The sequence below is a fragment of the Poecilia mexicana genome, unplaced genomic scaffold (assembly GCF_051168715.1).
Source record: "Poecilia mexicana isolate PSO_F unplaced genomic scaffold, ASM5116871v1 scaffold_4, whole genome shotgun sequence".
NCBI classification, from domain to species: Eukaryota; Metazoa; Chordata; class Actinopteri; order Cyprinodontiformes; family Poeciliidae; genus Poecilia; species Poecilia mexicana.
Genome location: NW_028263373.1, coordinates 21,017,030 through 21,089,118, shown reverse-complemented (window position 1 = coordinate 21,089,118; position 72,089 = coordinate 21,017,030). Strand labels below are relative to the sequence as shown.

The 72,089-nt window shown below is 38.6% G+C and overlaps 1 protein-coding gene and 2 long non-coding RNA genes across 6 annotated transcripts; 1 reads left to right on the top strand and 2 right to left on the bottom strand.

Moving 5' to 3' along the window:
- Positions 1–26,776: 26,776 nt before the first annotated feature.
- On the bottom strand, positions 26,777–27,450 carry LOC106930616 (uncharacterized). The gene is made up of 2 exons (XR_015762767.1): positions 27,152–27,450; positions 26,777–26,806 (listed from the first exon to the last, which is right to left on the bottom strand). It is a non-coding gene; the product is annotated as an uncharacterized LOC106930616 (long non-coding RNA).
- Positions 27,451–34,997: 7,547 nt separating this feature from the next.
- On the top strand, positions 34,998–45,899 carry b3galt2 (beta-1,3-galactosyltransferase 2). 4 transcript variants are annotated; one of them, XM_088005069.1, is made up of 3 exons: positions 34,998–35,176; positions 36,931–37,018; positions 43,541–45,899. In XM_088005069.1, exon 3 carries the CDS (start codon positions 43,879–43,881, stop codon positions 45,205–45,207), a length of 1,329 nt encoding a protein of 442 aa, XP_087861195.1. In that variant the 5' UTR covers positions 34,998–35,176; positions 36,931–37,018; positions 43,541–43,878; the 3' UTR covers positions 45,208–45,899. The 4 variants fall into 4 exon arrangements, with proteins under 4 accessions (XP_087861195.1, XP_014846425.1, XP_014846426.1 ...); XM_014990939.2 differs by having other exon boundaries at positions 34,998–35,837; XM_014990940.2 differs by lacking the exon at positions 36,931–37,018.
- Positions 45,900–51,062: 5,163 nt separating this feature from the next.
- LOC106920099 (uncharacterized) lies at positions 51,063–54,862 on the bottom strand. The gene is made up of 2 exons (XR_001418757.2): positions 54,611–54,862; positions 51,063–54,544 (listed from the first exon to the last, which is right to left on the bottom strand). It is a non-coding gene; the product is annotated as an uncharacterized LOC106920099 (long non-coding RNA).
- Positions 54,863–72,089: the final 17,227 nt, after the last annotated feature.

The following is a 72,089-nucleotide window of genomic DNA, read 5'->3' as shown; positions in this document are numbered from 1 at the left end:
AACAATGATGTTCTTTATCTTTACGGATGGGCCTTATCTTTACAATAGGCCCATCATTACAGATGGGCCTATTCTGAAACCATTATATGTCTAAAAAATGTAGGTCAATGGCAGCAAATGAGTAAATAATAAACCAAATTTATGTAATCAATACATACAATTTACTTGTAGTAGATAACATAAAATGATGATAATGAACAACATTTTTCTACTCCAGAATTATGGACTTTGTGTGGTGCTATAACAATTTTTGGCCCTTCATAATGTCACATTAATTTTTTTCAGACAGAGAAATGTTGTTTTTGTTCTTAAACAGAAAGTTAAGCTTGATTTCTCAGCAATCATACATCTGCCTTTTTTTAGACATATGGTCAGTGTAAATAAACTCTTTGTTCTGTTCTCCGGTAGTCCAGAAACAAAACTGAAGTTATTATCTTTGGACATAAAGACAGATGGTCAGGATGCAGCTTCAGTTAATAAAACTAGAAACTTCAGGCCCGGAATCTGAGCATAGTGATAGACTCAGACCTGAATCTTCAGAGACATATAACAACAGTTATAAAGTCAGCCTTCTATAACCTGAAGAACATTTTCAGTATTAAAGGACCAATGTTCCAGCAAGATCTAGAAAAACTCATCCATGTGTTTATCTTTAGTCGCATTGATTACTGCAAAAGGTTTGCCTAAAAATTTAATCAGTCAGCTGCAGCTAGAAAAGTAGAAAGTCCTTACACCGTCTCCGTGTAGCTCTGAAAACAGACTTTAAAATTGGTTTATAAATCACTGAATGCCTTAACACCAAAATACATCCAAATAATGGAGAAGTAGCATTCACTTTTTATGCTCCACCGGAACAAACTTTAAGAAAACTTCACAACAGTCGAAACACAGAGTTCCTTTAAATCACTGGTCAATATATTTGTACTTGATGATGGCTTTTTGTAAAATATATGTTACTGTTTCATAATGGGGACAGTATTATATTTATGTTGTAAATCACTTCGATCTCCCTTGTTGCTTAAATGTGCAATATAAATAAACTTGATTTGCCTTTACTTCGAGGAAACCTTTTAGCAGTTATAGTTCGAATAAATCAAACGGATCAGACTGACTGCAGAAATGTTCAGTGGATTTCCACCGAGCAATCAGCAGTTTTAGATACTAAAATCCACAATGGCAAAGTGTTAAATGAGTGTCAGGACTGAACTTCGTTTTGCAGCCTCCCTGCAGGGGCAACCGTCTCACACTGAGTGATGGAGCTGCAAAGAATAAATTTGCACATGACACAGTATGAATCCCCAGCAGACTTCACTCTAAGTCATCATAATAGTTAAGTTTTAGGTGATAAAATTAGCAACTGGGAAGCTTAGAAATAATTAAGGCATTTCTAAAAAAACAACAACAACAACAAAAAAACCACTAGGGGTTCATTGGATTATCTGCTGAAATGTGAATACATGTCATGGTGGAGTTTACTTTATATAAATAAGACTTTTAATTTAGCTATGATGTATCATGAAAATAGAACAAAAAACTTTTAAAATGGCAAACATTTAAATCTGTTGGATTTTCACAATTTATTAAATATTTGTAACAGACTTTTGTCATCACATGAAGGGCAAATATACTCAAATAATGCATTTTCCAGTGAAAGGGGGGATGGCTGCTTTGAAATTGGGGGAAATTATTCTAGAAAGCAAAACAACTTACTCTGGGTTGTTTTGCCTATAGCCTTAAAATCACAAATTAATTTAGATTTTAAGGTTTAAAGACATTTTCAAGTCTCAAAGCAATGTTTTTAAGGGTTGTTGCATTAAAATGTAAATTGATCAAATATCTCTGCATTCTTTTGATTATCTCTTTAACTGTCTTCCAACTCAAGATGTAAAACATAATCTCTATAACGTTATATTTAAAGATTGTGTTAAAAATGCAAGACCCTATGTACTGTCCACCTGTTTTTAGCACTGGTTTAAAAAAGAAAAGAAATTATTGCAATTGCAGATTCTAGTGCCAAAAAGTTGATTTTGCTGACTGAAAAATCAAAATTTAACAAAAGTCTCTTAAAGATGCAGCACTCTTGAAATTGCTAAGATATAACCAACGTTCTAAGTTAGAACCAAATGTTTTGTTGCAAAAAGTCAACATAGTTGCAAGAAACTTGTCGAGGAAAAAAAATATGCAAATTAACTTGAGAAGAATCAAGCATGAACCAAACAGAAACCCATTATCTTCCAATAAGCTTCAACCTACATGGATTACCTAGAAGTAGAACATGTTCAGACCGGGCCAAGATGTCTCTGAAGGAAGGTTTTTCCAAAGGTTTTATGTATGAAATGTGAGCAGCTCTTGACAGACGAGATTCAGGGACCAGTGGCTGGATCAGTAAAGGGCACAGAGCTCCACTTCCAGTCAGATGCAAGCAAGGTGGAGGTGGAGGTGGAGTATTGTATGAGCTGGTTGAAGATCGACTCAAAATCAACTCCCGAAGCTACTGCCAGTTCTTAGAAGACACTTTCTTCAAACAGTGGTAGAGGAAGAAGTCTGCATCTTTCAGAAAGACTGATTTTTATCCAGGACGATTCTCCTTCACATGCATCCAAGTACACCCCTGAGAGGCCAAAGAGTAAAGGCGTTAAAGATAAAAAATGTATAACACGGCCTCCTTCCTCACCTGACTTGAACCCAGTTGAGAACTTGTGGGCAGTTCTTAAACATGAGATTTAGAGTGAAAGTTTGCAATATTTAACTTTTATAAAAAGTATGTTTTTTTATTTGCTAAAACTTTCACTTTGTAGTGGCAGTATGAGACAGATAATCTGTGAAATAAATCAAGCTCCTCATCCTTTGCCCAGTGCTCCCAGTGCAAACTGCAGAAAAAACAGTTAGCTCTGTCAGAAACCAACAATCAGAGCCAGGAGGAAGGTCTTAGCACTGTCATTCATGCTTGTGTACACGCTGCTCTCACCCTACACCCTGTTCTCTGCTATGCTAGAGCTGGTTTATAACAACTGAGCCTGTCATGAATGGTCAGGCTAGTTAATCTATTTAGTTCTCTAAATAGATTATGCATTTGACTCATTATTACTATAATTATTGTTATTTTAATAGGACTGGTTTAGACATAAAAAAAATCTTTTCAACTTTTTTTTTACTTTGATGTTACAGAGTATGTACAAAACTTCTGTAAGTTTTTTTTTTTTTTCTTCTGAGTTTTGCCAACTCTAATTGTCATAGTGGCATGTGGTTGTGTTTTGGACACGCTTGTTTCAAAAATGTCATGATGTGCAGCTTTCTACTCTGACAATCACAACATTTTGGATTATAAAGGATTAAAAATATGTGAGGAGTTTGTATTTCAGGATTAAGATATTTGAAAACACTCAAGAAGTATTTCCCCCTGCGCCGGCTGACAGTGGGGAGCACAGGAGCTCACACTGCACAACACACACACACACCCAGAGGTATGTCAGGTTTATGCAAATTCCTATCAGCCTTGAGGATTAGGAGAGGGCTTCACCCTTGATGATATCTATGTGTGGATGTTAGGGCAGAGCCACTGTCATCTGTTGAGCTGAGCAAGTCATAGTCAGAGATGAGTCACAGAGCTTCAGTTCACTGATCAACACCTCCGCCTCAGCCCCCTGGCACTGCTTAACACAAATAAAACAACCCTGTGTCAATCTGTCAGAAACAAATAGGGTGACGTACTTTTGGGAGAATGTTCAGCTCCAGAAACAGCAACCTCAGCCTGTGTGCACCGACTAAAGTCTCATCGTCTTGCCGACACGAGCGGAGCCAAAGTCTTCCACCACAAAGGCAGATATCTGATTATTTATGCACCCATCTGTCTAAGCATTGTAAACATGTTTTGTTGTGACATGGTGAGGATTCCATTTATTATTATTTTGTGCATTTATATTTTTTTATGAGCTTTAAAAGTCAAAGAAAATAAAAAAAATGAACCTATTTAAAACTCTTGAGATTGAACAATGCCAAATGAAGTTTGTTTGTTTCTCTAACTAAAAATTCTCTCTTAATACACAACTTAAAATGGAAGCCTTATAAGAGTGTTGGACATTAGTAATATATTAGGAATAGAATTAGCGCATATATTGGTAATTACTTTGTTGTTATTCACTTTGTTAGGATAACCTTAAATACATTTCTTAAACTAATGGACTCTCACAGTCAAAATACAATTAGACAAAATGTTATCACATCAATTGTTAAAAATTGATCGGTATGATATAATTATAGCAGTCCTTATTACTGAAATAATCTTCTGATTAACTGACCTGTGATTATATTTATTTTAGGGAAGTAGAATCTAAAAATACAAATGTATTTAATTTCATTGAGCTTCTTATATTTTGAAAAATTGATGTAGAAGTTCCCCAACTTAAAAAAAGAGACAATGAGTTTACTAAACTCTCAACTATTGTAATAAAAAAGAAACTATGAATTAAAGGATGTAGCTACATAACTGTGAAGCTAAACCAATATCTGAACATTTGTTCTCTTAATCATTTTCTGAATAATGAAATGTTTACGTTCTAGTGGATGGACATGTAATCCCTAGATTATAACATAATCTAGGGATTTGCAGGCATTTAGCTGAAAAAAATGAAATTTATCTTAGTCAACACAAACCTGTTGAAACCACAAGTTAACTTTTGTGTATTTCTGACTGAAGAAACAAACAGCAAAAGTACTGCAACATTGCATAGCATTTCTGTTTAGTATTAATAAACTACTAATAAATAACTCTGCATATGACAAGCAACCATATCAAATAACTTCACTGCAAACTTCTGCCATTTTACCATAAGTTGCATCTACAATCAAACCTATAACACCATTGCTTAAAAAATCCCGATGGAAAGCAGTGAAGTCTATGTACCTTAAATGTTTATCAGGTGAAAAGAAAAAGCTTCAGCCATTTAGACCAAGAAAGGAAATTTAATTCAAAATTTCAATTGGCTCCCAAAATGTTGACCATAAATAAAAAAAAACCTTCAATTTTCCCAGCCTTGAAAATCTTGCCTTTTCAAACTCCAATAATAGCAAAGTACTGCCTTTTGGTAGAATCAGAACAATGTTCACAGCAAACACAGCTTATTACTTATAGATTTTAACATGAACAAAATACACCTATTGTGAACTGCATCAGCACTAACACGTATTACAAAGGCTCTTTCAGTAAAAGGTCTTCACTTACGCTGACAAAAATCAATCATTTTCCCTCATTATTCTGCTTCACGGTGCACCTTCATCTGCTGTGGTATTTGAATGAATAGAGAATTGGCAGTTGCTGTGTTGAAAGTGTGCTGGAGAAGACAGTAATTGGAGGGAAATAATGAAGTATAAGGAGGACAGTTTTTCAATGAAATTGTACAAGGAGCTAAATGGATCTTTTAATGGTGTATATATAAGGCTCAAAATGACAATTTTTGATATGGAGTATTAGGTGTGTCCATCATGAATGAGTCTGAATATTGCACATCTAGAAGGATATATTTATACCCCAATCAAAGAACATGAAAAAAGATGGTAGGTTGAAAGCAGCATCTGGAGATACCAATTAAAATTTGCATTTGATTGAAGAAAAGATTAGATGCTTTTCCTTCATTATACGTTATTAAAGCAACACATGCTTTTTGTTTTGCTTCCTTTCAACCCAACACTCGTTCCTTCTTTAACATAATAGGTAAAGTTAATACACAGTGTACACAGGGCTGTACATCTTCAAAAACAAGCACAGATTACTAGAGTCTTCCTGTTTAAGAAAATTATGTTAGCTAATCCAAAACCTTTGGATTTCATTGTTTTTTTTCCCACCTACGAAGACCGTCCTTTGATCGTGTGATGTCAGTGCAAGTCTGTTTTCTTTGATTGCCTTGGAAATGCGTCGCTGACCTGATAAAATCATATTCATTTCAACCCTGAAACTTGAAACATTTGAAGCACTTCCCCCATGTTTGTCGGGGCGCCTTTCATCGGCCGTGTCAAATTTCAAAAAACCCCCACGGTTGAAGTCTTTGGAAATATTCAATAATCTTTAATATCTGCTGCTAACTCAGCCAGACACACTGAAATTTGAACTGAAGAGCTTCATTGCGTCTCAGAGTGAAACAGTTTAGGTCTGTTCATTGACTCTCCCCATGGTTGCCTGTTAAAATGAAATAAGAGAAATACGGCTTGATTTTTTTTTTCTTCACCCCTCAGTTGGCTTCATTTGCTCCTTGATGTGTTTTTCCATGGGGATAAGAGGCCATGAATAAACTAAGCATCCTTGAGGAAATGTGAGCAGAAAGCATGGAGATGATCCAGTTAAGCATGAGTGGTTACTTTTGCTATTCTACAATGGGTGTCTGTCTGTAAAATGACACACAAAACAATGACTGTCAGCGCGCTCATGAAATTACAAAAGAAAGAAAAATGTTCTTTCGCACAAACACAAACACAGCCAGAGAATGGTACAGGTCATTATGGATAGCTTGTAACATGATGAAACCCGACAAAACCGTGCCTGCAGCAAGCTGTGGACGATTAATTTTAGGCTGACAGAATGCAGACCATTAAAGCAATCTGAAAATATCGAAACGTTAACAGTTAATAAATGAATAGATGTGATTCTATTTTGTGCAACATTCTTTATCTTGATCTTACAGTGCCTTGTAAATGCAAACGTCTGAAATGTTTTCACATTTTTTCACCTGAGAAACACACATTCCCATATGTTCTATTAGAATTTAAGGGGATGGACCAAAACACATTATTGTCCAGTGAAAGGAATATGATATATTTTTTTAAATTATTGTTTGCCAATACAAATCTTAATAGTGTGTGGTGTATTTGTACTCAGCCTCTCTGGGTCAACACTTACAGAAAAGTATTTTGTCACAGCCCAGTGCCTTTGAGCATCAAGTTTCAAGTAGACAGATTCTCGGTTAGTTTTAACTCTGGACTTTGATTAAGTCGTCGTAGCCAACAGAAATAGTAAATGCTTTCCAGGAGCACTCCTGTCCCTGCTGAAGAAAAACATCCCACAGCATGATGCTGCTAACGTTATACTTCAGTGTGGTCAGGATGCTGTACAGCGTTAGTTTTCTGTGTCCCATTGCATTCTGCATGTGGGCCAAACAAAACTTGTTTTTCTGTTTCTCCCATAGCTCGAGGCAAATATTAACAGATTTAGCAATTGGGTAAAACTTCAACAGTCAACACCTAGAACAAGGGGGTGAGCTGAGCAGATTTACACCTGGACTACATTCCTTCCTGTTCTTGAAAATAGATTTAGCTGAACTCCAGGAGATGTTCTGTTCCCTAGAGGTTTTCTTTTTTTTTGTTTTTTTCGTATTTATGCCCTGACTTTTCACTAACCTTTTCTCTGAGTTCAATTTCAAGATTGGGCTGATTTCTTCTTGTGAATGCAGACATGGTCTCATTCACAAGACTCAGCTCACCACGAAGGTTGCTCACTCCCACACTTTTCAGAGTAAACAATTTTGTAACCCATTTGTCACTTTTCAACAACCTCACAACTATACATTACTATGTTTTGTTCTACCAGGTAAGATTCAGATAATGTATGTTAATGTCTCTGGCTATAACATGACAAAATGGAAAAAGGTACTTTTGCTGCAAAGTTTCTGACAAATTAAGATGAAATAACTAAGATCTCTGTTGGTGTTTGTAGCTACCTTCAAGTTTGTATTGAAGGTGTTTCAAGGTTTGTATTGTTTTTGAACTGGGTGAGAAAGGATGATGCCACAGGTCCCTTCAGTCCATTCACATCATTCCTAGCAGTTAAAGCAACAATATTCTCAAATGATGTTCTTCTGAAACGTGTGGGTGGCTCGGCCTGACCTAAACAAGCCCCCTTTGGCCTTGATATTAAGTTTTACCTATTGGCAAAAAAAACTTGTTAGTAAACACTATTCCACTGGGAAATTTGATTTATCTCTTCCAGCTATTAAATGGTTCCAAAATCATGCAGCCCTTGTGGTGGGAGGATGTTGAAAAAAGGAAACTCACGAATGAGAAAATAGATCACATGCACATGGAAAAAATGGCAAAGCTTTACCATAACAATTTAGCATGTTGAACTTGACTTTAATCTTTTGCAGGGGGATACACACAGAAAAAAAAAGCTCTTTATTTGCCAGCAGAGCGCTTAGCAAGATTAAAAAGCCTCCCTCATAGCCATGTTGTGAGCCGCTTCTGCCAGTTTTAATGTCTTTGTAGATTAGGCACACCGGCTGGGGCATTTTATAGGTCAACACTGAAAACAAGTACTGCGGGCAGACTTTAACCTAAACACCCACAACTGACCAACAACTGGCTTTACAGCTTGCCACTGGCCTCGCTGGTTAGATAGAGTGTTTCAATTTATCCCATTTACCCCCTCAACTCTAACCGTTTAACTGAATGCTCAGGTTTATGTCTGACAGAACGTTTTCTATGGTAAAGAAAGGTTCAGAACACATACATAACAAACATTTATCTGGACAACATCTAAATTACGCAAGCACGAAAGAAAAGAAAGGATGAAGCAGCAAAGAAAGGAGCAAGACTGACAGGAAAACAGAATAAACAGCAAAGAGTTACAATGTATGGGTTCACTGCTGCCATTCACCATGTGTTGCCCCTAGGCTTGATGTTTCAGAAATGTTGCATTCATACCAAACAGGGATAACTAATTGTACATTTCAAATGCAAAGCCTGCCTACAGGGAAGTTTGGCAGGACTGCGTGTAAAAGGATTTATACGTGTCTGCCTCACTGAAAGGAGCCAAAGCATGTGCATGCCAAACTACATGCCTCTTCTGACTTGGAGACTAAAAACAAAAACGTACAAGCTCTGTTTTCCATCTCAGAAGCATTGCAGGGCTTGATAAGGGGCTAATTTGGGCTTCTCCCCCCCACATTCAGGGGTCTTCTTCTGAGCATGAGCACCGTGCTTTATCCAAAAAATAACCAAACATGCTACCAAAAATACAATGAGGAAACCGTTAGTCAGTTGAATGTTTACAATTCACTCTGACAAATCATATTTGAGTTGAATAAGCTGAAGTGGACTCTACCTAACCTCGTTTATTATAAGGTTCTAAGCAGAAATACTACATTTTATGCTGATAAACATCATGGCAGTGTTTCTGAGGCAACTTTGGTCAGTACTATTAAAAAGACAAGGGAACAGAGCAAAACAGTTGCACTGTATTATCTTCTAAGCTTAAAGGATTAGCAATACGAGGAACTTAAAGCAGGCCAAGTTAAACAACAACCACACAGTCAGAGAGACGAGCTGCCTGGTTTTAATTACAGTCCATGGCACGAAGACTGAAGCTAAATAAATGACTGCCTTTAGGGACTGTCTGCAGTCTGTTATTGAAAACAGAGAAAAATCAAAGAAAGGTAAAACGTAAGAGTTAAGAGCATCCGGTCAATCCTGATGGGGAATTGCACCAAACAGCCACTGTCGACTACACAATTCCCTACAAACAAAACACGGCTAATGAATTGTTGCAGGTTAAAATAATGCGACTTTTGTGTTGCATAATTAAAAAATAACACAGACTGAAGAATTCACAACCGGTTTTCTTGCAGGCACAGTGGGTGTTCATGACTAAATGATTACCTGGGCAAACCTCTGAGTCAGATTATCTCTATTAAATGTCCACCAAATATATTGGATGTGTGGGAATAAGGGGAGATTCTCACTGAATTCATGTGAAAAAAATAATATGCAATGTTTTTTTGTTTGTTTTAACAAATAAGAGTAAGGTTTTCACAAGTCAAACACTGCAGCTGGCTACTCATTACCTCCCTGTCAGTAGCCACCTGCAGCGTGTGGTTATTCTTTTTGAACAATGTTTACCCCACGCTTGGCAGGACACCCACTAACCATTTTGCTACTGGACCTGTATTTACAGTAAATAATATAACAGTTATGTTTTATTTCTAGGTCTTTCTGAAACTTTCACCATCTACATAATTCAGTGGGTGAAGAGACCATATTTTTTTTGTTTTGTTTTTAGGTGGCTGAACGTGAAAGAAGTAATGTTTGTAGTCCAAATTTACTACACATTTACATGAGCAACAGTAGTTTATGATCCACAATATCACTGGTTGACATAAGCAAACATAGGTAAAAAGAAAAATCAGCTAAGTAGTTCTATATCCACTGGGGTATGTGAGAGAAAGTTTTGTAAAAATAAAAATAAATCTGCTACCATAAAGTCAAGCAATAAACCTCAGAAGGGCCTCCTTCATTGATCAATCCCCAGCTGTGCAGGTCCTATTTAAAACATACAGGATGAAATAAGGAGCACCACTGAGGAAAATAATGCATTTTTCATCCCATATTAAAAACAATAAAATAAAATTTGCAAGCAGTGTGAGTGAAAACCTTGTAAGGCTGGATGTCATTAAATTTCAGTAAAACACTGGCGACTGAGAATGAGAAAGGCAGTAAAAGAAGGTTATGTGTTTTCTTTTAGGAAAGCATTGCCTTTTATAAAAAGGGCGGGGGGAAATCTAACATGGAGCACCTGCAGAAGTCAAACAGAAAACATGAATTTCAAAGCCAATAGAAAGTGATTAATGTATTCTCTTTGAAGTCTGGTGACATGCCCAATTTGTGCTGAGGTTGACTTTCATATTCGAGGCTGTAGCACAATGAAGAAACATCATGCAGGCTGAAGGACTTGCTCAGCACATACATTGACAGGAGCATGAAAGATGAGCAAATGCTTTACATGAGCTCAAACTATGGTGTTCCCACTGTATAATAAACCATACAATCAAATGCAGATGGAGCTGAGCTGTGTAAGGATACAGCTCAGCTCCAAGGTATTAATGGTGCCCTGTGATTCAGATTTAAACTCATTTTCATTGAAAAAAAAGTTTGTTTCTTTTTATTATGAACCTTGTTTTTTTTTGTCTTTACCACCTTCTTCATTTTTATTTATATCTGAGTAAGTCTTGCCATATTCTAATCTATATTCATCAAGTTTGTCAAAGGCCTGATAAGTCATTAATTTAATTCAGGTGTATTTGAGTAGATATGTATCTAAAAGCTGCAAGATGGAAGCTTTTGAGGACAGGACTCCTGCTCTACCAGTTTACAATAGACACTCTTGCCAGGCCACACTAAGGGATTAGTGTTAATTTCAGTCAAATGAAACATGATAGTAACCTTAAAAGATAATTTGAATCTGCCAACCATGTCTACTTGTGACTGAAGGTTTTAATAGATCAGCAGTTTCTGAATCAGTCAGAATGGCCTGTCAGGCACCAACAACCATGCAGTGTTCAGTATCAATAACATTCCCCTTTTTCCCTCTTTCGTGTTGCTCAGTTTGAATGTCAGCAAGTCGTCTACACACCACATTTTAATGCTGACAAAGTGCAGCGAGATGACACCATGTAACTGGCAGAGTTGCTATTTGGGAAGACCAGGTGTTCCTAAAAGGTTGTAGTTGAATTTTATTTCTTTTTTCCATTAGTGTTAAAGATTTAGAACCACAGTTTAAGCGTTTAAGCCTAACTGGTCCAGAAAATATGTGTGTCAGCAGCAAACTCAAGGATCAACACATCTGGAGTCCTGCTTTTAGAGCTGAGGTCACCAACCCTGACCCTCGGGAAACATTGTTCTGCATATTTTAGTTGCGTTTCCGTGCTGCTACACACCTGGCTTCAGTGAGTGGGTAATTAAAGGTTTTTGCAGAAACTGGAGACATGCTGAGGAGGTAATTCAAATATTTGAATCAGGTTGTGGGAAACATCTAAACGATGCAGAACAGTGGCTTGTGACCACTCACTGACCACCAAATAAGACAAACTAGTTGGTCTTAACAAATAAAACAGCCAATCTTGAAAAGTACTTTTAGGGTGGGTATTAGCTGCTGACCAGTGAAAAACCCAGATTTTAAAAAGAGCTAACAAGCTGCAGAGGTTAAAGTTGAGGTCACAATAATAGTTAAAATGAGTGATTATGCAACTCCAGGTTTGGCTGTTCAATATTAGCCTTGTATGTGTGCCCAGATGTTTTGCAGCCAGATCTACAAAATGCTTTAGAAAATTACTTACTGACTTTAAAAAAAAAAACAAGCCAAAGGCCAATTATGAATCTTTCAAACATAATACTTACGGGTTTCATGACTCCTAAATGTTGTGATATTTGCCATTTAATTTGTCATAACAACCCGCTTGGGATAAAATTTTAATCAAGTGACAGTTATTTTTTTGTCAGTTTTCACATATTTATTTTCTGGTTTTTGTGTTTGTTTACTATATCCCAAACTTTCATTGTTTCATTGTCCTTCACATCATCTGAATCTCAGGTGCACAAACCTTAATATCGCATTGTGCTGTAGAATGGCTACAATACAATGTAATATTACCACCGCAGTGGAAAATTCCTCCTTATCTTCAGTTCTAGTGTAAGACTCCATTTTGATGTGTGAGTTTAAAAGCTATTTTAAAGCCTCCCATCCATGGAGGACGCGCCGTTATTTGTTCTACTTCTTATAAACAAAACGTTGCTAGTTCTAAAAGCCCGTGATCTCAGTAACCGTTGACTTGAATGGTGTTGTGAACATGTAGTAGACCGTCACAAGAAAATGCCTTATGAATCATACTGTTTGGCCACAATCACTCAAACTGCCACTGAAAGAACAATGTCATTTTCTTCGTAGCACCTGCTAAATATCAGCAGTTGGAGGCTTGGAACACCTAATACATTTCACAAAAGTAATTTTCTTTCTGCCAGTTGAATGCTTCGGCTAAACTTCATATATCTTTTGTAGACAGCTGGGAAATCTTTTTTTTTTTTGAAGACCTTTTCTTCTGCTGGTTCCTCAGGCTGTGAATTATTCCTTCACCCCCAATAGCTCACAAAACTCATAATGATGAAAGTATAAGCAGCTATCAGGCTCTGGTCATACAGTGCAATCATAAAGTTATAGACAGGCTGCTTTTACTTTGTCCTCTATTTCATCCCCATCAAAGAGACTCCTACTCCATTTATTGAGGCTATGGTTATTTTCTTAACAGGCGAGTAGAGGATGAGGCGGCTGAGCTGCTCATGTGTGAATACACCTCTGACAGTAGTCACAATTCAGGCACTTCTGAAAACTGCCCATAAACAACAGAGGAGGGCAAAAGATGCTTACAGAGGCAGTAAGTGTATTTGAAGGAAAGCGCTAGTGCTGCTGGAGGAAGCAGCAGTCCATTCAGGAGAGTCGCAGGCTTTATGTTGATTCATTACTCTATTAGACCTTGTGACAGAGATAAGGACCAGCATGTTTCAAAGTGATAGCTGACCTCTGCGTTTTACCCACACACCCACAGCGGCCGCTGTTTTTCAAGCACACAGGCTCACCTATACATGCGGACACAAAAACAGTAGAGTACCTATCAAATCCACTTTTGGTTTTTTCTTCCCCCAAAAATTTATCAAAATAAAATACAGATGAAAAGTTATTTTCAAAATTGATACAGACCAGCTAGCATAAACACAAATGATGTAATGTAAAAGCAGTTGTGTAAAATGATGGATATAAATAGAATGATCATGCAAAAATTCAAACAGTTGAACATTTGGCATATTTACCATGAAAACATTCAGCTAAATGCCAAAGACTCTGTGGAGTATTTCTTGGGCCTTATTTCTTAAATTTTCACAGGTGTACAATACATGCCTGCTGCCTGTGCTCTTTTTTTATTTGACATTGCAAAAAGTAGGATTAAGACTATTTCAAACGACAAAAATAAAAATGAAAAACTAAAAAAAACTTTTCTCTGTGCAGATGATCTACTTCTGCAGATATCAGATCCAAAACGTTTTGTCTTATGTCAAGACGCTAACTATTCTTTAAAAGTCCTTTGTATTTCCACTGAATAATGTAGCGAGACAAATCAATTATGAGCATTTGCCATTCAAAATGGAAAAGGACAGAATAGAAGAATAGAACAAATTGACAAGACATTGAAGCATGTAGATTCATACAAAGATTAAATTATTAGAAATTTATACAGAAAAAAAATCCAGAATACGGTAAGGCATAGATTATAACAAAGTACAACCCCTGGCAAAAAGTATGGAATCACCAGTGTTGGATGAGCAGTCATTCAGACATTTCATGCTGTAAAACAAACTCGGATCAAAAACATGACACAATATTAAGGTCATTCCAAAGTGCAACTTGTTGGCTTTCAGGAACACTCAAAGAAATGAAGAGAAAACATTGTGGAAGTCAGTGAATGATACTTTTATTGACCAAACACAGGGAAATAAATATGGAATCACTCAATTCTGAGGAAAAAAGTATGGAATCATGAAAAACACATAAACAAAAGACCATTCAAAATACATCACTAGTATTTAGTTGCACCATCTTTGGCTTTTATAACAGCTTTTAGTCTCTGAGGCATGGACTTGATGAGGGACAAACAGTATTTGGTGCCTACTCTCTTTGATAGCAGTTGCCAGATCAGCTTTGCAGGTTGGAGCCTTCTTGTGGAACATTTTTTTCAATCTCCACCACAGGTTTTCTATTGGGTTGAGATCTGGACTATTTGCAGGCCATGACATCGACTGAATGTGTCTTTCTTCAAGGAATGCCTTCACTGTTTTTGCCCTATGGCACGATGCATTGTCATCTTGGAAAATTATTTCATCATCTCCAAACATCTGTTCAATTGAAGGGATGAGAAAACTGTCCAAAATGTCAATGTAAACTTGTGCATTGATAGAAGAATTAACCACAGTCATCTCCCCAGTGCCTTTGCCTGACATGCAGCCCCATATCATCAAGGACTGTGGAAATTTGGTTGTTTTCTTCAGGCAGGCCTCTTCATAAATCTCACTGGAACGGCACCAAACAAAAGTTCCAGCATCATCACCTTGTCCAATGCAGATTCTTGACTCATCACTGAAGACAACTTTCATCCAGTCATCCACAGTCCATGATTGCCTCTCCTTAGCCCATTGGAGTCTCGTTCTTTTATGGTTAGGTGTCAATGCTGGTTTTCGTTTAGCTTTCCTGTATTGAAATCCCACCTCCTTTAGGCGATTTCTTACGGTTCGGTCACATACATTGACTCCAGCTTCCTCCCATTTATGCTTCATCTGTTTAGTTGTACTTTTTTGGTTTTCAAGACAAATGACCTTTAGTTGTTTGTCTTGACGCTTTAATGTCTTTCTTGGTCTACCAGTACGCTTGGCTTTAACAACCATTCCATGCTGTTTGTGTTTGGACCATATCTTGGATACAGCTGACTGTGAACAGCCCACATCTTTAGCAACCATGCGTGAAGGGTTACCTTCTTCAAGAAGTTTCACAATCCTCTCTTTTGTTTCAAGGGACATTTCTCTTGTTGGAGTCATGGTTCTCGCCACTCCACTTCGTCCAGCAGCCCTCCAAGGTGTCATGACTGCAGGTGTTGTGAACTGCACACTAACGGGCACATCTAATCTGGGGCAGGTGTCCATTTAGGGAAAGGAAATAGACTGGGTGTGTCCTTTTTTCTACCTCCAATTTGAGTGATTCCATACTTTTTTCCTCAGAATTGAGTGATTCCATATTTATTTCCCTGTGTTTGGTCAATAAAAGTATCATTCACTGACTTCCACAATGTTTTCTCTTCATTTCTTTGAGTGTTCCTGAAAGCCAACAAGTTGCACTTTGGAACGACCTTAATATTGTGTCATGTTTTTGATCCGAGTTTGTTTTACAGCATGAAATGTCTGAATGACTGCTCATCCAACACTGGTGATTCCATACTTTTTGCCAGGGGTTGTACTGTGCAGTAAACAGAAATTGAAGCCGAGTTGGATCATTAAGGTACAATATGCATATGTGGATTTCTGAATTCAAGACAACAGACTATCGGTAAGGTAATTTTATTTATATAGCACCTTTTCTGTAACAAGGCAATTCAAACGCTTTACATGAATTAAAAGGAAATACAAACAAAATAACAAACCAAAGGGAATAAAATAATGAACAAGCAAATAACAGTACAAATGCCAACAAAGATGTAAACACAAAGTTTTTTGGTATATGTGATGTTCATAGTCTAACAGCTGCTGGTAGGAAAGATCTTTTATTCCCGAATTTTGCACAAACCAAGTGTAAAGAAAATGATCTAGATGCCTAGAAGAATTGAATGTGTGGATGTGCCATAACTTTCTTCAGCTGAACAGAAACAAAACTGAAGTTACCATCTTTTTACCTAAAGATGAATGATCTAGGGTCAGCATGCAGCTTCAGTTCTTTCAGCTAGAAATTAGCGATCAGTCCCGAAATCTGGACCTGAACATCCAGAGACACATGAAGGCAATTATAAAGCCTGAAGAACATTTCTAAGATTAATGTTGAGTTTATTTGGCTTGCCACCAAAATACAGTGAAGATCTGTTGTCACTGTACCAACCTTCCAGATCACTACGGTCTTCTAGTTCTGCATCAGAATCAGAACCAAATGTTTAGAAGTAGCAGTCAGTTTTAATGCTGCTTTAATCTAGAACAAACTTGCAGAAAACTGCAAAAATGCTGAAACACCAAGTTCCTTTGACTCCAGGCTAAAACCCCATTTGTTAGTTGCTTTTGATTAATAGTGAGAGGAAAATAGATTAATTCTGGTCTGGATTCCAACTTTTTATTACTTTTTCAGTACTTTTTTGTTCTGGCAATGTATATAATTCATTTTTTGCTTGCTCAGTTTATTGCATGGCTTTTGTTTTGTATAGGTGTTTCTTTTCATAATAACTTTTTTTAATGACATTTAAGTAGGTTAAGATTACTTTATTCTGTTTTGTTACTACCTGTCACCTGCTATCATTCCTTTCTAAAGAGTATCAGTCAGGAACAATTAAACAGCCGGTGTTTATTTTGGCAAGTGTACAACAATTTGTTTCGGGACAATGGGAAAGGAGGATTCATATAAAGATTCAAAATATGGACAAAGAAAAATGATCTCAGTATATTGACAATCTTTTTTGACAGACACATATCCATCGATACTGATTTATAGTGTCTGCCTCTGCTCAGAGAGTTTATTTTACTTTTCAGGCTAATTTTCGCATTGTTAATGTGACAGAATGTTCACTTAGACATCCTGTGGACATTTACCAAGCGCCCTTTTTTAAATGCAGTGAATTAATGGCCAGTATTTAGCAATGCAGCCTCTGCTCTACTAGCTGACCCACAATATGTTTTTATCAGAGAGCTGAGACAGAGTAAAGTCGAACATGTTCACAGGCTCATCCCTAGCTGCATTGATGCCCTGCCACAGGATATTGCAGGCTTCAGTCTTTAAGAAGAGCAATAACAGCTCACATTTCATCTGAGGCTGCAGTCTTTAAAAGGTAAGGCAAGGCGATAACCCACCTGTTTTATTCCACGGCTGCCTAAAAGTGCAGCCAGAAGAAAGGATTTCAGTGTAAACCGTTTTTAACCTGTGACATAACAAATCATTGTTGCCATGAGTGAAAGAAATATTAGAATTTTGACAGTTTTGATTGATTATTGAGTAATTTTTAAGGTGTTTGTGTTGGTTTATGTTCCGTTTACGGATTTTCCTAATCGTAGTGTTCTTTTCTTTTCCTCATGACTCAGATATTATATTCTATCAGTGCCCCACTCTCCTGCTTCCTGTTTTTCATCAGAAAATAAACCCACTTGCTTCTCATCCCAGAATTACTCTCTTCCACCTCGTAGAAGAAACTCCTTGCCAAATATTTTGTAATTCACTATCATTATCATTTACGCCTCTTGATTTCTTCATGTAAGCTTTGACTTTCATTCACTGAAGGATAGTTTGCTCTTGCCTCCAACTTGCTATGTGGGTCAGTTTTGTTTTTTTTTATGCTTTGACAATATTGTAAAATAACCTTGACATAGTTTATAGAAATTGTTATAGTTTTTTATTTTACCTTTATTTATACAGATTGTCTCATTGAGATCAAGATTGATAAAACAAGCAAACAAAATTAAAACACAGCGACAAAACAAGTAGGGTTGCAAATTTAAGAAAATTAAATGTGGTTCTTGAAAATCTTTTATAAAACAGAAAATCAAGAATCTAAAAGACATGTACTTCCATATAGTGATGCAGATAAGGGAGTTCTGTCAGGGGCTCAGGATCAATGTCCCTGTTTGCCAATTCATACCTTGATTTTATAACCACAAAGTATAATTTTGTCTCCTTTTCTGTCCATTTCATACGCTAAAATAAACAGCTTGCCTGCATGTACTTAACCAGTTTCTCTTAATTAGCAGTGTTGTGCTTGTGATTAATTACACAAAGAAATTGTTAAAATGATTCAATTTCACATAATAATACACTTAATTTCTGTTGATCATAATTCAGATCTCAATTTAATTAATCTGTCTCTTAATAAAAATGCATTAGGCAAATGAAAATGATCAGCATCCAACGGGAACCCAGTGGGAACAAAACCGGTTGCTCTGGTCCAAAACAAAGTCAGTGACATCACTCACTGTTGTAAGTTGTTGTTGCTTCTTGTTAAAAAGCAGCAAAGAAACAAGGCCAGTCGCTTTGATGCTGCTGAGAAAATTTGTTGGTATCTGCCAAATGATTTACTGGTTTAACCTAAGAAGTCAAATTTCATTAAACTATTTGCAACAGTCTATGGGCGTCTTAGGCACCATGCTGCCCCCTGACAGGTCAGTGGCAGCAACTGAATGATGCTCAAATTGTAAAACCCAAATTTTGACTTGATCAAATTTCCACCTCTAGATCTAAATGCAAATGCAGGACTTTTTTTTTACTTTTACTTTATGGATAAAACAGTAGCTTCTATGTTAGCTGTGTAAGTGTTCTGACATTTGATCATCAATATGAACCTTTTCTACCACATGACTGCGGTATTGCGTTAACCCTTTGCACATGCAGAACTGTCTGTTCACTTTTAAAAGCAAATCCAAGCTTATAGACGCACATTAAGTTAAAGCATGACATTTGGGAACATCGAGGTTTCTCCACTGACAACAATGAAAGAGAGATGGATTGGCTGAATGCAAAGCCAGACCTCAACAATAGCAAATGTCACTAGCGCTACATCAGATATAGTTTACTCACTTGTAACGCCGTGTAAGCACAACTGGTCCAAAGTGAAGACAGGCTTTACAAAAATCAAGCTGCATGTAGCATTCAAACACGCTTTTGCTGACAAATTCAGACTTGGGAACTGCTACAACACGAAGGAGCTGATGTTACGCCCCTGAAAGGGGAATAATGAAAACACGGACACGATGTTATTGCTCGTCTCCAGTGTTGTAATGAAATTACAAAACAGTTTCAGACATTACACTGGCACAGTAAAACAAATCTAGCACACACAAAACACAGCTAGCCAGGAAGCTAATGTGGCCTATGTGGTTTTGGTGGCTTCTATCGGTGTGGTAATGAACGACAAGGAGCTGCTCAAGTTGGCATCAGCTGTTTCTTTAATTCTCCATCTCGTCAGTGATCCTCATGGCTCTGAGGATTACCCATAATACAATAACCACAATAAAATAATTTAAAATTACAGTGATCGTATAGTGGATTTTGTTTTACAATAAAAGGACAACCAGTGAGTCTCCTTTTTAGAGAAAATAAAGTAACTAATTAAAATGTTCTGAAAAATAAAATAAAATGCTGACATTTTATTTACTGGATGCCATTTTTATGTTTTAGTTTATATAACCTTGCATTTTAGAACAATGCAGAAACATAAATTAACCACATCATTGTATAAAACTGTTAATATAAAACTCAGTGTCATGCTAACCATCTGCTACAGGAGATTTGGTAAAACATACCTGCATTTCACAGAACGGGCATGGAGGTAAGGTCAGTCTCTGGCATAAAACAAGCTCCTGCAAGGAGGAGCCATAATGTTACCACGTGGGAAATTCCCACTGCACTTTCCCACGAACTAAACATTCTCAAACACGACAAAAACGACATAATAACAGAACTAGCGTGACCCAGACCGAACATATTTCAACAATATGCAAAAACGACAACCACAACCGCACTTCACAAAATGCATTAATAATATTTCTTTAACACATGACAGAGACACGTTACCTCGTCAGTGATCCTCATGGCTCTGAGGATTACCCATAATACCTCGCTCTTTCTAGGGTGAATGCAATACAACTTTTTACCAGCAGATGGTGCATTTTAGCAGGATTTAACCTCAACCAATTTAACTATGTTACATACACCCCCCTTAAATTCTGCTAAAATGGGGTTGCATCAAACAAGCACACACAGCACTAAAATAAAAGTGCGATAAAGAGAGCACATAGTTGTCACATCAGTTCAAAACTTCCCCTAAGGAATAATGCTAGCAAGAGTGTGGCCAATACTCTCACCAACACAGACCCAAAAGATGCCATTTACACCTTTTGATATTCAACCGTTGCTCTATAAGGCAATCACCGAGAAAAAAAAAACAACCCCCAAAAAAAACTTTGAATTAACACAAATCTACCCAGCAAACATTGTCTTTACAAAGGAAAACAGAGAGTCCACAGTCGACATTGAATCATCCACAACCTGTTCATTCATTTCACATATAAGTCTGGCCGGAGGCTTAACAGGCCTACCCGACCTAGTGCATAGCCGAGAAGGCTGAGTGCAAATAACATCAGTTGCGGGCAAGTCCAGTTTTGTGTCAATACTATGTTCAGCTGAAAGATCATGCTGAATGAGCTCAGAGTGGACAGCTGCAGTTGTAAGGTTGGAAACTGGTTCAGGAGAGCTTGACAGTGCAACAGATTCAGGGAGATGAGGTTCAGGCAAATCCTTGGTCACATCACTTGAGACAGGAGACACAATGTCTACTGAAGAACCACATACTGAAATGTCAGAAGCACAGTCAGGGTGATTTACAACAACTTCATCCATACAACCATTTCCGTCCATCTGCAAAAGCCAGTTCACAGTTTTAGTTTCATTGTCCTGTACCTCATCAGGCACAACAGGGTGAGAAGGTCCACTTCCTGCTGTGGAAGGGCAAGAGGAATTGTCCACATCATCAGAAACGGCAGCAGCAGTAAGAAAGTTGACAGGGAGGAGAAGATTTCTGTGGAGAACCTTTGTCCTTGATGTGACAGGGTCTCTGATGCAATACACATTGATATCAGGCTTCACAGACACCACTTCATATACCGTTGATTCCCATTTGTCTGCAATCTTCCTCTTCCCTCGCTCACCACGATTAGCAACCAAAACTCTGTCACCCACATCGAGAGGAGAACCTTTAGCCTTGCGGTTGTAGCACATTGCTTGATGGGCTTGTTCTGATGAACTGTTTTGTCGGGCAATGCGGGCAGCCACAGAGAGGTCATGTTTGAGGCGGGAGACAAACTCATGATGGTCTACAACTGGGCCATTTGACAGAGCGTGCTGGAAAACCACATCAATGGGCAGGCGCGGGATCCTGCCGAACATAAGGAAAAACGGTGCAAATCCAGTTGTTTCATGCTCAGTGCAATTGTAGCAGAATGTTAGCATTTTGAGCATCTGAGGCCATCTTGCCTTGGACTGGGGAGGAAGTGCACGTATCATGTTTCCTAAGGTTCTATTGTAACGTTCAACAATGCCATTCCCCATCGGGTGGTACGGTGTAGTGTGAGATTTTTGTATGCCAGCCATTTCCAGAAGTTCTTTGATGAGAAGACTTTCGAAATTTGCTCCTTGATCTGAATGAATGCGTTTAGGAAATCCATATGTGCAAAAGAAGTCATCCCACAGACGACGAGCAACTTGTTTGGCTGACTGATTCTTGCATGGAAATGCATGTGCCATCTTGGAAAAGTGGTCTGTTACAACTAGGACATCCACACTACGCTTATTTGAGAGCTCAGCTGTCCAAAAATCAATACAGACCAGTTCCATTGGCTCAGAGGTCTGAATACTTTCAAGGGGAGCTCTGTCATTAGGTTCTGGAGTTTTGCCAACCACACATCGAAAGCAACACTTGACATGGTTAATGATGTCACGTTCCATCCCAATCCAAAAGAACCTCTGTCTGGCGAGAGACAGTGTGCGGGCCTGGCCCTGATGACCAGCTGAGTCGTGCACTCCTTGGAGGACTTTGGCTTTTAAAGAGTCAGGGACAAGAAACTGTTGAGTTGTCATGTTCATTTGTTTGTCTTTCTTAACTCTGTAAATCAGGCCATCTTTAATGACAAGCTTAGGCCAATGTCTCAGCAGGTTTAAAACACCAGGTGACTCACTTGCTCGTTCACGTCTGGTGGGTCTCCTGTGACGCTGCATATAATAGAAAAGTCTGCCCAGCACACCATCCTGACCTTGTAAATTAGCAAGTTCACTCTTTGGCAGCAAGGCAGATTGATCAGTGTCACTGAGTTGCAAGACAGCTGGATCAGTGGCTCTCATCTGACTGAAACCTCCAGACTCATGTGCCTCAAGAACAGCTGACACATCTTGTGATGTTAATGATGTCTGGGAAGTTGGTGAGGGCACCTCAGCATCGTCATCTGTGCATTCAACAACCAACTGACAGTTGGTCGTACAACGAAACGCGTCTTGGACCGTTTTCTCCACCACACCGTTCACCTGGTTAAGTAGTGCGGTATATGGTTCAGTTACAATGCGATGGCTCATGCATGACTGAACAAATGGTTCTCTACTCAAGGCATCAGCGACAACATTTTTGCTACCAGGAACATAGTTCAGATCAAAACTATAGGGAGCGAGCCTGGACACCCACCGCTGTTCACACGCATCTAACCTTGGTTTGGTTAGTATGTACGTTAATGGGTTGTTGTCTGTCCAGACTGTGAAATGACGCCCTTTAAGCCAGTGGCTAAACTTGTCACAGATTGCCCATTTCAGAGCAAGAAATTCCAAGCGATGTGCTGGATAGTTTAGCTGAGAGCGTGAGAGAGTCCTACTGGCAAAAGCCACCGGTCTAGCCACCTTTCCATCAGGAGGAAGCTGTGACAAAACAGCTCCAATGCCATCAAAAGAGGCATCAACTGCAAGGATGAATGGAGCATTAAAATCTGGATGAGCCAAGGTAACACCACTTATCAACTCATTTTTCAAAGTTTTAAATGCTTCCTTGCACTCATCAGTCCAGTCAGATGGGGACAGTTTAACCCGACCCTTTTTAAATTTGGGTTTGTTGCCTCGCCCCTTTTTGTTTGTCACTCGTGGCTCAGCTACAAGGCTAAAGAGTGGTTTAGCTTTAACGGAGCACTTCCCAATAAAGTGATGATAATAAAGGACCATCCCAAGAAAGGATCTAATTTTCCTGGCACATGGTGTCTCACCATCAGGCTCCATAAGATCAGTTTCCTGTACCTCACTGATAGCCTGAACTTTACTAGGATCAGTGCTTACACCATCCTCACTTATCACATGACCCAAAAATTTCACTGACCTACGAAGGAAGTGACACTTTTTGGGAGACAGTTTTAAGTTATTTGCAGCCAGACGAGAGAAAACCATCTGGAGCCGATCAAGCGCAACCTGTTCAGATGGGGCAAAGACCATCAGGTCATCCAAATAACATAGCAAGCTAGTGAAATTTTGGTCCCCAAAAATAGACATCATCATCCGCATAAAAGTTGCGGGGCTGTTGGTCAAGCCTTGAGGCATCCTATTGTACTCATGCAGGCCAAAAGGAGACGAAAAGGCAGTAAACCTTTTGTCATCCTCGTGTAGTCTCACATTATAGAACCCTGAAGTCAGGTCCATGGTGGAAAAGAATACATTCCCACCAAGTGCAGCGAGGGCATCTGTTTGATGAGGCAATGGATGCGCGTCTTTAACGGTTCGCGCATTCAACCATCTGAAATCATTGCAGATACGGAGATCTCCATTCGGCTTCACAACCAGAACCAGAGGAGAGGAGTATTCGCTTTGTGATTTACGAATAATTCCCAACTCCTCCATTTCACTCAGAGCAGTGCGCAGTTTTTCATAATGACAAGGCGGAACACGCCTGTATGGTAGCCTAAAGGGCTTGTCATCCACCAGACGTATTCTGTGCACAAAATCAGTAGCATCCCCACAGTCCATTTTATGCCGAGAAAAGATGTATTCATACTGCTGAATTATTTGCAGTAACTTATTTTTCCACTCAAGGGAGACTTCACAAGATGAGAAGTCCAAGTCCTGGAGTCCAATTTCACTCAGAATGTGAGACATCTCCTCGTCAGTTACTGGTGTTTCTACAGGGTCTTTGGTGTACTGTGTGTTGGATTGGATGCACTCAGGTTTGGTGAAGTCATGTACAGAAACACAAGTGGACACATCGGCAACTTTTGCATTTCTTCTCAGAGTGAGAAGTTTTTCAGTTGGATTTACAATCTTGACAGGAACACAACCATCAGCATACAATGATGCTACAACTCTCCCCACTAGGATTTGTCTGGGTCTGCACTTGGACTGAGTTGGTTCAATGATGACTGAACATCCAACTAAAGAAACATCAGATGTAGGCAGTTTGGCCCAAACTAAATGTTCAGTTAGGGGCTGGAGAGTAACAGACCTTTTGAGTTTGGCTGTGCCCACTTTGATGGGTTTCATGCCTGGGTCACAGGACATCGAGTCTGACAGCAGAGACATTAAACAGGGCAAATTGTCTTTGTGAATGTCTCTCTGAGAGGAACAGTCAGTTGTCTCATCAAAAGAGACTTTCATTCGTGAAATCAGCCATCTGATAGCATTACTGCCCAATATCATTTCATCAGATTGGCCCGGAACCACTAGAACAGGGATCATGACATTAAAGCCAAAAACTGTTAGAGTGAGTTCATACAATGCAGAAGGTGTGACGACATGACCTCCACATCCAACAATAACAAAATCAGCGGCTGGTTTCTTATCCAGGTTCGTGAGATAGTTTGAAAGTTTTGCTTCTGCTTCCTCACTCATGGTGCATGCCATTGATCCACTGTCAACCAAGGCTTTGAGGGAATGTGTGCCTCCAACAGTCACATCCGTGTAGAACAAGCTGTCAGTCTTAGAAAGTCTCTGAGGGGCTTGCACAATCAGTGTCTTTTGTGGTGGACCCTTGCTGCTGTAATTAATGTACAGAGTCTCACAGTCCTCATCAGAAGAATCCAAGGTGGGAGTGTCACTAAGAGGATCTGCGCTGTCCTCCCCTCCACGCAGATCTTTCAGTTTTCCTGTTGGTTGTGGGAAGGTAGCTGATCTCTCTGACTGCAGTTTCGACTTGAATGGCCAGGAAGATGACAGAAGAAGCACAGATTGTTCTGTCGGCAGTGCATACGCGCAGTGTGAGAATTATCATTACACACAGAACATGGTATGTCATTCAGTCCTTTAATAGTCGGCAAACGGTTTTTAACAGGTTGCCTTCTGCTGGACTGGGAGTTGCACTGGGCTTGAAGTAGCACTTTCTCCAACATGCCAATCAGTCTTTCCATTGTGGAATTGTCTGGGGCCACACATTGTTGCAGTTCCTGCTTTTGAACAGATGTGGGCGCTGTGCAGGCCACTTCTGCTCGGTTCACACTGAGTCTGCTTTCTTTCTCAGCAGACCGCAGTCCCTTTTCCATATGATACTCATCCAACACTTCCTGAACATCTTGTGCCGACCATTTTTCTATGGTCTTGGATCTGAAGGTGAGAGCTAAATCTTTACATGGGCAGTATCTGATGAACATGCGAGTGACTTCAACACTTGGATTGTCAAAGGTCTTACCCTGTTCTTTAAGTCGGTTAGCAGCAACATCAGCTGCTCCATTCAATCTTAGCCAATATTCGAATGGATCCTCGTTCTCTCTTGGCCGGGTGGAGTAAAAATCAGCAAGTGGTACGGGAGAGCACTGATCAGACCCAAAATGTTTGCGCAGAAGCGAATAGATGGCTTGTGGATTACGCTGAACATCAATTCCACAGTTGCGTATTCCACACCTCACAACATCCCTCGCTCTGCCTCTAAGATGGATAAGGATCTCCTCAGCCTGGTGTTCTTGCTGCACACCACTCTTTTTTATGTAATTTTTCATCGAGTCCTCCCATTCATCAACTGTAACCGTATCAGAACTCTCCCCCTTAAAAATAGGTGGTTCCTTCACCTGGCTTCTGGAGACGAGTTGGACCTGAGAAAGATCCAGTGAGCCGCATGGGACTTGATGGTTCTCATTTCGAGTTGTTTCAATTACAGTTCCACTTGGGCTGCTTGAGTTCAGGTGTGCCATAACACTATCAGCCAGCTGTTGCCCTATTTGTTGGACAATAGTGCTCATCTGATCCACTAGCCCAGCATTATCAACATGAGAATCTTGGATAGATGTGCTAGAACACTGAGGAGGTTGAATAGTAGGACAGGTCTGACCACTGGGTGTAACAGTTTCCCCAGTCACCAATGAGTCATTTACAGTATGTACATCAAGCGATGGACTACCCAATGAAAATGGAACAGGGGTGTTAGAGAACCCTCTGCCTCTGCCAATACAGAGTGGAGTCACATTTGATTGTCCAAAATTACTGAAACTCATCTTGACAAAAGTCCAAGAGCATTCAAAAGAAATGTCCTTTCACAAAGATGTACAAACACACTCAGATGCGCTACTTAGACTTCCGTTGCAAATTCAGATGACACAGTGGAGCACCAGCGACGTGAGGATCAGAAGTCACCAGCCCGGTCCGATGTAGTTCTCGACGAGTCACGGCACCATTGTGGCCTATGTGGTTTTGGTGGCTTCTATCGGTGTGGTAATGAACGACAAGGAGCTGCTCAAGTTGGCATCAGCTGTTTCTTTAATTCTCCATCTCGTCAGTGATCCTCATGGCTCTGAGGATTACCCATAATACAATAACCACAATAAAATAATTTAAAATTACAGTGATCGTATAGTGGATTTTGTTTTACAATAAAAGGACAACCAGTGAGTCTCCTTTTTAGAGAAAATAAAGTAACTAATTAAAATGTTCTGAAAAATAAAATAAAATGCTGACATTTTATTTACTGGATGCCATTTTTATGTTTTAGTTTATATAACCTTGCATTTTAGAACAATGCAGAAACATAAATTAACCACATCATTGTATAAAACTGTTAATATAAAACTCAGTGTCATGCTAACCATCTGCTACAGGAGATTTGGTAAAACATACCTGCATTTCACAGAACGGGCATGGAGGTAAGGTCAGTCTCTGGCATAAAACAAGCTCCTGCAAGGAGGAGCCATAATGTTACCACGTGGGAAATTCCCACTGCACTTTCCCACGAACTAAACATTCTCAAACACGACAAAAACGACATAATAACAGAACTAGCGTGACCCAGACCGAACATATTTCAACAATATGCAAAAACGACAACCACAACCGCACTTCACAAAATGCATTAATAATATTTCTTTAACACATGACAGAGACACGTTACCTCGTCAGTGATCCTCATGGCTCTGAGGATTACCCATAATACCTCGCTATTTCTAGGGTGAATGCAATACAACTTTTTACCAGCAGATGGTGCATTTTAGCAGGATTTAACCTCAACCAATTTAACTATGTTACACTAAGGTGACTATAGTAGCTCTTTAAAAAAACTATAATTATCACAGCCTCCACAACGCTCCCTGTTCATTCAACAAACATACTAAATAGCTTTAAAGTCACACCTTATATGTAAGTTGCTTTACCTGTAAAGGGGAATAATGAAAACATGGACACGATGTTACTGCTCTCGTCTCCAGTGTTGTAATGGAGGAGCAGAAGCGTCGCGTTCCCCTACCTCCGATCAGACAAAACCAATCGAGACTCGAACGATTAACAAACTCTCAAAATGTAAAATCTAAAAAGGTTGAACTTTTCAAGAATTATAAACAAACATAACCGGAAAAGTAACATTAAAGAAAATACATAATATTAAAGAAAATACATAAAGTAGCCTAAGTTTAACGAAGTTAAACTTAGGCTACTTTTTACTGTGTCGGCCTGTAGCGCTGAACTTGAAAGACCAAAATAATCGATCTCTAGATCTTGTTTTCCCTTTTAGTTATCTAAAATAGTTTTATAACCACTACACTGACATGTGACTTCTTTGTTAAAAACAGCAATGCTGAAAGTAATAGTTGTGTTTTGTCAGCAAACTGGACCACATTTACTAAAATAGAACAAGATGCTCTTGTGCATGATTCATACAAAGTATAACTTGCTGCACTCATTACATTGCTGATGAAGATCTGGATACAAGAACTGTTGGTCAGCAAATCATGATTAAATGTGCACATCTCAGCCATAGGTTTGTATTTACTTCAGAGAACACTGACTTCCAAAAACTTTACACATAGCAAAAAATGTGTTTCATATTTTGCTCACTATTCAAAAACAGTTCCCCCCGCCCCCTTTTAATGTAATCATACCAAGCTGAGGCCATTAGGTTTAGAAATTTGTGGAACATCAGCAGCTATGCTTTGAAAACAGCTAACCTTTCGTACTCAAGTATGCACAGTCTTCCTCTCAAGTCATTAATCCTTTGCCATAAATGCTAGTCATAAATGAGTAAACTATAGAAATTCTATGGTGTACAGAAAAACTAAGAAAACAGACAAAATATTCTCCATTTCACACATTAGTAGTTTTAGTTGTCACATATCTGGGCCTGTATTCTCAATGATTCGCTCTCTTCTCAAAATGCTCCTAGCTTAGACTAATAATTCATGTCAACATTCAAAATGAGTCAACAGAGTCCACACCTTCAGGAAGCAATCGTTTCTCAATAGCCAAGAGTCCAAAACCCTCTGTCTGATGCTGTCTATGCTCCTGTACACAAGGACATGTGCAATTGTGTTTATCTGTCTACAGCAAGTTTGGTTCCCCTGAGTTGCAGCTAAAGAGGCAGATTTGCAGCTTCAACATACTCCCAGAGCACCTGCAATTAATGATGACAATTTAAATTTTGATGTTCTGGGCTTTGCCCAAGCAGTCAGCGCTAGACAAGTTGGGGAAGTCACCTATCTAACAGATGCCACATGATATTAATGTAAAAAGGTGCGGTGCCTCTAACCTGGCAGCCACATGAAATCAATCACCTCCTCGGCATTGCTTTCTTCTGACAAATATACTCTCAGAGGCCAGGTAGCAGAGCTAATGGCCTCCAAAGTATTTCTGTCAAAGACACAGCTCCTATTAATTATTCAGTCACCTGTGCTGTGGTGCAACCTTACAATATTTACAATGCTGCAAGAGGCCGCTATCCCACCAGCTTGGAGTCCCTGTGGTGGTGAGCTGCTTTTGCATGAGCTACAATTCCATCTGCTCCCCTTTTACTGAGACAGCAAAAGAGAAAAGCTGCTTTCATCCCTTATCAAGAAACATGCTGGTCTCTTGAGGAGACTGAGCGTAAACATGACTGACGGCTGATGAAGGAGCCGCACTGTTTTTTTTTAGACATTAATGAGCCAGGTAGCGTTTTATCATCATTCTGAAGTGGAGGCAGAAAGTCTGGTTTCAACGGTCATGAAGTACATGTCTCTTTCATTCAAGATATGAAAGCTTACTAAATATAGATGGCAATTTTGTGTACATAATGATGCATCACTAATGTGGCAGACAAGCCACAATATTACGACAGTTTTCAATTTGGAACTGTATGAAAGATGCTGTCCTGGGAGAATGACTGCATGCAATGCTTTACAAAGCAAACAATGGTTGTAAATCCAGCTGTTGCCAGAGAATTGCTGGCCACCATGCTCTCACAGAGTTAAATCCCCCTTTTTCTGCCTACAGATGGGGAAGAAAGGGGTTGGGTCAGGGGTAGGAAAGGAGTAAGGGAAGGAGGGATTAAAGATGCATTCAGGTGCAAGTGGGAAAGTAGGTGAAACAAGAATTATTGTTTTGTTTACTTTTAAAGAGGAAATTCAGAGAAGTTAGCTGTTAAATGCTCATTTAACAAACAAGTCACAATGTTTTTTGTTTGTTTGCTGTTTTGGACCTACAAATTGGATACAGGTTTTGTAAATCAAAATCTGTGTTTGAAAAGAATGTAATCAGTGTGACATGAATTATCCCTGGTTTGAGCAGGGATAATGTATTGCAGTTTGTTTGGTTGACTAATTCTAAGGTATCCAAGTAAAAACCCTCCTTCTGTGCATTTCATCATACAGAGGCTCTGGACTCTTGGCTTTGGAGGAACGACCACTACCTGGAGGTATGAACTCTGTTGAGGTATAAAATTTTACCCAATTTTTTGCCCATGACATATGTCCCAATGTGATGCTATGAAGCTTAATGCAAATTGTCTGCGCTGTAAATAACCATCCTCCACTGCAAAGAGAGAAATGCTGAACTGAACTGGTGGGTGTGTTTCAGAATTTGGAAGCGTGACCAACATGTACTGAATGACTTTGTCCACTTCAATTGGTGCATCGTTTACAGCTTCTCCTACTGTTTGTTGATTGACTGGATTGAAATTCTACAGGAGGAATCCAAGTCAATGGGAGAAAGCCCAGACAGCTGTGAAGTGAGATACGAATTGAGTGGAATGGCTAGGGAGAAAATAATAATCTATTATTTTACACATGGCAGGTAAATTATATCTTATGTCCAGTGACGTGCGGTCAGGGTAGGCAGGTGAGGCATGATGGCATGATTTTTCCATGATGACAGGTGAGGCAGAGTCTCACCTGGGATTGCGCAACCTCTCGCTAGCTGCCGTTCTATGGGAGCATGTTCGACCTGTCTGTACGCCAGCAATGAAATGACTAAAAAAACAATTAATATATTGACTGATTTTCCATAATTTAGCTTATATATATAACGTACTGTGTTTTTTGTCACCAACTGTGTTTGTATCGTGTTTTGTGTGAAGAGGAACGATCAGAAACGGCAGAGAACAGATCGAGGTGAGGCAGGCAGTTCTCTTGCCTCAAGGCAGGGGGCGCACATGATTCCTAATATTGTGACTCCACAACTGCAGAGTAAGACACAGTGAGCTAGCCATGGAGCTAGCTATGCAGTAAATAAGTAAAGTACAGCGATATATTTGTTTTCTCCTCTCTTCCGACATCAACATGAAAGACTACATTTCTACACTTAAACAGTTTTCTAAAGTGTTTTTTCAATTGAAGCAGGAGATAATAACTGAAAGAAGACCAACACCGGAGCTGAAAGTTTTGCTTCGAGACAGTTTGATGATTCTTAAACGGAGTAGAAAAGACATGCCGAGGATAGACTTGGCTTTGGATAAGCGGATATTTTTGTGCAGAATTATCGGTGCGTGGATTTCATTGATAAGTAAGACAGCAATAAGATGTTTTTGTTTAGTTTTTTTTTTTTTTTATGAAATGTGCGTTTTGTGGGCCACAGTTAGTATGTCTAAATAATTCAGTAAAGTAGAAGCGGTAACTAATCTACCGCAGCAATTATTTATTAATAAAACATTAAACCTAAAACGTACTACAACAACAGACTGAATGTTCTGTTCTGTGTGCAAAATTCTTGAATGTTTTTTGGTGTTAAATCCTAAAACATGAAGTGGCATTGTTGTCAGTTGCTATGGCAACGAGTCTGCGTGCAGCGTGGAGAATACCTCTTTCCCTTTGCTGTGGATCATAGCACGAAATTAACACCTACATTTCAAAGTTTCGCTGAGTTAACGCGGCTATGGATGACATGTAAAGATTAGTCTTTTTGCCCCCCATCGTTGTATACCTGCGCAAAATTTCCGTACGTCCAATAACATGCATGGTGTCTGTAAGTCAGTGCCTCACCAGCAATGAACCTCACCGCACGTCACTGCTTATGTCCCCCAGCATGTTTTAGTTACTGTTCATTGTAGTCATTTATTTTTTCTGTTAATCAGCTCTTAAAAATGGCGTAATCAGTCCTGTGACTTGCTCAAATAACTTTAAAACTACTAATGAATAGTGGAAGTAAATATTGTAACATGTGAATCTGACAGGTTGTCAGTGACATTCACGTCACTCTCCCCCCCCCTTTTTTTTTTTACACATCTTATCTGTTATAAAGAACAAATATGACTACAGGCCAAGGTTAAATATAAGAACATTTTTGCATCATCTGAGAAGTACATAAATAAAATGCTATGTACTATGTACAAATGACTTGGACTTAATAACTTATAAGTTCCCTGTCTATATCGCCCATTGTTTTAACTACGGTTAACTTCCTGTTTGAGTTGTGATGCTTTTGTTTTGAAGGGACAATTTCTAGTTTAACTGATAGCACATTGGTGCCCACAGTCGTTTCCTTGAGGATCGGCGTGTTTTAGTTCTCTCCCTGGTGGTAGCAACAACTTTTTCACCATATCAATGTTGTTCTTGGGTCTTCTGATGAACCATCATTTGATCCAGTTGCATTAAACCAGGAGAACTAAAACATGCAGGATGCCGGCCCTCGAGGACCGACTTTGGACACCACTGTGTTAGCACGAAAGCAGCTAAAACGCTATCAAGACCGTAGAATATCATTAGCAGCCCCCTTGATACAAACAAAGGGTATGTTCACTCAGGTGACTGCTTCATTTTGCTTGTTGGTTTTCAAAATAAAAGCGTGATGAGCCGTCCCGCTTCATGGCATGGGTTATTGTATTTGATTACACATCAGAAAAGTATTTGTCTTCAGCAGTGGCCGAAATAAAAGGAACCTTGACCAACATAGTTCATATGATTTTGATGATGGCACTCATCAAATGTAATGTTTGCTACCGTTTTTCTCAATTATTGATTATGGTATATTTTATGACTTTATATTTGTGAGTTTTTATTATGTAAAGCACTTTGAAACTGCATCGTTGCTGAAATGTGCTACACAAATAAATAGACTGAAATGGAGCCAGCAAAAAGAAAACAATCTGACATCTGGAAATACTTGGAGATGATTGCTCACAAGATTGTTAAATAAAAATAATTAACCCCTTCAACCTCCAAAATTCTCACCTTCTTGAAATGTCCACTATTTCTTTGTTCTGCAAAGATATATCAGTCTTGAGCAGCAGAAACAGACTTAAAGCTGTTGGAAGAGTAAAATTCTGGCCTGATGAGTAAAAATATAAGGGATCAGATCAGAGAGCCAACTAGAAATCCAAGAAAAAGAGAATTTTTTGAAGAATTTTAGTTTTTCAGGAGCCAAATCGAATACTGTCTGCCCCAACAAGCACTGCACTCCAAATACACTAAAGCAAATGTCAAATCAGTCGATGACAAAAGAAAAAAAGCCAGTCAACATATACCAGGATTGGCTACAAATTATTTTAATAACTAAAAAAGATTAGTTAAATAGAATTTAATTGACTCTCCTGTTACTAAACATGAGTTTAACAAAAACTGTCTGAGTGACAAGGCTGCCACAGTTTCAACAGCAGATGTCACTAGTGAGACATGAATGAGCAAATGAACCTTTGGGAAAAGCTATGGGCTGGGAAGCTTCATTGCTTCACGAGGCTTCATTTGCCCATCACTATCAATACTAGAATGAATGAATGAATCTAGACCCCCTGCATGTTATTGTTTACGTAAGGAAATTTCACGCATGTGTACAATGCTGGAGGGCAAAAAGACTATTCTTTAACATGTGATGCTTAGTTGTGCCGCCGCCGCTGAATAATTCCGTTATCTCAATCAAACTTGGACATGTAGATATTATTAATTTCGTGCTGTGCTTAACAGCAAAGGGAGAAACCGTTAAAGTACAACTCAAAACCACTTCTTTCTCGCTGTCTGTATCAGCACAGCTACAGTATGGCTAGCTTGCTGTTACTGTCTCTTACTCTGCGGTTGTGGAGTCACAATATCTGGGATCATGAGCGCCCCCAGCGATGAGGCACGAGAACTGCCTGCCTCACCTCGAATCTGTTCTCTGCTCCTCAGCACACGAAACACGTTACACACACAGTTGGTGACAATAAAAACACAGTACATTAAATACATAAGCTAAATTATGGAAAATCAGTTCAAATATTAAATATTTTTAACCATTTTATTGGCGACGTACAGACAGGAAGAGCATGCTCTCATAGAATGGCAGCCAGTGCAGTTAGCCAGAGGTTGCGCAATCCCAGGTGAGGCACAGCTCATTTGAATGGGAAAATGCGAAAATTCAGCGATTTAGAAGAAAAAAAAAATCAGATTTGGTTAAATTAAATGAAAAATAGGTACTTTATAGTACAAACCACAGGGTGAAAATATAAATATCTTTATAAATGATTTTACTATTATATGTTATTTTTCCATGATGACAGGTGAGACTCTGCCTCACCTACCTCCCCTGACCGCACGTCACTGTCTGGATAAGCCGCTACTTTTTTCCCCCACGCTTTGATCCATGCGGCTTGTAGCCAAGTGCGGCTTTTCTGTGGATTTTTCTTCAACCGCCATGGGGCTCTTCAGCAGGAAGTGAATCATTGGAAGTCAAAATTGAAAATCAAAGAAGAAAGCGCTAATTTTCATTTAGAAAAAGGGCTGCGTCCTTGTGGAAAACCGAGCGGCAGAGATACCAGCGACTTGTAGCCTGGTGCGGCTTGTAGTTTCCAGTTCTTTTTATTTTTTAAAAAAACTTTGTAGATGCAGATCATAGTAAGGTGCACTCTACAATACGGTAGGTCACGATCGGGGCTCTGTGCAACATGAGCGCATGACGAAGTATTTATTTGATTGAGGCATGTTCGACTGGATAAATTAAAAAGTCGCAAGACACCGCCAGTCGATGACTGGACTGTGACAGCTTTGTAAGTAGACTACACTTCAATTTTCAAATCATTTCCCAGACTTTTCACATCCACTCTCTCACCTAAATCTGAGTCCGTATAAATTCAGATGAGTTTCTAAAACAGCAGTGCAAACGGAAGTTGTCTTTTTCCCACAATAACATTACTTCAGGTTCAATATAAAGTTGAAATATTTTTGGAGTTGTGGCAGCACCATGAATTTTTCACCAATACCCCTTGAACGTCTCATTACAGAGTAACTGGGTCACGTGAGATGCTCCTCTAAGAGTGCTGTGACGCGGTCGAGCACCGTCAGTGTAGCGGTGTCTGACAGACAGCTTTCACGGGCCAGCAGCTGTCTCGGCTGGATGAGAGATCCGGCAGGGGTCGGGGTCGGTCCAAGACGTATCAGAAGAATGCTTCTGCAGAGGAGAAGAAGCGGAGTGTCCAGTCAAAGCCAGGAGCTGAAGGTAGATGAGTTATTGCTTTTGTTCTCCCTCTAGGAGTCGGGGTACATGTTTCAACTGTGACGGGACTCAGAGGTGGAGCTGATTATTTTTTTTTTTTATAATTCTGTTTTCATCCATCGCGTTTCACTGCGAATACACTGCCCAGCAGCCCGGCTCAGCATCGTGGAGCAGCAGCCGCATACCGGCAGCTCTGCCGCCGCTCTGCGTTTCCTTCCAGCGGGTTGGCTCCAGATGAAAGTGCGGGGATGCTTTTTCATTTTTAAATGACAAGAACGTCTCTGTAGAGGAGGACAAACTTGGATAAGATCAAGGAAACAACTGGGAACTGCATCGTAAAGCAAGAAATGTGCATTTGAAAAAAGAATTATATAACGGACCCTGGGAAGAGAAGAGGGGTAAAAGGGAGTCGCACCAGGAGGAGAACCAAAAAATAAAAAAAAATTCCCCGCAGGTTACTTGAGGTTCTGCTGGCATGAGGAGCAGGAGGGTCGTTTCCACATCTAAGGTGACCGTGCAATTAGCGAAAAGGGAGGCGGAGGACGGAGGGCACAACTGAAGCCCCGGTCAGAAGAGGCGGTGATGGCGGGTGAGAGTACCGGGGTTCAGTTCACCCGTGCGCCGACCGCAGCCCTGTCAGCAGCCGCAGCATGAGGTGGAGGAGGTACGCAGCGTTGCACGTCCCGTCGGTTCTCCACATCCTCATTATTCATTTAGCCATCCCCTCCTTCCTCTCCACTCCATTACATCCACCTTTCCTCGGCTGCCTTGACTGGGATCCATGAACCCATCAATCAGTTTCTCCATTTAGCCCACCTTTGACTCAACATCATTTACCTCCGCTTTATCACTTTGTGGCTCCTTAAAATGTTACACTGACAGAGCAGCCCTTAGACTTTTGGATAGGTGGACCTTTGTTTAGTAAGAAATAATTTACTTCCTGCTTTATTTTCTTATTGTGGAATTTTTTTATGGTTAAAAAAAAGAAAAAAAGAATGTGAAATAGAGGTCAGTTTGTTTTGCGTTCATTTGCACACATTCCAGTTTTGGAGCCCGCTCCATATCCCTGCCAAGAGGCAAAGCCATTGAGTTCTTATCGATCACATTGATTTAGGGAGCTTTATGTCCACTTCATTGTGCCAAGCTGCCTGATCTAGTTGGCACCCAAGTCTCTACATTCTTTACGATGCTGGAAGTGGCTTAAAAAAAGAAGAAACGGATGCTAACCTCACCATCTGGGTATTCATTCTGCACCACCAGACTGACACACGTTAATGGGGCTTAATTTCCCAACCATTAGTGCTTGACCTCTCACTTTTGTGAAAACTTTTATGCAAAGAGTTTGAACTGCCTTAAAATGTAATTCTGACATTTAAAGTGTTAGTATTATAGCTTTTGATTAAACTTTTTCCCTTTAGCTTAATTGCTGTAAGTTTAACCTTTTGACATTAGTTCAAATATAGTTTTATCGTCATAGAGGAATTAGGTTTTAGCCTGCACTCCCACTAACGGGTGCAAGCTCACACACACACCCAACTGCTGAACACTGCTAAGGCTTATGGTTTTAGGATGACACCCCTTAGAGGAGATGCAGTGTAGAGGATAAGAACTGCGATTCGGTTCCTGGTCTGCAGCTTGTTCTGGCTCATCCAAAAAACGGTGACAGATTCTCTGTATCGTGACACTTTGCTTTGTAATTGATTGAGAATTGCTTGCAATAATCTGTGAACTTATTTCATAATTTCTTGTTCATCTAGAGTCCTTGTCCACCTAAGATAAAGAACCCCATGATGCACTGCCTGGCTTAAAGGTGCAACAAGAGTAAGGGAGAAAAAGTTGGAAGAGGTGAATATTGCTTCCCAAGTAGAAAGAACCTTATCACAACAATGATTCTGCTTGTATGCCAGACCTTTGTTTCTCAGAGGTCCTCTTTATTTTTATGCCCAGCTTTAAAATGTTTCAGTCTTCTTTTTAAAAAGTCAAGTATTTAAATGCATTCATTTTACGCTTTTACATAAAATACAGATTTTGGCGTTTTTGTCTTGTAGACTAGAGGCAACAGGGACTATATTTATGGGAGCTGACTAAATGTTATGTCTGTAATGTCATTATGTCAACCTTCTCAGTTTAGACTTTAAATGGCCTAATTTAGGCTCCATTAGTCTGTTGCTAAAATAATTTTCTTTAGCAACAATAATAACAGCAAATTTGATTATCCAGTTTTTATTCTAAACAACATTTGAAATCCAATAAAATTTGAACAGTAGGATGTATCGAATCACGATGGTCCGTGCGTCTTCAAAGTGTTGGACATAAAGCACTGCTTGGATGATCTTTCTGACTGAGATGGTCTGGTGGGGAAAAGAAAACAGAACATTTGGGGTCAACTCAAGTAATATTACAGAATTCAACAATATTTCACTTATCCCTAAACATTTGCAGCCCTACATATGATCACAACTCCTCTCAAATGGTGTTAATGGGAGGAATATTTATTAGAAGTTCACAGAAACAAAACAAATCCTGTCTCCTCGCCCTCCGTTGGAAGGTTTGGCTCTGTATTAACCCAGAGCCGTTCAAACATGAGATAACACCACTGCTTTTGTTATTTGGGTCAACTGACCCTTTGTCACCTTATGGCAGTGTTCTATAATAAACGGGCTCTTGTGGTCTGACCCTCATCTGACCGATATCCACAGTTAAAGGGTTGCGTTGATGTTTCAATAGTTTGCTCAGCAACACTTAAGGGACTGGAAGCCTGTAAATCTACAATACGTTGATCATTTAAACCAGATGATTGTTTTGAATACCTGACAATCATAACGTTGAAGATGGAAGTTGATGATTTAAGCTCAACTAATCCTTTTATCCTCTGGCATATTTGAGTTTTAATCCAACTCAAATATACACAGAACTGTTGATCCACATGACTGCACACAGTACAAAATGTTTTCACAACAGAGACATGGATCCTTTACCTGCATTGTAATTGTCCTTGAGGCAGGTACAGACAGAGGAATGTTTTATGCAAGCAGGATAAGATTAAATCGTGGTGCATAAACAGATTTTAATGACACGCCTTTCTTTGAGGTTATAAAAACTGAGTTTCGGTATCAAAGAACTTGAGTTATCACTTCATTTCATTTCTTTATTTTACTGGACTAAGGTCGTAGGAAGCTACTGTAGATAACTGTAACAGTACAACCATTATTGTAGCAGATTTTAAAAACATGGAAGTGGTTGATTTACCATGGGAGCTGAATGGCTTGGAACGGGTTTGGCCACGTCCTCCATGGGCCTGATCTAAACTCTGTGTTTGAAAAGTGATATTTGATGTTTTGGCTTTTATTGTGAAGGTTTGAAGGAAGTTGCCTGAGTTTCTCTACAATATTGTATATATATAACCAATTTAGTTTGGATTTATGTTTTGGCTTTCCTGCTGAGTATAACCAGACCCTCGGCCTTTATTGATGTTAAACAAACAAACCAGACCATTTGAACCCTAAAAACATAAAGGTAAAAATTACTTTCTTAGTGACATCCACTAGGCTTTTGGTTATTTCCTTGTAGATGGTGAAGACAAAAACATCTTCAAAAAGCCTTTGTTTCACATTTTGTAAATTCCAAATTCCAGTGACATTAATCTTGTGATTGTTGAGATATCCCTGCTTTACTTTCACAACCTTCAGCTCACATCTGCGCTGAATCAGCTCAGTCATTGAGTTTGAAGACCACCCGGTGAACCCAGAGGTTTAAGTAGCTCAGGTACCACTTAGCGGTTCAATAGTAATTTCATTTTAAAAAATGTATTAACTAAATATTAGTGCTAAAATAGAACTTGGTTTTATAAAATCAGTAACAGATACATCTCTAACAGCCAGCTTCTGTGCTGAATGAAACAAACAAAACATGTCTGAGCAAGAGGAGAGGAATGCCATGGTTGCGTGCAACCATGACACTCCCACTTTCCACCCAGTTTGCAAGCAGCGGTAAATAACTTTGTGTAGCACCTCACAGATGAAAAATCTTCAAAGAGAAATAAGATTAAATATAAGAGGGGAAAAAAACAATTGAATAATAGATTATTAAAACTAAACATGAAATATTTAAGACCTCAAGGAAAAGTGTTTTAGTAAGAATGTCTTGAGCTGCTTTTGTATACAATTCAAATGTCTAAAGACAACGTAAAATCAAAAGACTTGACTGGTTTGAGGACTTAAAACTGGAATTTTCTAAAGAACAGGCGTCTAGTAGAAGAGACAGTTTAAATAGTAATGTAAGCTCCATTTTTGTCCCAGTTCTGAGTCTTGCTGCAGTTTTAGATCATGGCTTTTTTGTTGATGAATGTAAAACTGGTCTTTTAATTGTCTACAAATAGGAGGAACTAAAAGAATGAACTTCAAACACACACAGGGTTTGATGTTAAATAATTGGTTAGTTTCTTGACAAAAAAAAGCATACAATTTTAAAAATTATGCATTTCAAACAGAGGTTACAAAGGTGTTGATAGTTAATGAGGATTGACTACTTTTTGTCTTTGATTTTAGAATCTAGATATTTTAGGACTTAATTGGTTGATTGAAGGTTAAATGAACTATCATTTTTCAATTGCATGTATCATTTTAAAGACAAAACTATAATGATCAATTTTTTTTAAACGGTTTAACTGAGAGATGTATCTTTTGTTTTTCCACAACGTTTTCCTAATCTTTAGGATGTATACAGTTATGTTTCCTTTCATGTATGAAATTTGTGCTTTTCTGACTCTAAACGGCAAGTGCTACAACAACAACACATCAGAATGAAAATAAATCAAACATGTTGTGGTTCACTGAGGACTGCTGCTTCTGGATAGCGTTATTAGGTAAGACGAGATCCTCAGTCAGCTATATCAGTCAGAGCTTTTTCAATAAAGTGGATTTTAACCTTTATCTTCAACGAGAAGCTGCTCTAAATAGCTTATAAATGGGAGCAGTACTTTTCTTCAGGATAATGTGTCACTAATATGAAATGGAATGTTTTTACTGAGTGTCATACATACATTAGCATTGCAAAAGCTTGTTTTGCATCCATGCTCTTTGCATATTTCCTGTGATAAAACCGAAACAAAGCAAACGCCTGTCATCTCTATTTTTACCTCCAGGTTTGAAGCTGATCTAGTGACAACACTGATGCACGCCTAATAATGTCACCAGTCCGCCACTCCCACAGCCTTCATTCTGATTATTGACCGCTGCAGAATCGCTGGGGCTTTAATTAGCACTGGTGTAACTAATTGGCCTGCATAGAAGTGACATTGATGGGAGGCAAGAAAAGGAATTAATGAGGAGAGGCATTGGCACACTAAATAGTACTGTTTAAAAGTAAAAATGGACCCCTGATGATCCTGAAATTTGCATTTATGCTGAGAACAACTAGACAAATTCGATTCATGAATGACTGTGGGCTGGGTGGGCGCCAGCACGTAGGGGGGCGTCTATTCCTTGTGTATTTCTCCGCACTCATATCCATGTGTGCCTCCATGTGTGTTCTCCTGATCAGAGTTTGTGTAACTAGATGTTCATTTGGTTGACAGCAGAAATCTCTCAAGCGCTCAATGTGCTCCGATGTAAAGTATGTTAACCTTTAAAACAAAGCTTGCCCTGGCCCTTCTCATTCCCCTGTAATTGCTTTCACTGGGTAAGCACACTCGCCTGAAAAGGTTATCGTGTTCCTTGTCAGTTGTCATGATGAATGAGCAAACATAACGGGAAATTAAAACGGGAAGTTTTGGAAATCATTCTCAGACTAGGTCGATAAAATATTTGCACTAAATGCTCCCTCTGCCCCTCAAATATCACTTTTTTCCTACTGCTGCTAAAATATGTTAATATTAGGGTTATATTTCTGTCTAACATTTATTTGACTTTTAAACACTCCCCATCAAAATTGTGAGACAATGAAAAATGTTACAAATACTCGCACACGCCACTGGCTTATAACCAACTGTAAGTTGAGCTCCGAATGATAAAAATAAGAAATAGAAGCAAAAGACAAAATAAATACAACCAGACAACATTTTGAAAATGTCTCTGTGAGCTGATGTAGTGAAGTTTAAGACCACTAGGTGTATTTAAAAAAAAACAACCAACTAAGTGCCATTGATGAAAAATTAGCTTATGACCATAGTAGAGAAACTTCCTTTCTGTTATGTAGAAAACATTCACTGAGATTTCCTTGTCATACCTTTGAAACATAATGTGAGATTTAGAATAATGAGAACTCAGAAAGAGAGCACCATTAATGATGTTTTGGCATGAGGAGCACTTTAGAACAGGGGCGTCAAACTCTTTTTCTTGTTAAATCACATCAAATTCATGAAAGTCCTGAAAGGGCCGTTGTGTCAGAATCTATTGATGAAACTTCTCATTAAACTGTTAAAATATAGCATTATCTCCATTCTGTGAGTACTTTTTAAAATGAAACAATATTTGAGAAAAAAAATCCTTTTCTGCACCATTAAATATAAAAATAATTAACCCATTTCTATCAATTGTATTTATTTGTTGTATTTTTAAAATATTTTTAATGAAATAAAACAATAACAATAGCTGTTGATCTGAAACAGCTTTGGTCATTTGGTCATTACCAAATGACCAAAGTCATTTGGTAATGACTTTGTTCATTACCAAATGACCTTTTTTGGTGAAGACCAAACAAAGTCATAAAAAAACAAAGAACAGTTCTGTCTAACTGGAGCGATTCCTACTGCTAACCATTCAAAGGAATCCACTCGCTAGTGAACAACACATCAACACTCAGCAGCTATGAATTAGCTTCCTCTGATCACATTAGTAGTCCTGAAGGTGTTTTCTTTCCACCGGTATCTGCAGCTTTTTTTTTGGAGTGACCTGTTTTTAAGCCAGTTTTCTATCATTATCTTTAAAACAATCCTAGCTAGCTGTAGCGTCCCACTTTGAGCTCACGTCATGGCAAATAAACGGTTGTTTAAATGCAGACCACCATTGATACGCTAGCCTCGAGTTTGACACCTGTGCCTTAGAATTAAGCAAGGGAAATAAATACAGCATATGAACTAGTCAAATCTGGATCAAATTGTTTTATGCTAATTAAATCTTAGTATTCCCAGAAATATTGCAAAATCACAACCGTTTCTCTTACAGCCAGTAACAGAGATGATTCACATTCATAGTCTGGATATAAGTAAGTGCTGTTCGTTGTAATTAGGCAAAAAAGCCTGTTGGACCACAAATCTGTTGGCATGTTTGTGTTCATGAATGCAGAGCACAGTAAATGTTGTGCTTGTTTGGCTTAGTGACATTCTGAATCAGTGAAGACTGAACATGACCGGCAGTATGTCTGTCTCAGTGGACAACTCTCTGGTGGGCACCAGGCACAGTCATTTGCATTTTATCCACACTCTTCTGTATTTGTGTGTCTGCATGTGTGCATAATTCCCTGCATGTTCTGTATTCATGCCTTTGTGTCCTCGAAGATTGAGCATCCCGGTTGATCCCAACAAGACCGTACGAAGCCTTGATAGGCTGAAGGTGAATGACAAGCAATGGCTGTCATCGCCAGAGGCTGGCTTGGGGTGCAGCTCCACTGCTTGCTGGACCCTGAAAACTCATTTTGACAGATGCATTTCCTCTCTTGCTGCTGATGTGCGGTGGGGGGCTGATGACACTCAGCAGCCTATGTAGTTTAGAGCAAGTTTAGTCGGCCCCACATTGAGCAAAGCCATAGTTTATCTGTAAGCCCTTGGCCTTAAGCCCAGTAATTGTATGCAAAAAGGAGTCACAATGTTACTATCCACTGGTTGCAAGGTTTTTGCATTTCAATACATTTTCAGAACATTAGTCATTTTTGACTATTTAACTTATTTGCTGTGAGATTTTAAAATGCTAAACTGATTTAATTGATCTGTTAGCGTTCCTTTTTGAACGGTTTCCCTTTTCTTTCCTTTTTTATTTATTTTTTTGCATTGGCATGGATGTGTTTGTCATGTTTTATAAATCTTCTATCAACAAGCTACAGGCCCATGCTGTGTTTTTCATCCCTGTCTAATCAAATATGCTACGGTGCTTTAATATTTTTAAAAATGTTCTTTTCAAAGTGTTAAATCGGCTTACAATAAAAGATATTAGGCTATGTATCTATAAAAAGCTTTAATTGGGACTCTTCCATCTGGACAAAATTAATTCAGATTATTTGTGTTGAAACAAGTCTGACAAATTTAACAGTAAAAAGAAAAATAAAGCATAGTTGGAGCTAAAATAATTGACACTTCGCACAGTGCCAGTGAATAAAGGAAGTCTTTTGCAGAATGTTTCCTCAGTTTCTTTTCTCTCTGTTTTTAAATTATAGGGAGCAGACACAGAGGAGGTGACCCTTATTATAACCTGAAGAAGACAAGACCCAGTGCGTGACCCTGTTTGTCTGAAGTGCCAAAGAAGACAAGGAGAAGCGTCGCTGGTGAAAGAATAGCCACCTTCCTCTTTCCACCAGGAGCCCTTTCAACCTTGCTTCAAGCTACACTTAGGGGCTCAACTGTTCCCTTGACTCCACCAGGAGCCTCGCTCCAACCCATCTGCCAGCTCAGATAACCTTCTGATTGTTGGCAACCACATGTTTGAGGTGACTGCATGTGACCACCACCGCCCATTCTCGAGAAGGAGCAGTGTCTCGCAACCCCAATCTGCATCATGCAGTGGAGACGTCGGCACTTATGTTCCATCAAGATGACCTGGACCATCAAACGTTCCCTGTTTCGGACACATGTGGCTGGTCTGCTCTCCCTGGCTCTTCTCTTTACAGTCTTTCTGTTTTTCAGCCACCAGGAATGGCTGCCAGGGCGCAGTGGGCCTCGTGACTACCCGCTGGCTTACACCATCAGGGGCCTCCGGGCTCCCAAGGGAGAGGCCAACCAGAGCAGCTCCCTGAGGAGCCTGTGGAAGGAGACAGGGTATGGCGCACCAAAGCCTCTTCTCAACCTCAGCTCTCAACAGGCAGAGGGAACAGCAGCTGAGCCAGGAGGAGGAGGTGGAGCTGGAGGAGGATCCAGGACGGGCATCGTGGGGCTTGGGGACTCCATGAGCTCTAACAACAGTTTACAGAAGGAGATGGATGTTGGGGAGAAGCTTAGTGCTCAGCCCTACCGCTACATCCTGAATGAGCCTTTCAAGTGCAGGGACAGTACGCCCTTCCTCATCCTCCTCATTGCTGCTGAGCCTAGACAGGCCGATGCACGCAACGCAATCCGGCAGACGTGGGGAAATGAGAGTGTAGCAGGAGGCCTGGGATTCATCCGACTTTTTCTTCTTGGCACAGGAAAGAGTTCAGACGCCTTCCTTCAAAGTAGCATTGAAGAAGAGAGCCGTGTTTACCATGATATCATTCAACAGGACTATCGGGACACCTACTATAACCTAACCACCAAAACCTTGATGGGCATGAACTGGGTAGCCACCTACTGCCCACTCGTCTCCTATGTGATGAAGACGGACAGTGACATGTTCATCAATACAGAGTATCTCATCCAAAAGCTGCTAAAACCCGAATTGCCCCCCAAACAGAAGTATTTTACAGGCTATCTAATGAGGGGCTATGCACCAAACCGAAACAAGGACAGTAAGTGGTACATGCCACCAGAGCTTTATCCAAGCGAGCGCTACCCAATATTTTGCTCAGGCACGGGGTACGTGTTCTCAGGGGACATGGCCGAGTTGATCTATCAGGCCTCGCTAAGCATACGCAGGCTGCATCTGGAGGACGTGTATGTAGGGATCTGCCTGGCAAAGTTACGCATTGACCCTGCACCCCCTCCCAATGAGTTCCTCTTCAACCATTGGCGCGTCTCTTATTCCAGTTGCAAGTACAGCCACCTGATCACATCCCATCAGTTTCAGCCCAATGAACTCATCAAGTACTGGAACCATTTGCAGACCAACAAGCACAATGCCTGTGTCAATACGGCCAAGGAGAAGAACGGCAGACACAGACATCGAAAGCTCCATGGGGAGAGGCTTCCATGATGAATCCTGTGACAACAGCTCACTTAAGGAAGTAAAGGATCTTGTGCAAAGAAGGGAACGTTGAACTCGGCACTATATTTAAAAAATTATAAAAGCACATTGTTTTTGGTATTGTGTACAGTTTATGAACCAACCTATTTTTTTATTTTTGAAAGAGTTATTGTAAATCTATGGAGCTATTTCCGAAAGGAAGAATAGGGGACATGAATATGCGATGCACAAAGAAAGCTGCAGCTCAAAAGTGGGGTTTTGGATAATTCAGGTGCCAACAGTTGGGTGGCAATTCCTGCTCTTCTCTCAAGGGCAGTGCAGTATGTCAGTCTATGATGTTTAAAGAGATGGGTTAAAAAATAAAACCCACCACTGTGTTTACACAGACAAAGGGAAATGTACATTTATTTTGAAAAGTTATACTACCTAGATATGAATGAATGATATAAATCTTTTAACACTGACCAGTTATGCTGCCCTGTTTCTCAGTGTTTACTTTACAGATCTATCAAAGTACACTGCTAAGAGTGGTTTTCTTGTCATCTAATGTATTTTATTTTTCAAAGGATTCACATGAAGCACCACAATCACATCAGAGATGACTGAGATTGTATTTTCTAAAGCTTTACATTGAGTACTACTCTGCACCTAAGTAAATGTGCAATGACTCAGTTAAAAAAAAAATAAATGTACTGAATTCATTTTGTGTGTAGTTCTTGCATCTTGTCTACTCCTTAAGCAAAGTGGGATCACAGTGGGTGTTCTTGATGTTATTCATTGGGGTGGGAGGAAAGAAGATAAATTTAACATTGAAAATTATTTTCAGTGGATAAAAGCAGTAAAGTTATGGCCTTTATTACATATTTTGTAAATGGGTTACAATCGTCATTTGTGTATTTCACCAATCATAAGTCTATTTTCATAGCATGTTTGAAACAGTGGATCACAAAATTGCTGTACAAATAAAGTCAGTAGCAAATTGAAAAGCAAAACAAACAAAAATAAAATAAATTTTTCCATAAAAATATGAATGGTGTAAATTGCAAAATTCTGAAAGGATATAGTACAGTGAGCTCAAAATTAAAACTAGCAATTTCAGGTTGGGTGCTGTCATTTTACCTTTAAATTTGAATTAAGAAATGTTCAATAACACTTGATGTGTTGTTCTGGCTGCAGTATATGCACACACAAACTAATATAAATCTGGTGGTACCATACTTTGAAGACTCCCAAATGCACTCAATAACATTTTCAACTGGATCACTAAATGGACAGGAAGCCAGATTAAAGAGGCCGTAGCAGCTTTGATGAGATCATGTCGTTTCTTTACTGATGGTTTACAGCCACGGCATATTTTGAACAGCTTTTTGCAGTTTAAGTGAGAAATGATCAAAACCATCTGACAGAGAATTACAGTAAATCAACAGAGATGTAATGAAACCATGACTAACTCAGTAATGTGAATAAATGTTGAACTGAGCAGGAAAAAGCTCATTTTAACCATTGAGTAAAGCTCTCACACTTAAAGGCACTGCCACACAAATGTTGTTTCCAAATGATAAAATTAATCTATCATATAAGCCATTACATTTTATTCATGTTCAGGTTAAGTAGGTTTATTACCATCCATATTTGTAAATCCCTAAAGTAATTATGCAACACCTGAATTTAGATATAACCACAGGCAATGGCTTAGCAGCAATGGTCAAATATTTTTTTAAGGTTTTATATGAAAAGTAAATTAGAAGCAACCTAAAACGGAGCCTTGGGGAGCTGGTGGTTCTCCAAATGGATAAAAAAAAATCCTTTAGTTAGTAAAGTATGACTGCAATGATTTCTGGATTGCCTTCTTATTACCAGGACAGGAGATGAGACCTGACATAAGTTACATGGAATCTATAACATCAAAGGTTGACCAAAAGCATCGGAATAGATTGTATAAAGTCAACAGAATTTATCAATTCACCCAGCAGCATAAATTTTGAAAACTTTTCAGAGCAAAATTTATACTACTGGGTGAATTATATGTTGCGGTCACAACTATTTTAATATCCAAAATGAAATATTTGAAAAACAGTGCATTGCAATAGCTCACCATTAAGATAATAGATATGTCTGACACAAATTGCAGGCTTAAGCGTAATTTATGATTACTGTTAAACCACAATTTTTGCCTGTTAACATGTTAATTTTGCACCCTACCTAAATAGAAAATGAGTTCCTTGAGAACATAGATCCTTTTTTTCCTGCGGTATTAACTTGGTGTCATTGTTCATTCTACCAGCGGTCCGTGAGTAATTTTAGACAAACTAGGCAAATGTTTGTGAAAGGAATACAAATGATCATTATAAAATCCTAATGCTGTATTAAAACAGCCCTCAGTTAATTTCCACAGCAAAAACACTGAGCAGGTGAATTGAAACATTATGGAGACAAGAAATTTCTGTTGGGAAATTAGCAAAATGTTGAATTCCACCGTGACCCCAAGGAATATGTAATATTCAGCTGAAAAACCATAGTTTCCTATTTAATTATAAATGAATTCACAAGACTTGAAAAGACAGTCAATGTTGCTTCAAATGACTTTCTCCTTGCAGAAACAGGTGCTTGTTTTTGGTTTTGTGTATACTGGAGAAAGGAAGGGAAAATAAATTAATTAAAAAAAACCCATCTTCCATTGCTTTGAGCCAGAAACAAAAGGAACGTATATAATTGGGTGTTGGCTCAAAATAGCATATATCAGATTAAGGTAATTTAATTAAACTAATGGAGAGCCGGGACTTCACTACACACACCTGTCACTCTCGTTTTAATCACCTATACATATGAGTGATTCTGTTAGGGGCGGTGTACAATGGGTATAGTTCACACAATGCGATATTTTAAGCTATTAATCACTAAGCAGAAGAGTCTTAAGGGAGCTGGGAGCTAAAATGGTGAAGACAGTATAGGGGGAAAATATCAAGATGTTCATCTAAGATAAACTGCACAGCAGCAAGTAATTACTTCATGCAGGAGCCACAGGCAAAGAAGACAGCTGCCTATGTTTTTTTCTTAGTCCGTGCACATTCATTTGCAAATCTAAACCCCCTCGTAAGCCCTTGTTAAACAGTCACCACAAGAGTTTTACAAAGATAGTAATATAGTTTTTCTGTTTTTGTGCCAGCTCTCCTGCCAATTTTATTAGGAAACACATCCACTCCCTGTGAGCAAGTATTTGTTGACATAACTGTAAAATATCATCTGTATATCAACTGACTGTGGCAAGCAGCTCTAGTTTGAATGCCAGTGGTTTTTAACATGAGCTCTTATGTGGCTTAACTGTGAAAACTGCTACAGGAAACAACGTTTCCTGTAGCAGTTTAACTCTGTGTTTAACTGATGAGGATCAGTTAAACACAGAGAGGATTAGTAAACATCCTCTCTGTGTTTTTTTAGACCTTGGAAAAGCCTTATGAACTAGACCACAGCAAGGCGTTACAGGGAGGTCTTCTAGATATTTGCACAATGCTACGCACTCGCAAGCTAATTCTGGTCCCTACTGACATGACAGCATCACACAGTCGCTGCACATTTGTCAGCTACACATCTCCCCATTCCACCATCTCATATCCCAAAGGGGCTCTCTTGGATTGGAGTCTGGTGAGGGCGTTGTACAGCGGACTTTTTGTGCCTCTGCCTGCTGCTCATAAGACAGTCTGAACTTTGTGACAGGCAGAAGCTATTCTGCCTGATAGCTATTTCCTGCTGGAAATAGCTATCAGAAATCTGGCACACTGTGGTCTCTAAGGGATGAACATGGTGAGAGACAACATGTAGGTTCGGTGTGGAGTTCAGGCAATGATCCTGAGATGCTACAGTACTCTAGGTTTCATCCAGAACGGAGGAATGTTGCTATGTTGTTTGTACTAGATTCTGACTCCACTATCTGAATGTTGTGGCTTGATCCAGACTCATCAGAGGAGGTAATGTCTTTCCAATGTGGTATTGCCCAGTTTTGGTGAGGCCATGGTGTGCTGTTCTTAAGCAACAGGCATGATTACTGGTGTGTTTTTTCTCTGTAGCTCATCTGCTTCAAGGTTTTACGTCTTTTTTATTCAGAGATGATATTCTGAACAAGTTAGTTAAAGCACTGTTGTCTTTACATCATCTCAAACCAGACTATTCATTCTCCTCTGCCACTCACTAGACAGCTTTTTCTCTTTTTTTGTTTGATTCTCTATAAATGGTTAATTTAAAGATTACATTAGATCAGCAGTTTCTAAAGTACTCAGACCAGACTGTCTTGTAATATTCCTGTTCAAAGTAGTGTAAATCCCTCTTTTCCCTCATTTGATCCTTGCTTTAATCTTCAGTAAATCACCTTCCATATGTCCAGATGCCAGAATACATTATGGTGTCTGATTTCTATGCACAGGCAATTGAACGGGTGTACATTATGAAATAGCGTGTAATTGAATGCTTTATTGACTTGTAATGGGTTAAACAACTTTTGAAGGAAAACTACACAAATTTTATGAAACCTCACAGAAAACAAAAAATGAATCTCTTTCCGAAATACCCATTTCATTCCATAATGATGCAATTTACAAAATGCTTAACTGGCCCCTGGTATTCATCACCTTCCATTTGCAAAGATTAAAGCCATGACCCAAAGCAAGAGGATATTAGGAATACGGTTGGATATCATTCATGCATGCGCTGCACAATCAGAGCAGCAGATTAACGGCATCTGGCACCATTTAGCCCTTTAAAGAATGATGGAGATGAAAAATGAGAAGGAAAATGGAAACAGGAATGGTGAGAATAACAAGTCTAAAGAATGTTAAAGAGAGCAAAAATGCCAGGAGAGATCAGTCTTCTCCTTACTAGAAGAAAGAGGCATGACCACATGAAGAAGTTAAACATCGAGAAAAGCCAGGTCACTGTACTTTTCTCGATTACCTTTTCTGTTACCTGTACTGGTAACAGGAAGAAGGATGAAGAAGAAAGAGGACATTGTGAGAAGGAAGTAGTGATGAATGAAGCAAAAAGGAGCAGTGACTGATTAGTATTGAAAACCTATGTTGCTGTAAACGTGGATAAAAAAAAGGCAAATGGTGAAAACAGATTGAGGTGTCTGCCATGATGGAGTGGAGGCTGCGGCATGGCTTTAACACCACGACTCAGTGTTCCTCAGAAACCCACAGAAGAGAAAATACACTTGAGGAAGAGACAAATTTCCTGACCTTTCTGAAGCAGCCAGGCCTGAGAGCTGACTAATACCTCTCTCTGGGCATTACTGATGAATCCTAGTGGAAGTTTTATGTGAAAAATAACTGAATTTGACATAAAACGTCATGAATTTTTCTTGCTGCAAAGAAAGATATTTCAGTCATTTGAATGATAATGGCTGCTGCTTTGAGAGGCAAAATTGGAGGTTCATTAGATTTTTTCACTTTTGTTATTTTAAGGGTATACAACAAATCTACTTTAATGCACGTTACCTTCTTTGCTGCTATTATTATTATTATTATTATTATTATTATTATATATTAAAATTTATGTTGCTGACAATAAGTATCTTTTCCAGAGTATGTCCAGGTTTGCTACACATAGTAGTATATAGTTTTTACTCAGAAAGGCAATAAAGCCACATGTATGCGACAAATAGTTCCTCTACTAATCTATAATACTTTGAGTCAACAATTTATTCAACTATACAACTGAAAAACCATAAAAATAATTTATGGTTTGGGGGAACCTGCAAATGTTTTGTGAAACGCTGAATTACATTTGCCACATCTCGCAAAATGCTCGATGTGTACTTACGAGTCAGTTTTGAGAAATATAAAAGAACCACAGCAACCGAGAACACACCCATGTTGGAGATTTATTGATTTTTATTTCGAGATGGCCTGAACTACCACACATTAAATCAGTGTTTGACAGAAGATGTGGTTTTCATGACAGAGATCTGAAGAGAGTTCTTAACACACAAGGAAATAGTTCAACACACAGTTGTGGATCAATTCATTAGCAACCAACTGCAGTATTTTACACAGCTTTAGCAGGTATTATGTCATTCTGCGTTTTGTTTCCTCATCAAAATGTCCTCTTTCCACAGATTTGCCCCTCCTAAAACCATGTATGGCCATTGCAGGCTGGTTTCCAGTTCAAACTTTAAGTAGCACACTCTGCTCATATAACAGGGGAACTACGGCCAAAACGTCCCCTGGGCAGAGTGGAGATGTTGGAGAGACTGGAGATGTTTGCAACACTTTTTGCTTCAGCATACCTAATCTGAAACTGCTATACAAAATATCCAGATGTGTTTACCATTAATGGCACTCACTGAAAACCTTGTAAGTTATTGTGTTGTTTTTTTTTGTCAAGGATACCTAGACCTCCTTTGCACACCCCTGGGGTGTGTTGCTCACACTCTGGGGTGTGTTAACTTCTCAAGTTACAACTTTTGTGCTGAAAAAAAGAGAGAAAAGAATACATGCCAAATTGTAGGTTCTATTTTGCAATAAGTGTAGCTGAGAAACAGAACAACCCAGAAAAGTGTGTGTTCTTCTTTATGACGTACCACAACCAAAACACACTATCTGATGAACTTATGAACAAGGCTCATTGCTATCAATGCTCATTACATAATCTCTATAAAACAACAAACAAGTCTCTAGTTTATTACAAAATTGATGACTAATTTTTTTTAATTTCTTCTGTCTTGTGCATTGATGCCACTGATGAGGATCAGTTTTCTCTAAAACCAAACTGAATATCTGTTAATATGTTTGGGTTTATTGATGAAGGAATAAAGTCTCTGGGTGTCCATTTCTTCCTGGATTTCAGAGAATTGGTAAAGTTATGATAGTGGCCTGTAATTTAGACAACAGATCTTTGTCACCAGCTTTAACTATTATAGTAACTTTCATTTGAAATGAAAACCTTTCTGTTGTGACGGATGCTGTATATAGGTCAACAGAGCCACTTTGGCATCTGCAGCTTTCTTCACTAAAGCCATGATTTTTGAAGTTAATAAAATGAAAAGAAAGGGTTCCACATATTTAAATACATAAGGACCACTGTTTAGCTAACTATATTATCATTGTGCTTTGAAATTAAAATGCACCACATTTTGCTTGAGAAGCTACAATTTCCACTGACATTATCCATTTGATTCCAGTTGTACTTATAGAAGAAGTACTAAATAAAATTTAGCTTTGGTCAAAAAAACAAAAACAAAAAACAAACAAAAAAAAACAACTTTCTTACTGCTAAATCAGTTTTCTCTCAATAAAATTGGAACACACCAGGGGAGTGAATGGCTAAATAATGAAGGAATCATAAGACTTCTATCTGTCCCTAAATAGTGGAACTGAAGGTGTTATAACTCTCCCTCTGTTACAGTCATCCTCTGTGTCCCCTATGGTAACATATATTGAGAGAGAAACACAGAACGACTTTGCAAGTTGCAGAAACTCCACAGGTACGGTCCTTTGACCAAAAAACGTAACTCTTTCTTATTTACGTGACTCTTCTCGTTTTTCAAACCTTTGCATGATCTCCCTAACAAAGAATGCTTACACTTCAATTTGCACTGCTAACCAAGTAGTGGCTTTTATGAGGCAATCAATATGTGCGCATTCAGAGGACAAGCATCCATATTCATGTGTATGCAATAAAGCATCAGTCTCTCAAAATTGACATTGTTGGTGAAACATAGTGAGACATGAGAAAACACAGCAAGATGTGTGTGTGGCTGAAAAAAACTGAACTTTTCTTCATTTACATAGAGAAAACAGCAGCACGCAATGATGTTCAGAAAAGGATAAATACTCATCTTTAACTGACAAAGCATCACAAATTAGTATGTAAAAGTTGTACAATAATATATTTTCAGCTTAATCAATTCTCTTTATCTTCCAGGTAATCGATTAAATGGATGAATTACTAAACTCCCATTTACAGTCAGTAGTGTTGTACTAAAAATATACATTGTTTTACTGATTAAGAATAATTTCCAACAAGTTACCAAAAGCCATCATGTTACCAAGACATTTTCTTCTGCTGTATTTTAGGGGCAAGGCTCGTGAAAAAAGGGCAGCAAGGGACTGACGCAAAACTAGTGAGTTGCTAAACTCAGTAAATGTGTTATAGGGTTCAAAAGACAGACAAGATGGAGCTGATGCCACACCTCAGGGCCTCAGTCTGTTCCTCCACACAAGAATGTGTTTTGCTCTTTGCCCTTTCTTGTCCATCTGTAGACTGTTTCCTTTTTCAATGCTGTGAAGTCATTAAATCTGACTTGTTTTGTTTTTGTTTCCTTCTTCTGTACTTTGCGGCACGTCTCTCTAATGTGGTGCCAGACACACCTAAAAACTGTCAAATTTTTTGTGATGTGATTGACCTCACTTTGTTTCATAACTAATAAGAAAGCATGTATTTTCTCTCAGAGTTTATGATTGATGTTTCATTCTGTCTGGATTTGATGAGTTTAAGTATTTGTAAACATTTCTTTATACTTCTCTGTGTTTTGTATTGTAGTAACATTGCGTCTAAAAGGATCATCATACCTGATAACTCGGGCTCGTCTGGTTAAGCATCATTCCATGCTTTTTATAGTTTGTGGTGCTTTAATGATTCATAATGACAATGTTGGTTGTGTCAATAAAATGTAGGGCTATGGTACATTATCAGGCAACAGCCCATTGTTTCTCAAGGTACTGGGAGATTTCAGCAATGCAAAGATTGTTTCTTTTTCCTCGACTCCTTAGACCAGACATATGGACAATGTCTTTTTGTAGAAGTTTAACACAACCTACATTTAGTAGAAATTCCTGCAGTTCCTTTGATATTACAAAGAGCCTGTTACCAGCCTTCCTGACAACTTTAAATTTTATATTTTAAATTAAAAAAAAAAAAAAAATCACACAGGTATTTAGTGTTACATCATTGCTATCCACTATATTCTTCAGGACTTGATGATGAAGGCGTCATGATGGTGTTCACATTTCGAACCCACATGCAAGAACACAATCAGAAGAGTCAGAGTAAATGAACAATAATAATGAGTTTAATGATTCATGGGGAAGGGGGAAGGGAATGAGTACTGGAGCGGATGACCGGTCGTCTTACTGTCAACGAGTAAGCGTCTCTGCGTCCCGAAGGGGAATCCACTGGAGACGGACCGAAGACTGGGGAAGGTGAACACACGAGGGGTGGCGTCCGACCGGTAACACCGGCAGCGTCGAGGGAGGACACATGAGGAAGGTAACTCACAGACAGCGAGGATCAAGAGCTCTCTCTGAGCCCAGGGCTGACGGCACACACAGGAGCAGCGAGGAGGCAACAGGATAACCTGGTAAGGAGGAAGGAATTAATAACGAGCAGATCACAGAGGGCCTTTCTCTGGAACGATAGTTACCAAGGTAAGCTAACACTCAGGCGATGAGAAGTTGTTCAGCCACTGCTTATATCTGTAATCCACGCCCTCCAAACAAGCTACAGGTGTGGCCACGGGGTTACCCCTGCAGCTTCTCAGGGGCTCGCATCTGGCGACATTTAGTGGATGCCCAGAAGAATGATGGTGCTCCAACAAAAATAAAACTCAAACCAAAAACAAAGAAAAAACACATATCCTGACAGAAGGTCTTCACTGCACCCTGACGTAAGTGGGACGTTTTCTGTTCTTCTTCTGAGCAATACATTTGAACTCTTTCTGATTTCTCTCTGCAAACTGTAGCTTTACCTCAAGACTGAAAATGAGAAAATGTAAGGAAAATCTTATTTGGACATTTAAAAAAGAAAAAAAAAAGAAAAATCTAATTTACTGAAATTAGATTTTAAGCATTTGGTCTTCTACTTAAGAAGACCAAATGCTAAAACTGAATTACAAGCTGATTCAATAAAGCTCAGTTTAATATTGCGTGCACCTACAGCCACTGATTATTTATATGCACCTTGAATTAATTTGTTTGGGTTTTGAATTATACAGAATACATTTTACCTTCAAATTGAAAAAAAAGAAAAAAATCATTGTAATTATCTGACATATTTTATTTGTCTCTTTTTTTGTTTTTACAATAACATGGCATTTAGAAAGTGCTAAGCTTTTTCCCATGTAAGAAGGTAAAGACTGACTAAGCCAAACAGAAATGTGACACAACTATTTTCAAAAAGTGAAAAATATGTTTATATTTTGACATGCATGTTTTGTAAATTTGAAATTGGTGCAACTTCACAGGTCAAAGTCCAAAGTAATTTATATTTTACCATTCTTAACAGCTTTCTTGTCAATTAGCATTACAGTGCAAGGAACACAGAGAGACAATATGTTTAAGAAAAACAAAAATAAATCCTTGCTGATGCCCTTCTCTGTATCTTACATAAAAGCTCAGCCTTTACAGCTGAATCTAATTTCGCATCAGTTGCCAGAGGAAAAGAAAAGTGACTTTTGAAAAGCAGTTCAGTGACTAACCTGAAATCTGCATTCAGATCTATGGGAAATACATCTGTAAATAGGCTCAGAAATGGTGCTCTTGGCACACATTTGATGAACATGATGCTCATATTTTAGTTGGGCATCTTAGAAAAAACAGAACGGTAGAAGTGAAAAGATAATTCCTGCTCCGGGGACTGAAAATGTCAATACAGGACATGATTGGATTGTGTCAGCAAGAAGAGTCCATCAGCATTGACATAGAAAAGGGATATTAGAGCGAGCGGTGCTACACTGCTTGAATGCTCCGTTGTGAAACACTACACTTTCCAGATTTTAGCACGTTATAAACAATACTTTCTGTCTTCAGAGAACTGAAAAAGAGATGTAATGACCAGAGATCATATAAATATTACCATCATTGGAAGTATCATAACTGTTAAGTAGTTTTGGATTATTATATCTGGGATTAAAATGCTCACAATATGAATAATATACCACTCCATTTGCCTCTAAAGACTACCCTGCCTTGCGTAAGAATGCACACTCATTCTTACATTTCCATTTTCATTTTTTAAAAGCATTAGATTAACCAGATAGCACAGTTATCTAGAAGCAGCCTCTCTTTGTAGAACCAACTTCCTCAATCATCTTCACACATCTAGAGACATCTGAAGCTTGTCAAATAAGGCCACAGAATGTAACTGGGTCATTCGAACACATGTGATCACCCCAGTGTGTTTAAGGTTGAAATGCAACTGAACGGCAGCCCTTCACCCCATTCTCAACTCTCTGCAGCCTTGATGTACATATCCATCCACTAAATACAAAAAATAATCCCCACAGCAGAATAACACCTTCAAATTTGCTTTATCCCCACATGGCTGGTGGCTAACTGCAACCAAGAATGGCTTCTTGTTCTTTCAACAACAGCTTACTTCTTACCTGTTGACGTTCCACTTCTATTAAGGTCAGATTCAGGGAATCCACCTTAAAGTTCTGCAGTTTGTTCATCGACCTCCTAAGTTGTGGTTCTCTGCAGCTTGTACAGAATTATCATCAACCACTTTAATGCTTCACTAACACTGGTAATTCACAAAGGTTCCCTAAACAAATCCCTTGAGGCCAGAACAGATGTATTTGATTAAATTACTCATATGTCACATTTATTGATAAGGTGACTTCATTTGGTGCACTAGTTTAGAGTGATGTGAAAATGTGTTTGTCCCCCTTCCTGATTTTCTATTTTTTTTGTATTTGTTACACTTGCCATCCATCTATGAATTTTTTCACCCTTAAAAATAAACATCTTGATGTAAAAATGTAATTTTGTGGTTACTTGTCTTATCTTTCACAAACATTTAAATTAGTTTCATGCTCTGAAGCACATACATGAAAAAGATGCAAAAGAAATAGGAAATCAGAAAGTATACTTTCTGTGTGTTTGCCTATAGGCAAACACTTTTTCACTCCATTAGAGTAAAGATTGCAAAAAAGTGTTTTTTTTATTTTACTTTTTTTAAGTTTTAAAGCAATTACTTTCAATTTGATTTTATATACTACTGTATGTTTGTTTCTGACATAAAATTCAATACACTGAAATGTATTAAAGTGTGCTAACAGTGAAAGGCAGTGTAAAAAATAAAATGAACCCCTCTAATTCTGCTGCTGCTGCTCCCTTGTAGAACTCAAACCCAAACATAAATCGTCATCAAATGCATTATTAATAAAACAAACCAAAAAAATATGACATCCAAAGCCATATATTTAATGGAACTTTGACACAAATCTTCTGCAGTCAATGCTATGCAAAGTAGGAAAGTGCACCCTTTAATTTCAGCTCTGTAATGCTTTCAGACAGATGGCAGAACTGAGCCAACACTCAAGGACTCTGTAAAGAGGATGAAGCTGCATTGAGCCAAAAAGCTATTTATAAATATAATTTGACAGTGATGCTCCACAATGCAGGAGAACTGTTGGACATCCAACCTGCCAGGGCGGCGATAAACAAATCCAACCCTCTTTAGCACTTTAAAGAGCTCTAGGCGTGTGGTAGTGTTTGTTTGGCATTTTGGCCGCTAGCCACGCGGAGAGCAGTTCCAGTGGAAGAAAGGCATTGTTATATAATGGACACAGGCTGCAAGAATGCTAACAATTGAGATAGGAAAGGAGTGACACGCGACATGGTGTCTAAATCCTTACAGATATCAGCTGCGGTTTTAAAGCAGTATATCTGAAATGATCTACTAGCTAAGCAAATGTGCTGTGCTTCAAAGGTCTTTGACCCCCCTGTGAAAGATTGCAGTGCAGGAGGGTAAAACTGCTGAAAAGGAAGATATTTCTGGACCAGCCAAAATAGTGTTAAAAGCCAAAAAAAAATAAATAAAAACTCAAACAAGAAGAAAAATGTGCAGTAATGAAATGTATATTTTATAATTATGTCACTGTCATTCACACACACTATTTCAGCATTGCATTTTATCTGACAGAGAAAAAAAATAACATTCACATTGTCGTGTGAACTGAGAGGATACTGTAAGGCGAATAGCCTTTAGGAAACAGTTCAGATTTAGTCTCTTTCTGACCTGGTACAAGAAAACAAATGCTCCTTGAATTCATTCAAAATGAAATGTCAACATTTTCTTTTTCCTCCCATGTCTAAGGAGACCGTCAGCTAAAACGACCTTAACCACAGACCTTGGAAGCATATTTATCTGTCATTAATAAACATAGAGTGTCCAGGCCAGCTAATATTTCAGATAAAAACATATTTCTTCACATTCAAGAGGCACCCTTAATAATCTATCCTGAAATAACTCCAATATAAATAATAAATGTTTTATTGTCAAATGTTACGTTTTTTTTTTTTTTTCTTTCTACACTTACGGCTCTATCTGCAGCACATTTTCAACCATTTTCAAATTGTTTTACTTCATTAGTTTTTGTGAAGAAAGATTCTGACCAGAACTCCTGCCATTTCTATGCTGGCCACCATTTGAAAAGCTACAATGTTAAAAACATCAAACTAATACTGGAAAATATCAACACCATCTCAATCTAAATCTGCGTGAAATTAGAATCTAAAATCAAGGACACCTCTTTGCATAAGCGAATTACACTATGATTACCTTTTTTTAATTTTCTCATTAGGTATTCATGAAATATATATACGTAGATAAAAAAAACTAAGAAAGTGATGAGCACAATATGCTTCCCTCTTCAAAACGAGTTGAAATGGTGACGACTTGCTGTGCTGACCTAGAGCCTTACTGCGCTGAGTGAACGTCAGCATTTCTTTTTGTCTAATTTGAATCTGACTTATCAGGTGCTGCTGTCCGTGGTACTAATTAAAACATTAAATATTTATAAATGCAGTAGAACTGTCTCCCAATAAAACCACAGGTTTATTAGCTTTTAATCAGAAATGTGCTAAACATTTGAGATAAAGACGTTATTTCAGTTCAAAATTATAAGACACATACTTGTAGGAATGTAGCTGCAGTTTTGGTCTGATTTTATTATTTTATAAAAATCAAAGCACAGCTTAGCACGCAATTTTATTTGTTAGCTGTATTTCGCCATAAACGATCAAATGTATATTATGCACTTTGATGTATCACAAGTTTAATGCAACCTGGTGTGATAGCAGGTGAGAACTGGTGGGATAAAACCCCAAAAACTTGAAGGTAGACACCTGCCAGTAGTTGAATTATTTACAGCTCACACTTGCATAACACATAAAGAGTATCCTACAAATTATAACCAAGTCAAAACTACCCTGGCATACATTTCCCTGAATTTTTAGGTCAATTATTTTCTATCTACTTGGTCTGCAGAATGTTCTCAGCAGCATTAATGGGATGTGGGTCACACTTTGTTAAAAAGAAAAAGTGCCTGCTGTATTTAGCCGAGCTTTATGAATGAGTGCCCAAGTCTGCATCTTAGTGAATGTCACTGACTGTGTGTGATCCCATTAATTAAGAAACTAAAGGAAAAGCAGAACCTCGGTTAGTAAAAGAGAAATACATTTTCCATTTTGGGAAGATTTTAATTCGTATGCATCCTGTTGAGATGGCCTCACATCAGTTACAGTCTCACCCTAAAGTGTTCATTTGCATAAACTACCCATGACAGCAAGCTAAATGTATGTTATTAATGAATGGAGGAACAAACTGTGGACAACACAGTTATGCATTTTCCATCTGTTAGGAAAGCACCCTCTCTATAGAACTGCAAACTATTGGATACAAACAGATTTGATCTCCTTTTAAAATCATCCATGAGTGCCATTAAACAAAGGTATAAAAGTCTATATATAATGTAAGTTTTATACCTTACACCCAAATATTCTCTAGACAGCCGGTGTGCAAAGGTTTACATGATGATTTAATTCTCTTTGGTCACTGTCTTCAGCTCATGTGTTTGATTTTAAAACAATAATAATACATTTTATAAACTGAAACCAGTAACTTCCTTATTCAAGTTACAGAAAAAGGCTTTCGGATGTGAGAGTAAAAGCAGCATCAGAAACCTGATGGGTCCGAGAAAGAGCATAAAAGTAATGCACATAATGCGCCTTCGAGATGAATCATATTATCTGCCTCCAAAGATCATTAACACTATCTCATCTTTCATAATCTAATATAACCCACCCATTTGACAAAATATGATCATTTCCCAGATGATTAAATGTTGCATTGTCAAAAGTTATTTCCTGATTTCCTCATTTCAGATAATAAATATTTAACCTGAGTGTTTAGATGTAATAAATGCTCTTCTCATGCACTCAAACCCAGTCAACCAGATTTTCGCATTTCCAGACGGTGCAAATTTGATTATCAAGCTCCTTTAAAGGCGACAGGTGGAAGCTTTCTTTTTTTAAAACCTCTGATAACTGCAATCTGCCTTCACTGTAGTTAAAATATGTGTTGTCATCACACCAAAATCTCATCAAGATCTTTCCAGATCTATTGCTTATAAACCTGCCGAGTGCATCCAAAAAATATACTCATGTGACCCCCCCACCTAAAAGGCAGTCATTTTTTAAACGGTATCGCATTTAAACTACTGATAACGCAACCGGGATGGGCTACACCGGTCCATTAGGATCAGCTGTATGTTGGGAAAATGTGTTATCAGAGGGAGAGAAAAGGCACATCCTCTTTGATTGACAGGTGATCTCTGGCTGCCAAGAGCTGTGCAGAAGCACCACAGCAAAGAGTGATTAATGCCACAGATGGTGACAACAGAAGAAAAAGCAGCTCATGCATAGCATTATCCACAGTGGAAGAAATGAATATGAACTGAGAGTCATGCATTAATCTGTCTGAGACTATGAAGGAATCTGAAAACATTTTTCCTCCTCAATTAATGCGGTAAAAGCTGTTTGTGAACTAACACGAAAACCTTTCATAGTAAAATATCAAGTATTTATGCTTGATCGGCTTCAAATAGTTTGCCATCAAGTGGGATTGGCTCTAGTACCATCGCTAAAAAGAAGGGGAAAAAAAAAATTATCTGCACAAATAAGACACTAATTATCTCTCCCAAGGCCTGCGCGCCTCCTCCCTGAAGAGAGGCTGTGGAGGGCAGCGGCAGTAAATGCAGCTCCTCCACCTCTGCCGGGCTCATGTTTCAGTGCGGTGTTTACCCTTGCACTTTCTGAGATGACAAACGAGAACAAATTGCAGGCCAAGGGTGCATTAGTAGGGTTATTGGGTTATGTGCCGGTAAAATATAAGCCTGACAAAATGCCCTTTCCCGGCGAATCTCAGAAGTGTCATTCTCCAAAGTAGAAAGCAGAGCTCCTGCTATGTAACAATGCCTCTTTGTGCCTTGGGCACAAGTCCCGCAATGCACTTATGGGATCTGTGCCAAGGTGCTGATTTCAATTAGACCATTCTGACAATAGGACTGCGACAATAGTGCCAGTGATGTGTAAAGAATTTTGATTTAAGAGTACATTTGTTTTGTATCAAAATGTTAATTTGTTTTGGTAAAGATATGAGTACAAAACTATGCAAGTTTATTATGTTTCCACAGTCCTGAAGAGCTAAACACAATTTTGCATTGGTGTTGGATTTTGCCCTTTTATTTTCTTTAGGTTTTTGGAACCAGCGCCAAAAAAAATCTATGGGCTGTATTGGAAAAGTTTATCATTTTAAGTGAGCTACCTATCATATTAGAACAAGCTATTCCTATAAATCCTTTGTTCTGCTCTGTGGTGATTTTACTGCAGCATAAACTGAGCATCCTCTGAGGGATCATTTTGGTGCAGCAAGCAAGTGATGTCCTCAAAATATAGAGAGCAAAACCTTGGGAAATAAAATAACTAATTAACCAGAAAGTAAATCTACTGTGCTCTCTACTAGCTTCTTAAGAAAATACTTCTCCCGGATCAGAGGCTGAATAGCTTTATAATTGCTGTCACACATTGTCAGTGTTTCTAAAAATGAATTTTATGTGAAAAAGATTTGGCACTTTTTGTGAAACATCAACTCCTGCCATGTGATACCTAACTTGGCGAGTTAGACTGACTTCTTACCCTTTCTCAAAGCACATAGAAGTGACAGAAAGTGCCTCAACTCCACCTTGAAGAGTTTCTGAAAGGGGCTAATGAATGCCTTTCAAAAAACAGGACTGAAGCCCCGTGTCACTTGGAGTCAACATAAGAAGCTCAAAGATTTCAAGTCGAAACGTTACATGTGTAGAAAGAGCATTTAAGTACGGTTTCAGTCTCCATGTTGTAGCTTTCTGGCTTTAGAATATTTCAGCATGTTACAAAAAAAATATGTGGCAGTTTAATATGGTACAGCATCACAAAGCAGGCACACAATATTCCTGTGGAGATATTAACCATCTGCTAACTGTAGGTGCTCCACAGAGCTCAATATGCAGCATACAGTGAATTTAATTGAGACCTCCATCACTGCAGATGTTGATGATGAGAGAAAACAAGAACATTTTTCCAGGATGACTTGTTATCATAACAACAAGTAAAATCTCTTCCTGTGTCCGGATCCAAAATTATGACAACAGAGGTTTGAGTCCAAGGGACAGAGTTACTGTCCTTCAGCGTCTGTTGTGCTGCTGGCTTTATCCAATAACTCAAAAGAAAATCACAAAAGCTCCAAGAATAAAGAACTGAGACTCTGGTTTCTAATAATAAGTGACTTGACTTGTATATTGTGTTTCAAACAGATAGTTGCAGCATTGTATTAATGAATACAAATGATAATTTAAAGGCAATAATCACATTAGAGAATTATGGTCAGGATAAAAGCTTATTATACTTTAGGAGCTGCAGAGATGAAAGCAACCAGAAGGTTTTCTTATCATCTCAGACAATGGACTTGTGAACTTTTCAGTGGTGCATTTGATATGATCAAGCACAGAATTAAATGTTACTGAGATGAAAGAAGCTAATTTCTTCACTCTATTACTCTCTGTGCATGCTTATGCTCTTATTCTTGTCATTTACTGTGGGAACACGTCCTTTTTTCTTCTTATTGGCATGCTTTCCTTGTCTGCTGTCTGTGGTTGCGCTGTGTAGATACCACCCTCTGTAAAAAGACAGTTTTGAACTCATTTCCTCTAATCTGAAAGGCAAAGAGTTTGTTGCCTTTTGAGTATTGCATGGCACCATATGAACATCAACATAATTAACCTGACTGTATTCATTGACACAAAATTTAAAGCAATATGCTGAATTTTACTGGAATGTTCTAACACAAAACTTTGCCTTCTATGAATGATGAAATCAAAAACAATTTGACAGTTTAAGCTGATTATAGTGTCTCCATTTTTAAGGGCCTTGTCACAGTTTCTGTTTGCACTAACCTTAACCATCAGTAATCTAAGACCCAGCTGTTTGTGATGTCACCTTTAACCACATCCTGTTCTTTAGTGCTTTGCAGGGTCTCTGCTGAAACCACAGTCCTTGCTGGTCTTGAAATAACTTTACGGTATCCTGGTCTTCTTCCTGTTCTCTGTCACCTACATATATGACAAATGTTATACAAACTACACCCAATAGATAAGTAATGTATAAACTTTACCATTTGGAATAGTTCCAACATTCCAGTTTCCAACATCCTCAGTCACGTGACTGAGGAGCAGTGTAGACATAATAAAATCTACTTGCACAGAGTCGGATTACTTTCATTAAGATCATGATCAACCACATTTTTAAATCTGTTAGGGTCCAATCTCAGATAGTTTGAGTTTTTGTAGTTCCACTGTATCCCCATTTATGAGCACCTGGATGAATGAACCCTCGCTCTACTCCAATGCATGTCTACAGTAGCAGAATATAGAAATGATAAACATAAACAAAGTAGCAGGCACTGCTGATAAGAGCTGGATAATGGCTGTTCAAAGACACACCTTAACTTTTCTGTGTGGAAAATACAGCACCTCTATGCTTTCCTCTATTTTCACTTTTTTTTCCTGTGATAAAGCTACATAAACACTATTGTCTGAGTCAGCAACTTTAACTGACCCATGTCCAGACAGGGAATGCTTAGCTTTATTTCCCACAAAAAAAGCAAGTTAGGGCTTTTTCAATTTCATTTGACATTCAAATAATGACTTACTGAACACTATGCACCTTTATTTCTGTCAGATAAAGTGGCGGTCAGAGGTGTTGGCATGCGACACTGCCAGTAGCTGCTAGATTAAGTCCTATCGCTGACATCAGGTTGGCACTGTTTCTTGCGCTGAGCGTAAATGCACACAGACAAGGAACAGATACACACTTTTGTTCCACGTTTCACCACAACCAGACTGTGCAATTGTTTCTGTCTCCTGTTAATCTTACAATGTGCTTGGTTGGCTCTGCTATGTGTTGAATGGCTTTGGTTAAGAGCAGCAAGTGAAAAGGCATGGGGAAAGAAGAGCTGTCTGGTGTCAAAAAAAAAAAACAAAAAAAAAATGACAGAAATTCAGGAGACAATATCCAGGCAGAAAAATTGAACAAATCCAATGTTTGGAGGATGAAGCTCTGTTTTTGCAAAGGCACTATTCTAATGACAGCAAGACGGAACATGTTTTGAACTTTGCTTCAACTATTGACAATCCCTGCACATATTAGGGAATAAATTATTCACAGACTTGGACCACAGCTCCCTCTTGCCTAATTGAGATGACTGATGTTGTGCACTAATGTGTAACATCCTGAGTTTCATTTAAAAAATGCTAAATTCTAGAAAGCACACAGGGGACCTAAGTAAAAGTGGCAACCTTGAAATTGGCGCAGATATAGGTCCCCTGTTTTCAATTAATTCCCAGCGCAAACACTTACCAAGCAGCTTATTTGCAGCCTTGCCCATATTTCGCCTTTAATAAGTTTGCCATCATCAATGACTGAGTGGAGGTTGCAATGACCCACAGAGACAGACTGGAATCAGCTTTGATTTGTGGAACAGAATGTCATCATTTCAGCTCCGTGGATTTTTTATCTGACTGTCTTCGATTGTTGCACCATTTCAAACAAAACCTTCTGATAAGGGAATGTTCTGCTGTTGTTACGAAGCTTGTAAATCATGAGGACAATAACTTATGTTATCCTGTTAGAATCACTTGGCAAAATTGTAAATTATTGATGTATACCAAAGTACAAGTCAAGCTTTGAAAGTAAAGAAATGTTTTGTCTGTGAAGAAAAGAGTTGCTCTGTGAAAAAACTAATTACACATATGTAGTATAGAGATGTTCTTAGGAATATCTGAAAATATGGGGGAAAAAAATACACCTCAAGTTCCTGCATTGATTTGATGGTGATTACTTAAAGATAAATTAAATTGTACGAGCAAAAACTAGAAAAAAATCCCCCCAAAATCAAATCAATTTTGTATAAATGTATATCTCAAGAAGTTTACACATCTACAACTTTGAACCATGCAGGCACTCCTGGCACCACGTGTGTAGATATAAAAATTTACAATATTTTGCATCAGAATTGTAACATGTCAAACAGAATGTTAGTAAGTAGCTTTTCTTTGCCAATCTCCTGTTTTGGATACTTTGGAAGGTGACTGCTCTAAGACTGACAGTGTGTAGCTATGTTTCAGGCTCTTATTTTGAAGTTTGATGGGAAGTAGTATTTGTGTTGTTGCCCTGTTGTGTTGATAGAGACAGTTGAAAACAGCACATGGACTGGCTGACAGCATTTGCTTAAAACGCCTCCACAAATTGCCACGCAAATGTTTTTTGTGGCAGCATTTTGGTTGCACGGTTGAAAAACGATCCACAGACAGATGAGATATGAACAGTTTGTAACAGTTGAACAGTTGAGAATACTGTGACTGAGCAGGCTAACACTTAACAACGTTAAGAGTTTCCATTAACTTCAAAGCAATAACCAAAGGGATGTTAGTTCACTGTATTTTATTATTTTTTTTAACAGAATTTGGACTCCAGCTGTGCAGCTGAGAGCGGTTACACTGGACCTGAAACCTCCTCAAAACATGACTATTATGAACAGAATTCATTTTGATTTTTTTATTTTATGAGACAGCAGGAATCAGCATTGGTTAATGCCCTTTCAGCATTTGAATAATATTGGAATTAGAAAAGCTTACAAATAAAAAACACACAATTTATGAATTAGTTAAACTAGATTGATTAATTTGTTAGTTAATTGATTAGTTTATTTCAATGAGAGTAGGAAAGGGAGAAAATGAAACTATTAAAAAACAAACAATAGACAAAACAAACTGAGACGACAATTTGCTTTTTCATTTTTTAAAAAACCCTGTTTTGTTTTTATGAAATTATTATCCTGTATTTCTTTGGATATTTTGTCATGTTGTAAATATTACTTATTGATTTAGTTGCTCAAAAGCTGATGACTCTATGAGCTACTTTTCTAAATGAAAGGCAAGGAAACCAACATGGACACTGACATTTTTAGGGTTTTATCAGTTTAATTTACATCTGATCACTTTTCATCCAGACTTTTAGATGTACCAAACTGACCCTTGAAAATGTTGAAATCTTGCATATTTCTGTGTTTGGGTAACTTCATCAGCACCACTGCATGTGTGCCAATGCTGATTAAAGCTAAAAAGAAAAACTGCAATACACACATTTTCAAGTAAGAGCTACTGAATATCATCATTGCAATTTTAATGTGGGCATCAATGAAACTGAAGGCCTTGGAAAATATTGCAGGTGTTAGTATTTAATGCCTTATATGTAATGTTTCACACATATCTTGTTAATTCATTGAATTGGTGAGGTTTCTCTGTTTGTGGATCCTTCTTTTTCCGGGATTAGAGGTTGAATTAAGATCTTCAGACACTGCATGCAACACATGTGACGCAACATTACAGCAAGTTTCAGTTAGGAGTAGGTTTTATTCTACTGTTAATCTGTTAGCACCTGAGTAAAAATTATATTTTGCGTTTATAATTCTTTTCGTCCAGTGATTTGGTCAACAGCAATAAAAGTAAAATGGCCTTTTTTAGTAAATTTATTCAAACTTTAAATCCCCAGTAAATCTTGCTCAGCAGTGGACTTTAAAACTGAGATAACCGGGTAAAGATAGCGCTTAATCTCAGGTTCCTCAAATATTTGTTGTTCTTTTTCATTAGTCCATCTCACTATCACTGAGTCCATGTGTAATTTAAACATGAAGAGTCTAAATAGAAATGATTTACCAGTGTTCGCTTAGTTTCCCGTAACCAGAGAATGGGAGAACATTTTTATATGTAGTTTACAACAAACGTAGCACTTTGCAAACTGGTCTAACAACAGATTCGGTAACACTTTATTTGAAGGGGTGTGCATAAAACTGACATGACACTGTCATAAACATGACAAAACACCTGTCATGAACATAAAGAAGTCTTTATGAATGTTTATGACTGTTGTCATGAAGTGACATTCTGTAAATAATGACACTTTTAATGCAAAGTTGCTCTAAAAGTTGCATTGAAAGTCAATTAAAAATACCAACTTTGCATGATTTTGTAAAAAAAAAAAAAATTCTTACCCAGCAATTTTGTAGTCTTTTCTTTGAGTGATGCTTTCTGGTTAAAATTTGTACAGAGGAAGTGACAGAGGAAGAGGGTAGAGTTCATTTAGAGGTTACCTGTCAACCGGTCTATACTTCTCATCAAAGTTTGACAAAACGTCTTAATTTGATCTCTTCTAGGTAATATTTGTCTGAAAATCACCAGTTTTCCTTCAGTATTTCCATGAGAAGAAAAAATGACCCAGTTTCTGATTCAGTGACTTAGATCCCTGCTTAACCCTGTTGGACCAACTCTTCCAGCTGTCATCTAGATCCAGAACCATTGTTGGTCCTCTTGTATGTCCTTGTCCAGCCTCCGGTCTCCAAGTAAGTCTACCACCCTCCCTTATTACCCTAGCATGGCTGGTGACTAACTGATCGCATCTTCTCTGTTGTTTTTCTCTTTCTGCTGGTGTAGAAGCTGGTGATGTCTTCATGTATCCTCTCTAATATTGTATTCCCAAGATCAGTGTTTCCCTACCCTGGTCCTCAAGGCACACTGACCTGCATGTGTTAGATGTTGCCCTGCTTCAGCACATATGATTTCAATTGTTGGCTGATCAACAGGGTTTTGCTGAATTGCAATCATCTGAATGGGGTGTGTTGAAGCAGGGGAACATCTAAAACATGCAGGTCGGTGTGCCTTGAGGACCAGGGTTGGGAAACACTGCCCAAGCTAACTTATGTTAGCATGTTTTGGAGCGATACCAAGTTTGTTTCTATGGACTACAACCAGTCACCCAGAGCCTGTACTCCACTACCCAGATGCTCTCATTCATTTCCTGGATTCCCTCACCTGCAGCTCCATCTCTGCTCATCAGCTGCACCTGCTCTAAGAAAACCTTTTAGATAATACTATTCAACAATGTTATTCTTAGAGTTACACACTGTTTTTTGACTTCCTTATCTCTCTCGCCTGTGACAGAACATCACAGGTGAAATAACAAAGAAGTCAACAGTGATATTTACTGAGACTAGTCTGTCTTCAAAAAGGCTTTTTTTTTTAATTTACACATTAATATTCAATACGACGAGCTGAACTTGTAACACATTCCCTCAGGCAGAGCCATGATTCCTGCTGAGCTGCTCAGACCCTGTGCTGTGCAGGCTTTCCCATGAGTTGAGTCATTCTTGTAGATCTAAATGTCCGTATGAACCTCATCCAACTGCATCATTGATAAGACAAATGCCTTAAACAAGTGCTTGCTCCTTTGACAACTCTTTTGTCGAATTTGAGTTTCACGTGAAATCATATTAGATATTGAATCAGTCAAAAATAGATAGCTTTTATGGACCCACGTTTTGGGATTTTGGGATACTTTGTGGCAAAATTGTATTAACTCTGACAACAACTTGCAGCGTTACCACAGATTGCCATGTCCAATGATTAGATCAGACGGGACAAGCACAGCTTGTAGTACAGCATGACATTTTGATAAGCAGCCAACAATAATAGAGTTTTCAACATACAGAGAATAATGAAAGTATAAGGGCAACATTTTTTTTTGCTCTCATTTTGTCATGAGCTGAACTCCAACATCCAAACCTTTTTCTATATACAAAATAGAACTATTTATCTCAAATATTTTGTGTAAATGTGATTAAATGTGAGCAGTTCTCCTTTGCTGTGATAATCCTTTCCACCTTACAGGTGTGGCATATCAAGATGCTGATTAGACAGCATCTGAAAATGAAGAAGGCACATCTGATTATTACACAGATCGCAATAAAAGGCCACTTTGAAATGTGCAGTTTTGCTATACAGAAAGGTCTAAATGGTTTAGAGAATCAGTCAGTATCTGGTGCCATCACAATGTACCTGACGCAGTCTTCTTCACATAAAGATTGTCAGATTGTTGCTTGTGGCCTGTAGATTGTTCACTCTTCCTCCCTGGTAGGGACTGGAACATGCTGTTATGAAGTATGAGTTTGAGAAAGGACAGAAGCTGAAAACTTACAAAAATCACAGAGAATGCAGGTAGCCAGAGCAGAACAAAAACTCAAAGCAAAAAGCAAGCAGAGTAACGACAGGGAAGTAAGTGGGATATACCAGTATTTAGTGGGAGGAAGTAGCAAGGAGTGTGTGCAGAATAAGGATTTAAATACTGTGAGGGTGAATGCTGGAACAAAAGTTCTGGGCTGATTAGCTAACAGGTTGCAGGTGTGAACGGAGAGAGCAGACAGTGAGACCAGACAGGGGACTAAGAAAATGGATCTCAGAGTAACAACAAAAAGTTAGACACAAGGAAGAAATAAACATAATAAACTAGAAAAATTAAGCTGGACTAAGGTTAAAAAGAAACAAGGCTGCTCTAATCAGAGAAAGAGACAAAGGAATAAAACTATACTAATAAAACTATAACCAGTACCTGACACAAGCTGTCGTTCACACTGATCTGTGCCATCCTGACATGCTCAGTGACAGTGGGGTTATAAGGTCAGAGATAAGATTAGGTAACAATGTTAATAATTTAACCAATGGTAAAAAATTGTAAAAAAGTTGGAAGCAATAAAACCAGTGCATCTAGGACAGCTTGGCACCGTATTTATGACCATCCAGATAAACAGCACATGTCTGTATAAAGGCTGCACATCATTAAGCACATCTGGTGTTAAGAAGTTGTCTATGTTTGGTACATTTGGAAGCAATGAAATTCAAATTCAGATCCCAAAGTTTGATAAAAAAAAAAAAAAAAATGAAATACTGTCAATGCCAGAGCAGTGCAGGAGGAACAACATTTAAATATCAAAATCATATTTAAATTCTGCTCAGCAGAAAAACTAAGGGAGTCTTGTTTGCCAACCACAAAATTATATTACTCATCTAGCCACAGATCTTTTTTTGTTTGTTTTTCTTTCTTTCTTTCTTTCGCACTGCATGCTGGGAGTTGGTGGAGGAGCGTGTGGAGAGAGAGCTGGGAGATTGAGAATTTCTAACTTGTTTGTTCTATGTTTGTTGGGTTTTCTTTAAGTTTTGTTCTTAAAATAGGGTGGTTGTAGAGTTGGGTTAAGTGTAATTGGTTACTTTTCTGTGAGTAACACCGGCATTTTTGCCTTTTTGGCAAAATGCCGGAAATGGATTTGACTAAACTTACGAGACAACATGGTTTGAAGATCTTACCCATTAGTCCCACTATGACAGTAGAAGATTGTAGTTTGGCGGTGGGAGAAGTTGTAGGTTGTAGCAGCATTAAATCTGCTGCTCGGATGAACAGCGCTGTGGTCATTTTTGTTGACAGCGTGGAGAAGGCAAACAAAGTGATTGAGAAAGGCATTATCGTGAATGATGTTTTTTTGTCCGTTTCCCCTTTGAGTACGCCAGCTAAAAAAGTTACGATTGGGAATATACCCCCGTTCATTAGTGATGAATTGTTGGTGAGAGAATTGTCGCGGCATGGAAAAATTGTTTCTGCGATCAGAAAAATGCCGTCAGGTTGTAAGTCTCCACAGTTGAAGCACGTTGTTTCTCACAGACGGCAAGTCCTAATGATTCTGAATAAAAAGAATGAAGATCTTAACTTGGTGCTTAATGTGCGAGTGGATGAGTTTGATTATGCTATTTATGTAAACTCGGGCACTTTGGTGTGTTTTGGTTGCGGGGAAGTCGGTCACTTGGTTCGGGCGTGTCCTGGAAAAAAACAATCATCTGAGAATGCGGAGCAAATTCAAGATAAAGAAGGTGAAAATTTATCAAATCAAGCTGAGGCTACAAGTTCAGAGAGTGTAGAGATAAGAGATACAGAAGGGCAGATGTCTGAAAATAATGCTCAAAGTGGAAGAGAAGTGCTTGAAAAAGATGTGCTAGAGGATGATGAACCGATCCTGAAAAATCAAATGGTGAATGATTCACAAGAAAAGCAGGAAGATGACAGTGTAGAGGAACAAAGTCAAAGTTTACTAATGCCTCTTCAGAGAAAAACAAATGCTGAAGAAACAGTGGTGGAGGGATGCAGTCAAACACCAGAGGAAGGGGGTTTTGAAATGTCTAGAAAAAGAAAAGTTTCTGAAAGTTTTGTTGGTTCTCAAACCGAAATTGATGTGGGAGACACAGAATTGGAATGTTCAGGAAAAGTTTTAGAATCAGAAAGCAATATGGATGAGGAAGAGGAAGGTGATGATGAAAGTTGGACTGAAGACAGTTTGGCCAGTTTCTTTTCACCTGGTCTAAGTAAACACAGGAAAGGTTATGGTGTGCAAAATGTTAAACACTTTTTGAGAGTTACAAAGAATATGAAAAATGTGAGAGTTGAAGATTTCTTTCCGGACAAGAAACTGTTTCTTATGCATGTGAGATCACAGTTGAACAGTAAGACAAAAGGAGGGTATGATGAAAAAGAAGTATACCGGTTGAAAAAATTGATCGGGAAACTTAAGCAAGAATTCAACAAAGATGATGAGTTTGAAGTTTAAATGTTTATATTTTATTTTACTGTTAGTCCTTCCATCTTTGG

Bases quoted from the DNA above. Each gene is read 5' to 3' on its own strand.
- b3galt2 (XM_014990940.2), top strand. From the start codon at position 43,879: ATGCAGTGGAGACGTCGGCACTTATGTTCCATCAAGATGACCTGGACC.